Genomic DNA, 72,089 nt, shown 5'->3' with positions numbered 1-72,089 from the left:
ATCTAAGGCACCTCTGTGGTGTCTTAGATCTGTGGGCGGCCTGTGCGTGAAGCAGGCGGGCAGATGACATCTGCTCATGTCAGCCCCCCCCCGCATGTGTGTCATGGGCACATTAGCATGGGAATACCCAGCGTTTTCATGGAAATGCCCATTAAACGTTGGGTGTTCCCATTGGCGCAGCCCATTGCCGCCACCCCACATCCCCCGCCCACACTGCTAGGTGCAAATGGGATGGTGAACTAGCAGTTTGCCATGCTCGTTCATACCAAGCATCTGCACATTCGCAAAAATGCGCATGCACCAAATATCGCTCCCCCCATGTGAAAGCACGGGGAAGCGAATGAACTAGAACGACCCCCTATGTTAACAAATAAGCCCCATTCATCCTTACCTTCTCGTTTCCAGTATGCGGGTTAATTATAGGTGAAATAATAGAATACAAAATAGACTGTATGGTAGTTATTTGTCTAGTGCCGCATTACGTAGCTCTTGTAACTGCATTATTTATCACTAAATAAACCCTTTCACACATTTTGTATATAACAAATATAAAACCAGTGACATGAAAAAAGAAAGTGGTAAGATCTTTCGGTACTTGTGTATTTTGGCGGCGCCCATCGCATCGCATACCATAAGGCATACGATGGTAAGCGATGCGACGCGATATCGCGCAATATTGTACAATGCCATACAATTTTAAAATATTAAAATACGTCGGCGTGGAGTTGAGAATAGAAAGTGTGGCGAGCGCAGCGAGACACCGAGCCCGAAGCGTGGCGAGCGCAGTGAGCCCCGCGAGGGGACGCGGATACCTTCACAGGTATCGTAGTCCCCTCGCGGGCTTCACAGGTATCCGCTTCCCCTCGCGGGGCTCGCTGCGCTCGCCACGCTTCGGGCTCGATGGCTCGCTGCGCTCGCCACACTTTCTATTCTTAACTCCACGCCGACGTGGATAGTGGGGGTATGAAAAGGTCGGAGGACGCGTACCGCCGCCCCTCGCGGGCTCGCTGTGCTCGCCACGCTTTGGGTTCATGTTTATAGTGGGGGGGTGGCGTGGGGGTGCATTTAACATTGTAAGCACCCATTACGGTGCTTAAAAGCACCCTTTAGGGTGCTTATACAATCTTTTATCGTATAGGGGCCAAAAATCGCGTTGCATCGCATCGCATGCCATCGGGTGCATGGCATGCGATGCAACGCGATTAAAACATTGCGCGATGGAAATCGGGGGCGCCGCTATAATACACAAGTACCGATCTTTCATTTACAACATGAGGGTAAGTTATCTATGTAAGAAAACACCTGCAGGAATAATACAAACGTATATAAAAAAAAAAACCTGACTTCAAATAATATATATTTTTTTAAAATAATTGCAGGTTTTTTTTATATTTTGCAGTCAATGACTAAAAACATAAAGAATTTAGTGACAGCTTTTTGTGTGGGCTAAACATTTCTTTGTAATGTAGCCTGTCGATTAAATAGGATCTTGTACTACAATAATATTATAGTTATGACAGGGCATTTCTGTGCCTTAAGCAGAATTATCCCAACCTTTAAGAAAAAGCTGAGGCCTGATGAAACAGACAGATGAGACTGATGAAAATGCAATCACAATTGACGGTTTTTATTTCTATAATATTTTAAAAAGCACCTCTCCAACCTATTCTGAGTCAGTCGTGTAGGAAAATCTCGAGCTATGAGTCAATCCCATTGGCTCCCCTTTTCTTAACTGCCAGATGCATCAAACATAAAAGTGATAAAGTGGAGAGTGATTAACAACCAGCCAATCAGCCCCTACCAATCAGCTCCTACCTTCCATTTTTCAAACCCATCCTATAACATGACAATTAGGAGCTGATTGGCTGGTTGTTCATCACTCTCCACTTTATCTCTTTTTAAAGCTTGATCCATCTGGCCCAGAGACTGGATTGGGGCTGGAGGCATGGACAGCACTGACAGTACTAAAAATGCTTAATAATGCAGCACACAAAGGAAATATATTGCAGTCAATGGACAAATGTGCAGCTAATAAGTCCATAAGATTGGCCTCTTAGTTTGATATAACTTAGTAATAGTTCCTTAACCAATACATTTGGTTGTATATTTGTCAATTTGCTTCATTGGTTTACTCCATGGGTCTTCAAACTGTGACCCACCCAGCATGCCTTGCCACAGTTTTTAACACTCCCTTATAGCAAAACTGTGGCAAGGCATGCTAGGATTTGTAGTTTCACAACATCTGGAGTGCCACAGTTTGAAGACCCATGGTTTACTCCATTTGACTTGTTTCCAAATTTGAGACATACTGTAGGCAGTCTCGGACTGTGGCCTGAATGCCCCCCCCCCCCCCTCCCAATTCGGAGTGAGAAGCGCTGAATGTAAACAAATGTAAACAAATTCCAAAACCATCCCTAATAGTTTTAACAATTTTTTTACATCATTTTATTTAGCCTGGTGCCCACCACCCTGGGGCATCGGGGACAGCCCTGGGCTTCAGCCTGGGCAGGGTTAATCCTGGAGGGGGAGGACCCCTTTATTGGGGGGTCCCCACTCCCCCATGGTCCCTGTCTGGGCTTACCAGTCAGGGGGTAAATGCTTTGGCCGGGGGAACTAATATAAATAGTTTCCCCCAGCTGTGGAATTACCCTGCTGGCTGGAATGGCCTGTTGCTGGTTATCAAAATACAGGGGACCTCTACTCACTAAGGGGGTTATTCTGGTTGGTGCGGGAGGACCGCTTTCGCATGGTCCGTCCAAGCAAATTCAGCATTCTCTCGGGAGAGCGTGAGTCCGCCCACAGCACAGCCGTGCATGGATGGAGTCAGCAACCAACAATGGGGAGTGGCGTTCACATGAGTGTACGCCACCGTGCTCGGACGGATGTTAGCCTTTTTCGCTTGAAAACTAAGCGTGTCCATGAGCATAAGACATTTAACAAACATTGCAAGTAGAAAAGGTGACCCAAAAACACATTGTTGGTGTTAGACGTGATAGATGTGTGAAAATAAGTAATGTGACTTGTATGTTTGTGAAACAGTTGACACATGTCCTATGATTTGTGGATCCTGTTTTCAAAATATGGAAAACACGCTTGCATTAAGGGTGTAGATGTATACAAAATAAATAAATGTACATATTGAAACATGTGTAATTGGATTAATACTACATAAAAATAAACCAACCTTTAAATGGTGAGAAGTGTAGAAAGAGAACCTTCCAAAGTATTTCAGGGCTTTGTCTGGCTTGCAGGTACTGAAATGAGGCATTTCACTTAATAGGCTGCAGCATTGCTTAATATTGAAGTCAAGTGTATGCCATTAAATTGTAATTGGCGTTAATTAGCAGACCAGGGCATCCGCACTCAGGCGGAAACTCTAAAGGCCCCCATACATTAGGCCGACTTGTCCCGCTCTCTGATTGGCCGGAGAGCTCTCAGCCAATCAGAGAGCGGCCGGTCATTTGTCAAGTATTTTAAAAATATAATAACCGCCACTGCGCGTCCCGTCCCCGCCGCTGCTGCTATGTGTAAGTACACTGCGCTCACCGCACACGCCGCCCGTCCCCACCGCCGCTGCCCGCCCCCACCACCGCTGCCGCTGGCCGCCCCCACCACCGCTGCCGCTGACCGCCCCCACTACTCCCCCGGTGTCTGTATGCATATGCCTGTCAGGTGGCAGGCATATGCATACAGGGAGGTCGGACGTGATCGTATGTACAGACCGTCCGACCTCCCTGATCCGGTCCGATGCGCACGGGACCGCGCATCGGATCGGATCAAATGTCACATACCTACGATTTTGGGCCGATTTCATCCGATTATCGGCACAAAGTGCCGAAATCGGATGAAATCGTCCCAAAATCGCATAGTGTATGGGGGCCTTAAGAATGGTATTGAGCACTCTTTGGGTCCACTTGTGTAATATGATATACAAGAAAACACTTGTGTAATATGATATATAGCCTATATATGAGGCATTCCCAGACTCAGTTGCCAAAGCACAATAACAGCACCGGCCCCAGTGACATCCATGCCCAAGGACAGGTGACCCATTCAGTACCTCTGCTATTCTGATTTAACCATCTGTGCCAATGGACGGATTTCCACTCTTCATCCTTGGATCTGACGTGGGATATCTGTGGGATATCTTTGTTTCTATCACTATATATAAACATCTCAAAATGTATGTATTACTATGTCCTATGATATTTATAAAAAAATCAAAACTCATACAGTTAAAAGATCAAAATAACATTTATTAGTTGCGATTGACATTAAAATGCAATTTACAAATTTGGTGACATTTTAAATAATTAAAAGCTATATTCAAGTTGAGAGGTAGAGTTTTTTAGTAGTCAGTATCTCTAACCACTAGACTATGGTTGCCCTATACCAGTCCTTACAGCTTTTCAGCTAGAGTTAAATCTCTATATTCATAGATATACATCTTATAGGGGATTGTTTATATATAAAAAATATGTCAATTTTTTAATCTCTTTTTATCTTCATTTATCATCTCATTTTACTCTAATGATGCCATGGTTAATGTTTGTATTTGTATTTATTTAAAGCAGATTACTTTTCTATGGCTCATCAATCCTTATCGAGTACATTTTGCCAATTTTGCCAATATTCACAACATCCTAATATCGTATCACGCTCCGGTGGCATTGGATCTATGGACTAATCCGACGGCAGAGATTTACCACCTTTGGCGCTTCCTGAATTATCTTGTTAAATCAGGTGATTTTAGAAATCTTGGTTGACTCATGGAACAATTATCATGATGACAACATAGAACATTGGGACGATATTGTCCTGCGCTGGGGAGCATCTAAAGTGGTTATACGTGGCCATATTATTCAGCAAATGTCTAAATGTAGTTCTGCAAAACAATACCATGAATTGCGTCATTCCACAACAGAGGCCTTTATAATTTATCAGTCAGAGCCATCAAATGCCAACCTAGAAGTTTATATTCAACACAGACAGATACTGGAATGTTTTCTTACAGCAAAGCTAGAACTAAGTTAGATTACACAAAACAATTATACTATAAATGGGGCAATAAGTCAGGCAGATTGTTGGCATTAATAACAAAGCCTTACAGAAAGTTCTCTTTTATTACTGCAATTAAGAACACTATTGATAATAGTCTATACACTTCTACTAAGGATATTTTGACTAATTTTCAGAAATATTATCAATCCCTGTACCAAGATTTTCCAATTCCTAAAGATCAACTGGATAATGTACTTTCTATTGCCCAGTTCCCTAAATTGTCTCAGCAGCAGAGAGAAATCCTATCCAAAGATATAACATTTGAGGAACTCCATGATGTCGTTAAGACTTTGCTCCCCCATATGTCACCTGGTCCAGATGGCATTTCGGTAACTTTACTGGAGCTATTTAATAAGATTCTAAAAGATAAACCTAAATTCCCCTCATTTATGGAGGCTTTTTACGCCTCTTATTCCAAAACATAGTAAGGACCATTTTCTAGCAGATTCATACAGACCAATTTCCCTCCTTAACACATATTTTAAAATCCTGACCAAAATAATTGCGAATAGGCTTCAACTGATTGTTCCTGTATTATTGACGCATCAGCAAACCAGTTTTATACAAGGTAGGCATTCGGTTAGAGCCATTAAAATGGCTATTGTGGCAATAGTAGCGGGTACACAGAAATCCCTACTGCGGGAAATGCTACTTAGTCTGGATACTAGTAAGGCCTGTGACGCTGTTGCCTGGCCCCACTTGTTTTCGGTGCTAGAGATTAGAGACTTTGGCAGCTCATTCATCGACCCCATATGTTATTTTTATGACAAACCATCCACATCGTTACTTATTAATGGAATGAAAAGTGCCCCAATCACTCTCTACCCTTTTATTTATTTTTTGTATTGACCCTTTATTCCTAATCCTGCAATCTTAGCCCGAGTTTAAGGACCCTATTCAATGTTCACTGTTTGCCGAAAGCGAAGAGTGAATGGCGGCCAGTTCTCTGTTTCATGTTCGCTGCAATTCGCTGGTGTATTTCAATGGGGTTTTGACTCTGATTCGCAGAGAGTGTATTCAATGCTAGGATGGAGAACTGCTTTCACCGTGATTTTCACAGAGATTCACCGTTTTGCATTCACCATCTTTTTAAGGTGAACTGGAATGTGTACTTTTAAAATAAAGGTTTTCTTTTTTTCTTTTTTGGTGTCAAAAAATCATTACCATATATACTCGAGTATAAGCCTACTTTTTCAGAACATTTTTTATGCTGAAAAATCCCCCCCTCGGCTTATACTCGAGTGAGGGTCCCACTTGAGTCAATACGTTTTCCTAGTTTTTTAGTTGTAAAATTAGGTGCCTCGGCTTATATTTGGGTCGACTTATACTCGAGTATATATGGTAATTTTATTATTTGAAGGGTGCATTTGCAATTTGGAGTCATGTGCAGCATATGAGTATATATATATATATATATATATATATATATATATAAAAATTTTACATGACGTCAGCAGGGAGAGCCGCTCATTAGATATTCACTGCACTTGGTCCCGCTCATTACATATGCACGAGCGGGACCAGAGCAGCCCTCCTTCTCATCCCTGATAATAGGGAACCCCTGCCTGCTGGTGGGTGGCATGTGGCGGGGTCTGGCAGTGCAGGGTCAGGTCGAGGAGCGCTGGTGGGCAAGGGGTCCCTACGGTGTATGTGAGATCAGCGGCAGGGTCCCTGTGGTGGATGGGAACTACTAGTTCCTGGGGGTGCCACTGCTGGAGTACCATTGACAACTACATTTTGGACCTGATAGCCACCATCTCTTTAACCAACTATCCTTCCTGGTAACCACTGACCCAACCAGCTCTGGGACCTCCAACCATTGCCCATGGCCTCACTCACATCTAGGAGGCACGCAAGCCCCAAAGGCTGAACTGGGCTTCCCACAAATACCGGGACACGGTATTGGTAATAACTGACCCCACCAGCTCTGGGACTCTTAACCTTTGCCCTCTTGTGTCTCCACACTCACATCCAGGAGACACCTAAGCTCCATAAGGCCAAAACTGTTTTTAATACCAATTCATGTTTAAAATAAACTGCCACAAGTAAAGACAATAAACAGAAGTGTTTAAAATACTGCACCTAAAGAACAGAGTGTAAAGCATTGTTACTGAACTTACTGGAGCATTCAGTAAAGAGTCTGTTGGACATTAGAAGACATAGGTGTGCATTATTTTATTAAAGGCAAACAAAAGGGATTTACCCTGATTTTTTGCCCCAAGTTTTTATTCTTGGTCACTTCAATTACAGAGCATCCTCTCAAAGAAAAAAAAAACATGTTCAGGAGAAAACACAATATTCACAATTGTGACTATGAAAATGGGTCAATTATCAGGGATTTTTTCTCCCACCAAAGTCAGTCACTTTGCACTAGGACAAGCTCGTCCTCTCTTTTACTATGCTAATGTATATTATGAACCACTCTAAGACATCCTGACATAATTTTAACTAGATCGGAGCGTCTTCATAGGTTTCATTATTTTCACCTAAAAAGCGAAACTTTTTTGCCAGAACAGAAGATGTTGACTTTTGCATGTTTCTTATTCAGGTCAAATCACAACTTTTCCACACTAGCCGATTTTGAATATCTCAATTTCAATTTTTTCACTCCACCCTAATATATATATCACACGAACAAGGTAGCCTCAGTTGTGCGCTATTCCTAATTAATGACAGGACTCTCTTGTTAGTGAGAGCCAAAACAAACAAGAAGAAAGATGGGGGGGGGGGTAATCGGAGTGCGCTCAAAATAGTACCAACTAGACAATCAGATATAACTATCAGATTTTATATAGAACTTCTCTTGTCATTCAAACAAGTAGTTCTTTATTTAAAACCAACCCCATGTGTTTTGTCAAAACGACATCATCAGGAGCGTGGCGAAAAATGGACCCACAACAAGATCTGTACAGCAAAGAGTGTTATTAAACCACTTAAAATGATTTTTAAAAAACCAATCACTGATCATACGAATAACTGAACCTCTATTAGGCAGATCTTGATAAAAATGAAGTCTTAATCTGATCAAAGAAACCACCGTTATTTCAAATATCAAAGATAGGCACCGCCTACTTTTGGAAATTCTTATAAGGTAAACAATCCTCAGTTCAAAAACAATCACTCAGAAGATGGCACACCACATTATCCTATGCCAAGTGTTTTAGAGGAACCTGAACCAAAAACCCTAGACTTGTCATGTTCCCAATCAACAAATCCTGGTGGTGATGATGATGAGGAGACCTGACCCTTTCCTTCAGGGTCATGTCTCCTCTTCATGAAAGAGACATCCAGAATAGTCTTAGAGAGCAAGACACATTTATTCATTACCAACACCAAAACCTAAAAGCTCTAGTGACAGCATGACAGTGGCGACCAAATGTGACCCTACACAGGAAGAAAAATATCTATACTGTAAGTCATCATTTGAAATGCCTATTGACTCATGTGATATATTTCCTGTGGTGCCCATGCAGATTTTTTTATGCGGGCAAGACAATCCGCATGCTTAATGAAAGGAAGAATCTGCATCAATCATCAATAAGATTGGCGTATGCACATAACATCACAGACAAACCAGTGGAATCATTTTTTGAGATGTGAACATCAAATCTCTACTCTCAGCTATATGATACAGTGGCCCCAGGGGAATAAATGAGAATAATTAATTGTCTGTCTTTCTATAATGGTCTGATGTGTTTTTAAGGGATGGTCTGAGCAACTCTAATAATATTACTCTTTTTATTATGTTATAATTGTTTTAGTTTCTTCATTAGTTTTTGTTTCTGTATATATTATTATTTTTGTATTGGTGCTAAGTTTGAGCCTTTATAAGCCTTTACTATATACCCTGAGTGGTTATTGAATATATTTGTGCCCCTTGTATTGATATTGCTGTAAGCCATTAGTTGCTGGCAGTTTGGAAATCATTGTAGAAAGCAGGGTGTAACTTTTGCGCTTCACTAGCAAGGATAGAAGCGCGCAGTGCAACGCAGACTTCCGGGTTTTGTGTTCCACAGACCCAGAAACCGGAAGTAAGGTTGTGACATCATTTCTGCCAGCTGACATGCACTCCAGGGCTGTGTGGAGTGATGGCCGCTGCACCGCTTACTCACCTTCACCTGCACAGAGCAGGGAGGAAAAGCCGCCGCCGTCTGCCCGCCCCCTGTCCGCTGCACCTCCTGCTCCATAGCATAGAGGAGAAGCCACCTGCCGTCCGCTGTCTGCTGATCACAGCAGCTCAAGGCACCTGGTTTGCGCCGCAGCCCCCGCTCCCCTTCTCCCACCCCCTGCTCTGTATATTAATGGTGCAGGGAGGAAAAGGCATCCGCCGCTTGCCCGCAGCAGCTCCAGCTCCCCCGCAGCAGCGGCAAACAGAAACTGGCCACCAATGTTTATTCATATTAATATTAGCCAGTGATATATACATTGCTGGCACAGGCCAGCAATGTATATATTACTGGTCCCACTGGGCACCAATGTATATAGATTTTCCATTAATATATACATGGCTGGCACAAGCCAGCCATGTATATATTATTGGTCCCCCTGTCCACCAATGTACATAGATTAGTGCTTAATGTATACGTTGCTGGCACATGCTCAGCAATGTATATATTACTGGTCCCCCTGTCCACCAATGTACATAGATTAGCCATTAATATATACGTTGCTGGCACATGCTCACCAATGTATATTGATTAGCCGGTAATATATGCATTGCTGGCACATGCCAGCAATGTATATATTTGCACCACTGGCCACCAATGTTTATTAATAGTATATGAGGTGGTAACATATGGCTAGCACTGTATACGTTACCACCTCCACTGCCCGACAATGTAAATTATGTTATGGGTGTAACGTATACATTGATGGCCTGCGCCAGCAATATGTGCGTTACCCCTGCCACTGCCGAACGCCTGTAATCGCTGGTAATTTGCTGTCTAATCGACAGCAGATGGATGTTTTGGGGAGTGCCACTGCCATTTTCTGGGAGGTCACCAGAAAATGAAGGCATTCCCCAGCCAATCGGAGTCATCAGTGCCCTTGTCCCCACCCCCTCGGCCATTGCTGTGCTGAGTAGTCCTGGCAGGGGGAAAGTTGTTCACTGGTGAACGGTTTCTCCCTACATGCATGGCTGCAACTGAAATTGCAGCCGTGCACATGGGCGGGATTTCGCCCTGGGTAGGGCGGAGTTTACCTGATTGCTTGGCTCTGAATATACACAGCCAAGCGATCAATTCTGAATCAGGCCCCAAGAGCAGACATGTACTGAATAAAATGGCCCCTGTTCCCACCCTTGGGATTCAAACCAAGCCCATTATGGAAATATCCTTTTATATGAAAGATTTTCAGCAAAGTCTTTCGCCTCCTGAAAATCTCTCGCCCTTTGGGAAAATAGCTCAGTGTGTATGCACTACTTTGGTGACAGATATATCTTTCAAAGATTTTGGCAAAGTGTTTTGGAATGAAAATCTCTAAAGGCCCATACACACTGGGCGACTTTGAGCTGAAAGCCGCTCAAAACATCCTGTTTGAGCGACTTTCAGCTCAAAGCCGCCCAGTGTGTATGCCCCAGCGATGAGCGGTGAGCGCTGCTGCGCGCTCCCGCATCATCGCCGGGAAAGACACTCGTAATACCGGCAGATGAGCGGCATTGAGGATGGCTTTGCATAGCTTTGCGCTATGCAAGCCGTCCTCCCTCCTCTGTCGGCGCCGGGCAGGGGGAAAGCCACTCAGTGTGTATGCACTGAGTGGCTTTCCCACCAGCGATGATTGACATCATCGCTGTCCATACACACTGGGCATAGTCGCCCAGTGTGCATGGACCTTAAGTGTGTATGGGCCTTTAGTTTTTACTTGCAACATTTATATGTTCAATATGTAGTGCAAAAGTAAACAGTCAAACATAACAGGACATTTAAAGACTGGAATAAAGCACTAAGTGTATACCAAATGCTGAGAAGGGTATTCATGGCAACATGCCCTGCAAATGTCTTTTCACAGAGGTACAAGGTTCCAAAACTCAACTGTTTTCCCTGGAATGATCATTGCACTCTGATACATTTTACTAAATTCAAAGACCTCTACTGATTAGAGTCCTCCTAATCCAAGTCTTCTTTTTCACTATAGTCACTATAACATACATCATAAGGATGTTTGGTCCATAAAGATGTAAGGTGACCTATCTAAAGGCCCCCATACATAGAGCCGACTTGTCCTAAGGACCCAATTCTCCTCTGAGCCGCCTGGCTGCTCCCCGGGAGGCTCACATACAATTTAGGACTTGATGTGCCATTTTTTACATGTGATAAATCGCATGCCATTTATCACATGTAAAAGAAATAACAGGGAGCTGCAGGGCGGTGAGGAGCAGTGGGGGCGGGCGGCGGCTGCTCTCAAATGAGTGGTCGGCTGGGAGGAAGCAGTGGGGCAGCAGCGTTAATCAGATCAGTGCTGGGGCGGGCGGTGGTGACCAGATCATCAATGTCCACTCACTGTCCATCGCCGCAGCAGGCGGGCAGCTATTACATCTTTAAAATAATGTGTCAAATGACTCTCTGGCTTTTGATTGGCTGAGCTAGAGCACTCTCAGCCAATCAGCGGCCGCAGAGGTAGGCCACTGATTGGCTGAGAGTGTTCTATCTCAGCCAATCATTAGCCGGGCAGTCATTTGACATGTTATTTTAAAGTTGTAATTTCCGCGGCTGCTGCCCGCCCGCTACGGCGCTGGACAGTGGACACTGATGATCTGGTCACCGCCTCCCGCCCCAGCACTGATCTGAGTACCACCACCGATTGCGACGGATCTTATGTCCCGCTGGTCCGATCCCTAGGGCCGGGACTGATACGCAAGGGACCGCGCACCGGACCCGACGCCATGTCATAAAGAAACAATTTGGTCCGATTTAACGGGCCGATTGATCGCAATCGGCCGAAATCGGCTCAATGTATGCCCACCTTAAGAGTTTTACAAAACATGTTTTTATGTCAGTCTTTCCAGAGACAAAATATTAATGCACCTTGATATATTTATTTAATGCCTGTGTGGTTCTCCTTATTTTTTGTTTTCATTACACAGTGCTTGTAAGGGTACAAAAGAAAAGTCACAAAAAAGTTTCCCCCAATTACACTGCTATAAGTCAATAAAAAATGGCACTTTCTACATATCTATTTTTTCTGGCTTAAAGGATTGTGTTGAATGGTGGGGGGCAGTTGGATTTTTTAAAAGATCTATACACTGTAATTAACAAATTGCCTATGGAACAATTGAAACATTTTGCAGTACACAGGGGTATTAATTATTTAGATTACATTTCTAAAGTAAAAAAAACATAAATTAACTTCATAAAAAATACAACACATGATTTTGAAAGATTACATGTATTCTGATGTATGTTGAATAAAGCAAACAAAATATAAGAAAAATATGTTGATATTTAGATTTTTTTTTATTCAACTGGAGACCAGCCTACAATGACTGTGCATCTCTACTTATAAATCAGTTCAGAATTAAATGTATGCATTTTTTATTAATGTAAATTTATTTTCCACCTACGCAGAATTTCTATATAAGAACTGGAAGAGACAATTATAATTGGTACAATATGTTAATTCCACAGATTTTTTTTTTACCAGGATAAAGTTTGCCTGAAAGAACATTTTTACTCCTACTTCATTTTCTTGTAAATTTACTACAGAAGAATGAAGCTATTGTTTTACTAATTAAGTATATATGTTTTGCATATTTTATTCTTTTGGAAATTTCTTCGCACAACTCTCAAAAAACGTGTTTCTGTTGATATCATTAAATACCTGACATCTGTATTTAGCAGCAAAGAAAAGCAAATGAAGTAAATTAAGGATTGGTACATCTAAAAAATTGTACTTCTATTTGGCTGAACTTAAGTGAAGACCTTAATACTCATAGGGAAATACATCAAGCATGACTTGTCTGTACAAGAGTACAAGACAGCAGAGGAAACCAGTTTCATTTCATCAACAACAAGACTTCCCATCTGTTTGTAATTTTCAATGATTATTGACACATCTGGATATCTGACTCTTCGAGCTGCAAATTGCTGTAGAAGCATTATTTTCCAAATCATTTTAGACCACCCACCAAATTGTACATAAAGTACTGTGAGAAATTTGCGATTGTGTGCTTAAAACACAGATACAATCTGGCTTACATTGAATGCATTGTTTTTTAATCTCAATACAGAGTTGTTTTTTTGTTATGTTTTTGACACCTGCTGGAAAAATAAAACAGTAGGGAAAACATTATAATCAAATATTTATTGTTATTTTTGTATAATAGTCAGGAAAATGTAATGGAATATGGAATGAGAGAAATAAAATAAATAAATAAAGATTTTTAGATCCAGGGGTAGAGTTACTAAAACTTTTTAAAATTGAAAATGGTAGTGTTGCCCAAAGCATCCAATCATATTCTGTCTATTAATTTTTTTGTACTTTCTAGAAAATAATACAAAGAATAGAACTGGTTGCTACCGTCAATATATCCATCATCTACAGTAGTTTTACCTAGTGACAAGCACAACACTAAAGCTTAAATAAAAGTACTGTATTAAAGCTCAAATTCAAAATTGCCAAGTGAAATAAAAAAAGCAGTAGCTGATTTAAATGGCGATATTCATAATTGCATGTAAGGTTGATATTTCTTCACCTTTTGTCAAATAAATACAGAACATAGTGAATTATATTTTAGTATTTAAAATATAACCTGCTTGTTAGAATATTTGTAGGTGAATAGAACAGTTTTATGTACTTGCTAGTTCCTTTTTTATGAACTGTTTTATTTAATACAAAATGAGAAATGTCAAAAAATAAACTGATACAATTGAATCAGTGAACGGTTTTCATTTTTTAAATATAAATTGACACCTGTTTATTGGGAAAATGGTAGTAGCTATTGTAATCTCATAAAGCAAATTTATTTCTGTGATTCAATGAGGCAAGAGCCCTTAAGTAATCAGACTCACTAGAGATTCGTTGTTTTCTTCAGTTTCTCTGAAACAATCCATTGTTAATAAATTATACTTACTATTTACAAGATTTCTATTTGATTACTTTGGATCAATAAAAAACACAGAATTCAATTTTTGTTATGTACCCGTATTTGATTTACACCTGGCATTCCGAATGACGGCATTCATTATTATCAATGATGCATTTGTTATTAGTATTTTCATTATCATCATCATCATCATCATTATTATCTACAGGAGTAATCATCATTATTATTATCTATCAATTAATTGTTAGTATTTTCATATGGGCACTCAACCTAACATCGTCATCATCATCGTTATTATGAACAACAGGCGCATTCGTTAATATTATTATCAATTGGGTGCATTTTTCATTAATATAATAAATGGGGCAATACTTTATATTTATTTATTTTTAAGATTGGGGAAAACATATATATTCATTTACAACTGTCCACCATTTATAGAGAATACTCTCTGCAGTACACGTGGCTTTGACATGCACAGAACCTAGAGTTGTCAAACTGCAGATATCTGAAATGCCCCATATTGTGGCCCCCAAATGACAGAAACATGTCAATCATGGTGCAGCTTCTGAGGCACTGCGATAGAAGTTGCAGCTGTATGGAGGCACACCTGCACTTTGGTGCTGATTCAGACCTGAAAGCTGGGCTACAAATCTTCGGAGCCCAGCTTTCAGTTAGCCACCTCCCCTGCAGAGTGGAAACTTTACCCCGTGCATGGCTGGGAATGCCATCTCTGCTGTGCAAAGAGGGGGAAATCCATCACCACGGAATTAATACTCTTCCCCCGTGCGCAGCACCGCATAAGTCAAGACTTACCTGGTGCTGCGATGGCCTTGGGGAAATCTGAGCCACTGCTCATGTCAGCACCCTTCCGACCAATGGCTGGGTTCTGCCTTCGTTTTTCTGTGGCACCCTCAGAAAACGCCAGTGTGTTGCCCACAAATTCCCAGCACCTGTCAATCATCTTGCGAATGGCCAGCGATATGTGCAGTTCTACAAGCATCAGAAATTTGCTATTGGAACAGCTTCCATCTCTGAATCACCCTGTACTTCTTATCAAGTCATAAGCCCACCATACAGGAAATCAAATTTTGAATAAACACTGGCGTCTTAATTTGATCAAAGAGCTCAGAGATCAAAGGTAGAGGATACTGACCCTTCCCAGTAATGGTATTTAATCCATCATAATCAATACAAGGTTTCAGAAAAAGCCCAGCTTCTGACTCTCTAATGAAGCAACTTTTCAGATTTGCTCGGATATACTCCATTACCTCTTAAGATTCAGGAAAAGACAAAGGGAATACTCAATCTCAAGAAGGTAGTTTTCCTGTTAATAAATCAATGAGGCAATCCCACTATAGGCAGATACTTGTGTCTGAGTCTCCTCAAGAAAGAGATGTGATCTCTCAATTTCCACACACAATACAAATTTAGAAGCAGGGTGCCAATCTGTAGTTGTTTATTAAACTCAAGCACCATTTTAACATTTCTCTCAATATGTTAAAGTTAAACCCTTTAGAACTGTACCAGTATGTTTTTGGATATGATTTATGTAAAGAAACCAGATTATGCAGAGAAACCCCCCACAAATACAGCAAGAACAACACATTCATGTTGCTAATCGTCTTATGCCAGTGATAATAAAAATACAGTCCCAATAATGTGCACTCAATTACACAATGTATAAGGTTGTATAATGTCTCATCAGAAACTTTGAAAACAGGAAACAACATGAATCAAAACACGTTGCTTAAAAGGAGGTCTACACTAATGAAAGCCACTGGCATCTTGGGCCTTATTCTGGTTCACTCCCAGAGCCAAATTCCTTCTCAAATGGACAAAACCATGTGCACTGCAGCTGGGGCAGATGTAACATGTGCAGAGAGAATTAGATTTGGGTGAGTTATTTTGTTTCTGTGCAGGGAAAATACTTACTGCTTTATTTCTACACTGCAATATAGATCTCACTTTGAAGAAAAACTCCACCCAAATCTAATTCTATCTGCACATGTTAATGCCTGCCCCATCTGCAGTGCACATGGTTTTGTCCATTTGAGAAGGAATTTGCCTTTGAGAGTGAACCAGAATAAGGCCCCTTGTGCGGAATGACAGAGATGTATCCTGAAAGTGCTTTGGAGGACTTTGTATGTATACGCTCTATTTAATATTTTTCTGTTCATCTGGGTAAAAGCCTTAAGATAGGTAGACACTGGACAACATTTTAAATCTAAATGTCATCTATTATGCACGCACAATGGGCCTGATTCTTGTTTACTTGCAAAAGCAAATTTTCTTTCTAATGGACAAAACCATGTGCACTGCAGGTGGGGCAGATGTAACATATTCAGAGAGAGTTAGATTTGTGTAGGGTTTGTACTTTAAACTGGTATCTATATTACAGTTATTACTATATTACTCTGCACAGAAACAACATAACTGAATTATTGTTAGTGACAGGGGTGGATCCAAAAGAAAATTACAATGGGGGCAGAGGGAGGGTTTATTTGCACATGAACTGTAGGCATGACCTTACAGCATGGGGGTAGCCACAAATCAAATGACAAGGTATGGCAGTGTGGTCAGAGTAAAGGGGCGACTGGGAGAGGCAGAGAGTGACAGGAGAGAGATAGGGATGAGGAGATAGTGATACAGGGTAGAGGTAAAGAGAGAAGTTGTGGATGATGGAGAGATACTGGGATATAGAGAAGCAGTGATTAACAGGGAGAGACAAAGGGTGGCAGTGAGAAGCAGTGGGTGACAAGTGACGCAGTGCATGACAGGAAAGGGTAAACAGTAAATGCAGTGGCTACAGGGAGAGACAGAGGGTGATGAAGAGTTGGTAAAAGGGAGAGGAGTGGGTATGTAAAGACTCTGTAAAGGGGGTAAAATAAGGGGGTACATTGGTTTGAAAGAGTTCAGTGGGGAAAACAGGCTTAAAAACAGATGAGTTTAACAGGAGGGCTGATAAATGACAATGCTCATGAGAGAATTTAGGGAGCGGGAGAGAGAGAGGGAGGGGAACGAGATAGGGAGGAAAAGGAGAGGGATGGAGAGATAGAAGGAAAGGAGAGAGGCAGGGAGAGATAGAGGGGAAATAGTGAGGAAAAAGAGGGGGAGAGAAAGGAGGGGGAGAGATCGAGGGGGAAGATAAATGGATCAGAAGTGGAGAGGGAGGGATATATAGACGAGAAGGAGGTAGAGAAATAGGTTGAGAGAGAGACAGGAGATAGAGCTGGAGAAAAAGAAGGGGGAGAAAAAGGAGGGGGGGGGGGGGGAGAGAGAGGGGAGAGGGCGTAAGAGAGAAGGGGGATGGAGTCTCAGAGACAGAAAGGATATAAAGAGATAGGAAGAGAGAGTGAGTGAGGGAGAGAGAGGAGAGGGAGAGAAATTGGAAGAAAGGGAGGGAAAGAGAGCAGGAGAGGGAGAGGGGGAGAAAGAAAGGAGTAGACAGAGAGATAAATAAGGAGAGATATGGAGAGAGTGAGACACACCGAGACATAGAGAGACGGAGAAGGGGGAGAGGGAGAGAAAGGTAGAGAGAGATGGATTGAGGAAACATTGGTACAAATGTGCTGAGGAGCAGTTAGTGAGGGATAGGTCAGACTGCCCAGGGTCCCACAGAGCCACATCCTATGCCGTGCAAGACCTCCCAGGTCACCTCCAGCTCTTAGTTCCTGGCTGCGCAAGATGCTGACCCTGTCCCGATCCAAATCATCCCGGAAATTCAAGTAACAATAAGAACTTAGTGGCCTTTTTTTGAATGACAGTGTGAAATAAAGTCTTAACAACAGGGTTTTGACAATAATTATTCAGGCCACAGTGTTGATATAATGTTTAACATAAAGAAAAGCCAGGGGATGGCCAGCTAAGGTGGTCTTCTCCACAGCCTCAAAGAACATTAGAGTGTGCTCTGTGCAGCAGGTGCTGTGCCCCGGGGACAACTGAGGACTAAGAGTCCCACTGCTGTCCCTGTCACTCTCTTCCTGTCACCCAATGTTTTCCCCTGTCACACTCTGGCTCCACATGCTTCTCCCTGTCACCCACTGCCGTGGTGCATATTATATACAATATATGGTATTGGCCATTATCACTCTGAACCACAGCTAGATGATCCATCTGGACTGTACCTACATAACCTGCATACATAGCATTGACTGCACAAATGATGCTGTCACTGACTTGGTAGACATTAAGCGTAAACTGCCATGTAGTATACAGAATATTCTCTGTTGTTATGTCTTTTCGAAAATAGTCTTTAGAAATAGACAATTTAATGCAAACTTCAGTGGGACTATGTTAAAAGCTGTTTTTCTACATCAGTAATTCTAAATAATAGAAGAGTTATATCACTGCTCAAACTGTAGTTATTCGTGAGAAAACATACAACAGATTATATTATAAACAGTAGTAACATTGTGAACATAAATTTATGGCGCTATGACAATTACTTCAGCTGTCAATAGTGCTTCATGAATTACCTACTTTAACGACAACTTGACAACCCTTTCCTGGTATGCATCATGCCTCTAGAAGAAGCAGTTTGTTTAAAAGGAGTGGTGAAAAAACTGTCAAAAACTATAAGAAACTTATTATGAAGATGGCATTTATATCTATAGACAAACGTGAATACATAAATATGTGAATTCTAATCTTAACGCACCCAAATAGTACAATTACTTTGTCTACAGAACCTTGTAGATATGTTACAAGTCCTGATGTCAGTGTATGCGCAAAGTTAACAAAGGTTTATGGTCCTAAAAGTTAGTAATGTACCTGTACAAATGGCAATTGCTAAGAATAACATTGACAACTACTCTGCACCATCAAATAACTGTCACATGACGCTATTCGAGTCTTATTACCAGTGGCATATTTTATTCAGTATTGCAGTCATACTATTGAATATGTGGTTGGTATTTAACTTCACTGACCAAATCGGTAAGGTCCAGCGACATATAATACTAATCTTCATAGAGGCAAAAAAAGGGGATTAGAGGGGAAAATTATGAATATATTATGGTAGAAAATTATATTGTTTAATTATGTAATAAAATGTCAATTTGTAATAATCTAAATGGCACCAATATATTTTGAATGAATCTGGCAGTACATATGCCTTAAGAAGTTTAGCTACTCCTGGGCTTTGCCTCTAACAGCCATCATTCCCAAGTGAATTAAGGGCCTTATTCTAGTTCACTCTTTCTGACAAAATCCTTCTTAGATGGACAAAACCATGTGCACTGCAGGAGGCAGATGTAAAATGTGCAGAGATAATTAGATTTGGGTGAGTTATTTTTTTTTCTGTGCAGCGTAAATAGTGGCTGCTTTATTTTTACACTGCAATATAGATCTCACTTTGAAGTAAAACCCCACCCAAATCTAATTCTCTCTGCACATTTTACATCTGTCCCCCTGCAGTGCACATGGTTTTGTCCATCTAAGAAGGATTTTGTCAGAAAGAGTGAACTAGAATAAGGCCCTAAGTTCACCCAGTACTAACATGCCACCAGGTATATTGAGATTGTGTGGGACTTGGAGAACCAGGAGTGAGCCAAAGAAGAAAATGGATGCAGTCAAAACAGAGAGCAGGGCAGGGTACCAGGTCTGCAGATTAATACAAAGATAAAAAGGTATAAAAGCAGACTGGGAAACAAACCAGAGGCCTGGCGCAGGGTTGGAGGCGACAGGTGTAAAAAAAAACTGACAGCTGAAATAAGAACAGCTTTCTTGGTAAACTGGACAAAAATCCACCAGTACCGCAGTGAGACATGTTATCTCTGACAAACAGATGCTAAAACTGGCAATGCAATAAAGGCCTGATTCTGGTTTATCTATTCAGGAAGCCCATCAGAACCCAGAAGAGAGCCAGGTTCTTTAACTATGCTGCAGCTGAGTAACAGCACATACTGAGACAGGTTCCTTTGTTATACTGCAGCTGAGTAGCTGCTGGTACAGAGGAAATTTCATGGCTTCTTATCAATAGCCCGGAGCAACAGGTAGTGTGAATGAAGAGAGCTCCAGGTGCCAAGCACCATCCAAGACCCACAGAAATGGCTCATAACATTAGGAAAACATTTAGGGATAAGTTCACTTAAACACAGCAAGCGATGTTTGAATGCAATGGAGAAGGTTTTTTTTTAATCTACATACATGTTTACATCACAGCATACACAGAATTGCAGAACAAATTTAGACACATTGGGGCAGATGTATTAAGCCTTAACAAGAGATAAATGCAAGGGTGATAAAGAGATATAAACGTCCAGCCAATCAGCTCCTAACTGACTTTTTTCAAACACAGCCTGTAACATGGCAGTTAGCAGGTGATTGGCTGGATGTTTATCTCTCTTTATCACCCTTTGATTTATCTCTTGTTAAGGCTTAATACATCCGCCCCAGTGTAACAGAAATTAAAAAGGACATTTCTGGAGAGGTAATGGCGGTGGCAAAAAAGATCCACAGATATGTTGAGTCTGATGGGAGTGTCACTGATATCGGTCCCTTCGCAGTGGCTAAATGCTCACATAAGAAGGATACAATACTAGGTTGGAGAAGCCATAGTGCTGGAGCAAACTTTGATGGTTCATCTAAAGCAGGCATGGCCAAACTATGGACCTCCAGCTGTTGTGAAACTACAAGTCCCATCATGCACTGCCACAGTTTTGCTATAAGGGAAACGTAAAACTTTGCAAGGCATGCTGGGATGTGTAGTTTCACAACAGCTGGAGGGCCATAGGCCATGCCTGCTTTAGATCCACCACTGTACAATTTTTTTGACCAATTTCGTTGAAAGACATTTAGGTACTTGTTTCCTAGCACGGCCACAATCGCGGGCATCGGGTGTCATTTTTAGTGGTATTCCCATTGAAATGCATTGAAAAAAGTCAAAATCGCGTCGGTCGCGTCGTATGCGGCTAAAAAAGGCTTAAATGGTCCAGACGCGATGCCCACGATTTCCCCATAGGAAACAATGTTAAATGGCTCAATGTACCCGCGATGCCCCAGATTTCTCATATGTTAAATACCTCAATTTCACCAAATCATCATAGGGAACAATGTTAAATGGGCCAGAAAGCCCCAAAAACACCCCAGAACAGTGAAATGTCCCCCCAAAAGTACTTTACGCCACCCCACGATCAACGCGAACCCGAAGCGTGGCGAGCGCAGCGAGCCCGCGAGGGGCGGCGGTACGCGTCCTCCGACCTTTTCATACCCCCACTATCCACGTCGGCGTGGAGTTGAGAATAGAATAGTGTGGCGAGCGTAGCGAGGCGAGGGGACGCGGATACCTTCACAGGTAAACGCGTCCCTTCGCGGGCTTCACAGGTATCCGCGTCCCCTCGCGGGGCTCGCTGTGCTCCGGGTTCGCGTTGATCGTAGGGTGGCATAAAATACTTTTGGGGGGACATTTCACTGTTCAGGGGTGTTTTGGGGGGTTTATGGCCCATTTAACATTGTTCCCTATGATGATTTGGGTAAATTGACCCATTTAACATTGTTTCCTATGGGAAATCGGGGGCATTGCGGCTAAATTGAGGCATTTAACATTGTTCCCTATGGGGAAATCGTGGGCATCGCGTCGCGACCATCGCACCCGATTTTTTAGTGCTTGCGATGGCCGCGATGCCCCCGATTTTTGCTCACGATGCCCACGATCATGATCGTTGTGGCCGTGCTAGGAAACAAGTACCGACATTTCCCTTGAACCCAGTGTCCTGGACGACAGATGTTGACGAAACATATTGACGACAGATGAAAGATCTAGCTACAGTTTATAGGCTCTTTTTGAAAGATATCCAAATTGAGCTGCATGCACATTTGATGAAAAACCTTGATGAACAACTGGTGGGTATGCGCATCATCATTTGTCGTTCTTCGCGAATGCACTGAAAGATATTTTGACATATTTCATTTATAATGGCTGAAATGAATGAAATTGGTCAAAAAAAGGGTACAGTGTGTATGCACCTTTAGTTCTTGCACATTCAAAAGCAATGATGTACACCAAGGACAGGCTTTTAGCCACATTAGCATACAGTCCCAGCTGTGACTGGGATAAAAGACACATGAATGACAGTGAAAAAGACACAAGGGGTGGTGGAGCGCTACACAAAAAATAAATATAGGTATGTTTGACCAATTGGGTATTACAAGTATTTATTTTTACTAGTTAAAAAATTCAATAACTTAAAAGCAATTGCATAAATTGAGATAAAATAAAGGTATACAGCCTGATATGGGATACACAAATAATTTGAACACAGGTACAGACAGTAAAGGGTATCTCACTTGTTCCTAGGGTTACTCTCCCGAGTGGAATAGACACAATCTGCCACATAAATTTTGTGGAAACTGGAATGGCGGGTGTCCATATACCTGCTGGAGGTTTTGAACCTGATCCAGAATTTGTGGGGATCCTAAGGTTCCAGTCCTTTGTAAGGTAACTCCAATGAATGGCAGGTGGTGGTGTCCCTTGTGGTGTCCAGTACAAATGTCCAATAGTTGGAAGAATTGGGAGGGGAGAGTTGGTCCAAGTAAGAATTTCTTTTTGTAATCCCAAAGTAGATACCTTTGAAAAAGTTGTCTGTGGACGACGAAACGCGTCAGGCCAAGCGTGTACAGTCTGACTACTTTGGGATTAAAATAAATAAATAAATAAATTCTTACTTGGACCAACTCTCCCCCTCCCAATTCTTCCAACTATTGGACATTTGTACTGGACACCACAAGGGACACCTCCACCTGCCATTCATTGAAGCTACCTTACCAAGGACTGGAACCTTAGGATCCCCAAAAATTCTGGATCAGGTTCAAAACCTCCAGCAGGTATATGGACACCCGCCATTCCAGTTTCCACAAAATTTATGTGGGAGATTGTGTCTATTCCACTCGGGAGAGTAACCCTAGGAACAAGTGAGATACCCTTTACTGTCTGTACCTGTGTTCAAATTATTTGTGTATCCCATATCAGGCTGTATACCTTTATTTTATCTCAATTTATGCAATTGCTTTTAAGTTATTGAATTTTGTAACTAGTAAAAATAAAATACTTGTAATACCCAATTGGTCAAACATACCTATATTTATTTTTTGTGTAGCGCTCCACCACCCCTTGTGTCTTTTTCTCTGTCTATTTTCTGGGGGTTGACCTCCCCACGGTGTGAGCAGCTTGCCAAACAACTCACCCAGAAGCGCCTGTATATATTGCTCCACCTAGGTGGTCCAATATACAACTTTTGTCGCACATGAATGACAGTAACTGCTTCCAACTCAGGCCTAGAGAGTAATACTTGCTATGTAGGTAATTGGATCATCAGTTAACATTTAGAGCAGTTTAGTGGGTAAACATAATGGAGCTGATGTAGAAATGGACAAGTCTGTTTTGTTGTGTAAATTATGCATATCCGTACTGAGGATGACCATCAAATAGTTATTAATATGTATCGTACTGTATGTTCTATTGCAGATAGAAACATAGAAACATAGAATTTGGCGGCAGATAAGAACCACTTGGCCCATCTAGTCTGCCCCTTTTTTAAACATGTTACCTCAGACCATATTTGATCCTTATTTTTTTGTAAGGATATCAATATGCCTATCCCAAGCATGTTTAAATTGTTCTACTGTATTTGCCTCTACCACCTCTGACTGGAGGCTATTCCACTTATCTACTACTCTTTCTGTGAAGTAATTCTTCCTCAAATTTCCCCTGAATCTTCCTCCCTCTAGTTTCAGTCCATGTCCTCATGTCCTGCTGCTTCTCTTCCTGTGAAGAATGTGTCCCACCTGTACCTTGTTAAAGCCCTTGAAATATATGAAAGTTTCTATCATGTCCCCCCTTTCCCTTCTCTGCTCTAAACTATACATATTAAGATCTTTTAGTCTTCCCTGGTATGTTTTGTGATGTAGGCCATGCACCATTTTAGTTGCCCTTCTTTGTACAGTCTCTAATGTATTTACATCCTTCTGGAGATATGGCCTCCAGAACTGAACACAATACTCTAGATGAGGTCGTATCAATGACCTATACAGTGGCATTATTACTTCTTTCTTTCTACTGCTGATACGTCTCCCTATGCAACCAAGCATCTGACTTGCCTTCTTCATTGCTTTGTTACATTGCCTACCTGCCTTTAAGTCCCCTGAAATAGTGACACCTAGATACCTCTCTTCCTCAGTAGTTTCCATTATAGTGCCATTTATACTACATTTAGTCTTTGGATTTTTGAGACCCAAGTGCATGATTTAAGACCCTAGTGCAGATGTATGAAGGAATGAGATGCAATGATGATGATGATACAGATCAGCAGCAATAGTTACTTCAGTTCTTCTGACTGGCTGATTATAGACTGACCTCTCCAGCTGATATTACTTGATTCATTTAATTGTTGTGAATGAAACATTATATGAAGGCAAAGCCATCTATTCACATTATTTGATTAATATTTCTATTTAGACTATGAAAGGAAATAGGATTACCATTTGATTTTTAATGTGGAAAAAAAACAGCTGTCTGTATTTAATTTAATTTCTTTTTGTATGTTAAATTTGTGCTTGTATATCATTATATGTTATATGGTAATTGCAAACAAAAAAGCAATAGTTTTGGTAACTAAAATATAAATTATAGCTGTATGTATATTTATATAAGGAAAATGACAATCGGGATGTTGTTAATTATCCCTGACTATGCATGCCAGAAAATACAATATTAGAACAACTTTAGATATTGTTCCCAAATAAATACATAATATTATTTTAGACATAAACTCTAAATAAATAAATAAAATAATAAATGTTACATGAAAATACTGTCAAAATGTGACAAATCCTTATGACAGAAATTATTAAACACATTTATTTAAAAAATAGAAAAATTATTATTTTTATACACAAGAACCATTGCACAACTACATGTGTAAAATATAAGAGATACAGGAGCAGATGTTCAGATCCTTGGAGAGAAATACAGTGTTGAAGGTGTCCAAATCAGCTTTTCATTGTCAATTCAAACACTGTGGTACATAAATGTGCTTCGGTCCTCTTCTCTCGCAAAACAATTACAGCTCTCTTACCAACCTACCATCTATACCTGCATCTCTTCTCTCTTGTGTTCATTCATTCCTACGACAGACAACTTGCCCCTGGTAACAGCTCGAGAGACTGCTCCTCTGCTTCCATACTGTGTACTAAGAATTGTGCTGCTAATTGTTACCTGTGCTCTGCTATTTGTTCTTCAGCTGCCATTGTGTTTCCTTCTATGTACCCTGTATTGTTTTGACTATGTGCCCTATGTACCGCACTGTGAACCACTTGTGGCGCCTTATAAATAAAATGTAATAAGAATAATAAGAATCACTGATTTTTATATTAAAACTTATTATTTATTAAGCTAGGTGAAGTGATAAAGGGCAGTATTCAATGAGAATTTTGACGATGTGCAGCGAATCCTGTTTAGGATTCGCTGCACATTCGCCACTGCCCGCCGCGTTCCGGAGCTTCGCCGTCTCCAGTATTCAACAAGTCAGGGGCTCACTGCCCCTGACCGGCGAATTTTAACTCCTGCGGCGATGCCGCAGGGAGCATGAGGACGGCGGCAGGCAGGGAGATGGAAGTCTCCCTGCCTGCCCCAGAACGTTTGTGGGGGGGAGGTGGGCTCCCCGGGAGCCAGGCAGCACAGGCTGCCCCCCGGGATAGCCAACAGGGGACCGGGTATTCACTACACCCGATCGTGCATATGTAATGATCGGGTGCAGTGAATATATGAATATCTAATGAGCGGCGCGGCTCCCGGCCCCCTGCTGGCTGCTGTGTAAAAAAATAAAATAAATTAAAATTAAATATATATTCATGTGCTTACAGCACATGAATAAAAATAGCATGCCCCTCCTCAGAATAAAATTCCTGATTTTTTTACACCAAATGTAATAAACAAAACACTTTATTTTAAAAGTTCACATTCCACTTCACCATAAAAAGATAGCGATTGCTACTCTGTGAATCATGGCGATAAAAACCTTGAAATGTATTCGCCATCTGGTCATTGAATAGGGTGATTCACCGTTTTAGTCAAAAAAATCGCCGTACAGCACGAAAATAGCACAAAATCGCCATAAAACATGGCGAATCAGCCTCATTGAATACCGCCCAAAGTGTCTTGTTTTTATCTCCAGCCAATCATCTCCTACCTGTCATTTTTCAAACCAAGCCTTTAACTTTACAGTTAGGAGCTGATTGGCCGGTGATAAAAACCAGACACTTTATCACTTCCCCGAGCTTAACAAATCTACCCCTAAATGTCACTGCTCTTTCAAGAGGTTTTCCATCTACTGTACTTACTAAAGAATAAACTGCCAACAAGCTGTTAGAAAACCCCTACTATCAAAGAGGACAAAACCATCCCATGGTAACAATACAAACCATCAAGTTTACGAACTAGCATCCTTGAATCATTTTCTAGAATTTGACCCTGATCCTCGCTGCGCTAAAAAGTACATTGTATTCATCTATTTGCTTTCCCAGCCAGAAGTCCCAATGACCTGAGCTTACTTACTTAATGTTCTGGTAGCTATGCACATAAAGTATTGGGCTAAAACCACCTATGCACAAGGCAGAGGTATTTACAATCCATTGTCACTACAATTCCTTGTTTGTTATGCCAAGATGTGCATGGACTTGTGACTGGCTACCCTGGTCCATGTCTTGATGCCTCCACACTCAGACAATCATTCCTACCTACCATGTTTGGTGATTGCAGCTATGGCTTTTGTCTACAGTCAACTCTGTACAAATACTAGAATACAATCATTTGGAGTATTTAAGACCAGATTTAGGTGTTTTGATTATAATGTGGTGGAGTGATCATCTTCATCCCTACAACAATAACGAAGTGTGTTGTTATCTACTGCATAATCTGACTTAAAACAACAAGGTCCAATCAGTCCCTATGTATATTCAGTAGAGCAAACTAGCAAGGGTACTTTTACCATCTAGCTTAGGCGCACAATACATAGAGATGTTTAGACACCAACTTCGTATTTTCTTACAAAATGTCTTTGTTTATTGCTGACTACTATTGTGCATACTATGCATTGGTTGGGTATGAGACAGTACTTTGAAAGGAGAAAATAACAAAATGAATTGTTTTTTTCTTAGTTTAAAAACCAGAACATTTTATTTTACAATGTAAACATACTGTACAAAGCAAAATGATGGGTTGTTCATCTCTATGCAGCTTTAAAATGTATTTAACCCTTTGAGTGCCACGTGTCTAAGTGAGGGTGGTCGAACATAATATGGTCACTCTAAACCCCATCCTCTTGGCTTCCAGATACCTTCCTCTTCATCTGGTCCAGTTCTGCAAAAGAACCCAGCGAATGTTCTGCAAGAGATGTAAGCATGTGAGCAAGCTTTCACAAAAATGTAGTTGATATACATAATTTCTTAAAAGCATTTTGTCTGTGGATTAAAAAAGAATGAAATGAAAACGGTAAGTTGTTATGTTGATGTTGCTATGGTTGCCCATGGTTTATTTTTAATAAATAAACCACATATGAGTATAGCTCTTAAGTTCAGCTAATGGGGGAGGGGGTGCATGAGGGCAGATCGGATTCCATTTTGTATATAGTGTGGGCATGGTTAATTGTAGTCAAAAAGTGGATGACTCCTGTAACTCACTAACACAATGTTAGATGAACAGGTTATAAAAAACACCACCGAACATGATCAATGCAATACTTTGTTCATAGCTAAGATAAATGTGCACGTGTAAGCCATATCTCCCAACTTTCCCTGAGGCTGAAGAGGGACCTTTGTACGAGGCGCAGCCATAATTTGGGTCAGTGGCCGCTCGATTAGGAGTGTTACCTTCAAATCGCATCACTCACGTGAGGCCATGGCCAATTTGCTGCTGCCCCTCTGCCTGCGGGGAATAGACGCTGTACGCATATTCACCGCTGGCCAGCAGTGGCAGTGAGAACTCCCAACCCTACACTGCAGGCCCCCGGACGGGATGCAGTAACTTCCCCAAAAAACAGGACTGTGGGCTTTATTCTAGTTCACTCTTTCTGACAAAATCCTTCTTAGATGGACAAAACCATGTGTACTGCAAGTGGGGCAGATGTTACTTGTGCAGAGAGAATTAGATTTGGGTGGGGTTTTACATCAAAGTGAGATCTATATTGCAGTGTAAAAATAAAGCAGCCAGTATTTGCCCTGCACAGAAACAAAATAACTCACCAAAATCTAATTATCTCTGCACATTTTACATCTGCCCCCCTCCAGTGCACATGGTTTTATCCATCTAAGAAGAATTTTGTCAGAAAGAGTGAACTAGAATAAGGCCCTGTATGCGTGGGAGGCATGTGTAAGCACTGAATCAGTCGTTTAGCTGCTTTTTTTTTTACAATACATTGTGTGTTCAGCTGAATAACCCTAGAGAGATGTATGAATTGCGGACTTCTTACCAAGGTCTACACAGAACAATAAAAACTGACTACAACTTATGATAACAAATTGTTTTCCTTTCTAAAAACTGTATGTCTTAGTTTGCTGTTGTAAGCTACTGCATTTGTTTTTACCAGAGGCGTAACTAATATTGTGGCGCCCCCCCGCCAAAAAATTACCTTACCCCTCTGCATGCCGCCGCCGCCGCTGGCCCCGCATTCAGTCCGGCACCGCAGATAGCCTCCGGGCTCCGTCTCCTGCAGTAATGAAAAATGACACGACAAAATGGCTGCCCCCGTACAGCATACAGGGATGTTAGAGGAGGCGGCGGCCTCCTCTAGCATCCGTAAAAACTGTCTGCTATTAGGGGGCAGCCATTTTGTCGTGACATTTTTCATTACTGCAGGAGACGGAGCTCGGAGGTTATCTGCGGTGCCGGACTGAATGCGGTGGCGGCGGCATGCGGAGGAGTAAAGGGGGGGTCTGACCAGAGTGCCCGGGCACCGGGGGCTCCCCGCTGGCGCTTGCTCCCCCAAGCAGCCTCGGTGGCTGCCTTACGGTAGCTACGCCTCTGGTTTTTACAGTGATCATATCAAATAATAGCAAATAGTAATAGATGCACAACTATTCTTTAGAAGATAAAGATTAAACACCTAAATGGGGGCTATATTAGAATATTTAAAAAAAAATTAAACCTCTCAGTCAAAATTTTCACTATAAATGTTATCATAATTTCTATCATAACTTCATAACAGATGCTCTTGCACTATTAAACTTTCACATTTGATATTTTCATAAGTTCAAACGAACTGTGATTGGGCCCCTTTGGTGTATTATTGTACAAACACGGCGTATGTTTGAAAGAGGATAACAACATTATGATATAATATGGGAGTGGGAAAGTCAGAGAAATTGCAAGTTGTAATACCAAACACCGCACTGCATACTGTAAGAATATGCTTTTATCTGCTGGGATACATATATAAATCAAACAAGTCTAATGATATTTCTACATTATGCCCATGTTATCTTTGCTCCTCAGTGTTTATTTTTCTAAAGAAATATATATACTTATCTATGGAACTGTCCTGACATTTTCCTTTCTGCTTTTAATTTAAATTGAGGAAGGTTCAAATTTAAAACTGCTGGAGAAAATGATGATGCTTGAAGCGAGATCTGTACGAAAACAAAATCCCTGTTGTTCTAGAAAAATAAAACAGAACTTTTATGTATGGAAAAAAGCAAGTGGATCATATTTCATGACATCAATGTAAAGGTAACTTTTTTTGATGCCTGATATTGTTATATATAATATGTTCATGTATAATTCTAATGGTAGATTTAGGCCATTTCTCTCTTGAACTTTCTGGGTGATTGGTACAGAATCTACAATTAGATATTCTGCACTACCTATATTGTATTTTCTGAATTAAGGGCCTAATTCAGACCCCTCTACTCACAGCCTAGCGAACAGGTAAGCGACATCTGCCGCCCCGCTTCTCTGGTATACACAAGTATTGTGGGGTGTGGCCTAATCACAGGAGGTGTGGCCACGCCCCCTTCAAATAAAATACCAAATAAAATAGTACTTTAAGTGCCTACCTGGCCAACGAGTGCTGGGTTTTAGAGAATAGCTGCTGCTGTTAATACTTCCAGGTAATGGGGGGAGGACCAGGGCCCCTCCGTCAGACCTGGACCAGGGTAATTGGTCCCCCCCTCTTGGTGCCCCTGGCAGCTGCCCTTCTCTGTAAGTCTGCAGCAATCACAAAGAGGGTACTACAAGCTGTGCAATTTTTCAGCAGGAACCATTCCTGAACCTCTAAATAAATGACATCAGGAACTGGGTTCCTGAACCTGTTCTGGGCCAAAATGTACTTTCCATAAGATAAGTTTAATTTTAAAGTTAAAGTCAACGATAAGTACCTTTGCGGCAGATGTAGTAATCTGCCTATAATGTTTTTCAAATAACGAGTCCCGCTTCTCCAGCATAACCGGGAGAAGCGGGAAAACGTTATAGGCAGTTGTATTAACCCCCCCCAAAGCCGATAAGGAGAGCCGTTATGCCCAGCGGGAATGGCTCTCGAGCCCCCCCCCCCCGGCCGGCTTTCTGGGCATGCGCGAGATCTCGCTAAAACCTCGAGATCTCCATCGCAGCCCAAGCCAGAAGCGGGGCTAGCGTTGTCCCCACAGAGGGGGATAAGACAACGCTAGCCCTGAGCTGCCGAAGCGGCCGGGCGAATTAACGCCTGGGTGGCTGTTAATACATCGCTCCGGCCGCTAAACACTGGGGGGATTACAGGGGACATCACCACCGAGCGTAACTCAGCGGGCTGACACTAGCGCACGTTAGGTGCGCTAGTAATACATTAGGCTAAACGTAATCCCCCCCCCCCCAGTTAAGTGCATTTCTTTAGTTAAACTGGTTCATACATCTGCCCCTTTGTTTCTAAATACAATCTCTCTCTCCCTCCCTCCCCTCAGACCATCAGTTTTTGGACCTATTTTTCCACAAAAATAGTACTGACTACAAGGGAAACTAATATATCTGAATAAGTATCCTAACAATATTCTTCTTTTAAGCCTTCAAAAAATATGGCTACAAAAAACTGTTGGAATAATTTGCAAGTTGCCCAGGGAGAACGCTAACACGTACCTGGTTGCTATGCTGATATTGTTTTATACATCCTGGTATTTGTATGTAAAAGGATGTTTTAGCTCAGATTTTACTGTCATAAAGTAATGATAAAAAACATTACAGAACATGATATGTAATCTGGGCAATCTAGATTCTTGAAGATTTTACTCATTCTCTAGTGTTCTTGTAGTTTGTGGCTGCATCTCAGATGCATGAATCACATCAGGAATGTGGTGGAGAACTCTTGCAATGTAAGCAGCTGCAGATACAACAAATATTTCAGGGCATGTGATCTTGAAGCATGCTGTAAATGTATTACTATAAATACAGTAGCAAGTAACTGAAGGCAATAGTTACAGGGAGATCACTAAAACCACACCATAATCTTCATTAATTGTAATAGAACGCTTTACAAATGTACCTTAACATACAGTATGCACAAACACATACATACATACACAAATATCAGCAGCAAGATGGCATCAACCTACTCCATTTCTAACCTGCATTCTGGTGCCTCCAATCCAGCATCCCAGCATGCTTTGCCATAGTTTTAGCATTCCCTAATAGCAAAACTGTGGCAAGGCATGATGGGACTTGTAGTTTCACAACAGCTGGAGGGCCATAGTTTGGACATGCCTGATCTAAGATAAGGTAAATAATAAAAACACCCCTCAAGTGTTCATTCAATCCCTTAAGGGGATATAGTATCTAAAGCCGTGTTAGGCAATAAGCGGCCCTTCAGATGTTGTAGAATCACACATCCTATCATCAACCATTTTAGCATGACTAAATAGCATAACTACTGTATGACAGGGCATGCTGGAATATTTGGTTCTACAACAGTTGGATGGCCACTTATTGCCCACCCCTGAATTCTAAGCCGTATTTACACTGAGGGACGTGGTCAATGATTTTATATATCAGATATGACATATTATGCCTAGCTTCTAAAATGTGCTTCAAAGTTGGCATGCTCCTGGCGATTAGGGGACATCACACTCCCCATACTTAGATGTCTTTGAAATATTAGTGTCTTCGGCTGTCCATTCACTTACATTATCCCGGAAGTGACGCAATGCGTTCCATTGGCCGGAATACATGGTTTGGGTGCTGTCACGCTAAGGGATTGGAGAAGTGTCAACAGGCACGGAGGACTGGCAGCAGGTGCAGCTGGTTGACAGCAGGATTGGAGAAGTGTCAACAGGCACGGAGGGCTGGCAGCAGGTGCAGCTGGTCGACAGCAGGAGTGGAGAAGTGTCAACAGGCACGGAGGGCTGGCAGCAGGTGCAGCTGGTCGACAGCAGGAGTGGAGACGACTGGAGCAAACCTGAGAGAGCTGGAAGCAGGATGCAATTGCAATGTCCAGGAAACAGGTGTTGAGCTGTAAGGACTGGAGGCAGAATGCAAATGCAAGGATCCAGGTAACAAGTGCGGATTGGAAGATAACGAATACAGGATACAGGTGTGGACTGCAGACAGGGAACACTGGAATCAAGGATTTCACAGAGCAAGGGCAGGAGCACAGGCTGAAGCTTCCTCCTAAGGGATTGACAACAAAGCACTGGCGATTGTATGCCCCAGAGGGCTCTGCTTTATCCCCAGGGCAGATCTTGATTGGAGGAGCTGAACTGGGGATCCGGGCCATTGGCTGGCTACCACAAGATGGCGGCGCCCGGACTGGAGACAAACAACTTTGGCTGGTTCTCATACTGGATGTGCATGCTACAGGCCCCAGGAAGATGGTCGCGCTCCCCATCCTGCACCCGGACGGATGGCCCGCAGGCCCCGCCGCCGGAGATGAACAGGTGAGCGGCGCGTCTTAGCAGCGGCCGTGACAGGTGCATCATTGCTTAATTGGTGATGGTATAAACACCAGGACCCAGCGATGTCTCTTAGGCTCCTGTTCCCTGGCACAGACGGGGTTGGCTGGCACTGTTGACTTATGACTAATACTTGATTGCTTATGATATAATAGTTTTCTTGATAAAGGTCCACGGAATAAGATTGAAATGTTGGAGTAGTGCCCTGTACAGCATCACTTGGTATGTTTTCAATAAATCTTTGATTATTTTATTTGGGGAGTGCTCCCTTTCCCTTTCTAAGGGAAGATTTGTTCTACAATTGGGGCATGCTTGTTTTAGCATGCTTTAGCATGTACCCTGATGGGCTCCCCAAAAGCTGAGTTTTGGTGAGTAAGAGTGCAGGTTTTTCAGAATATCTATCTATCTATCTATCTATCTATCTATCTATCTATCTATCTATCTATCTATCTATCTATCTATCTATCTATCTATCTATCTATCTATCTATCTATCTGGATAGCTAGATAGATATCTAGATAGATAGATAGATAGATATACAGATGGACCCTTCTCTTCCTTGCCCGACACTCGCCAGACCATCCCCGTTGGCGAGAGCTGGCAGAGAAGGACTCCATCAGACTGGGACACGCATGCATCTCACGTGCACATGCATCCCAGTCTCTCGGCGGCTGGGTGGCGGGACCCTGCCCATCTCCGCTTCAGGGAGACGGACAGGGTTAGAGGGGGGTTCGGGTGGCGATGGGGACCATCGATGGCAGTGGGAGAGACAGCGGCAGGGAGCTCTGTCACCACGGGGTGCGCAAGTGTCTCCTGGTGACCACTAGCGGGGGCTGGTGATAGAATCGCCAGCCCTTGCAAAGATGTAGCTCGGTCCATCTGTATATACACTTTTATATATATCGCAAAAAAAATAAAAAATAAATTATGTATATAAAGCCCCCCATACACGGTCCGTTTTGCCGGTCCGTTTTGTACTTTTAAAGTACACATCGTATCGGATCACATGCCTTGTGCATGCACTGCGAACCGATACGATGTGTACCTAGTACAAAAAGTATGTGCAGCACATACTTTTTGAACCGTACTATGTTATGCGTGGGCGCGCGCATCGCATAGTACAAAACGGAGCCGGCGAAAACGGAGGGTCTATGGGCTCCTTAACTGTTTAGACAATCGTACCCATATAAGAAAATCATAATTTAAGATGAATTAGTTGTTGCTAATGATTTAATATGGATACTGTACAGATGTGCCCCATGTCTCTAGTCACAGAGCTAGATACAGTAGCTGACCCTGAAATGTTTTCTTATCTCCAATACAAACAGCTGACAAAGAATGGTGGACTATACATCCTCATATCTATTAAGAATTGTATGATACTATTACTATTATGAACTACTCTATGGGGTCTATTTACTAAGCCTTGGAGGGAGATAAAGTGGACAGCGATAGATCATACAACAACCATCTCCTGTCATTTTTCAAACCCAGAATGTAATATGGCAGTTAGTAGCTGATTGGTACTTTATCGCTCTCCAAGATGTAGTAAATACAGTAGACCCTATGACAAATAATAGGTGCTTCAAAAACACAAGACTATTCTGCAAACGGCAGTATTAAAAACATGTTTCTCTAAAAAGATAAATGTTTATAAACAGAGAAATATTTTGGACAACCTCTTATTGCCTTTCCACCCCACCTAATTTTCTTCTGCCTAAAGCAAACAATACAAGCACAACAACAATTTCATCAGTTATTGTCATCGTCATGTTCAACTTACATGCAATTTGATAATGTCACATATTTTTCAAACATTTTGTTGTGTAATTTGCAGAACATTGCATCATATATTGCACCACATGTATGTTTCTGATGTCATGAAACCGATATTCCGGTTTCTGCACTGGCTGTTTTAAACGGCAACTACCCCACACAATAGTGTAAATGCAATAGCTTGCGATAAGCTAGAGTCTGTCCGAGAATGGCCCTATGTTTAAAGCAGCAATCATTTCCACGCCAAAATGAACCTTGTACATGATTTGCGCTTTAAAAATACAGCCATTATCGGACAAACTCCCACAGCTCATTTCCCACCTCAGCTTCTTGAACCCTACTACATTTACCCTCGATGTGTGTCCAGTAATGTCCAACATTCTCTAAAGAAATTAAGTGGTAAAACTATGTCCACTACTTTTGAAAATAACTTTATAGCTTCCCCACATGTCCTCATGGAAACTTTAATGGTACTCTTAATTACTTATTGACTAGAAAACCTTGACATTTTATGAGGTGTATTTTGTAACTGAAAAATAGATACAGTATGACTAACGTAAAGATAAGCAATCCGCAAAGGGTCTGTCTTCTAGAAGGTTACATATGGCAACATCGTGATTAATGGGCACATAATATATATTGCATGGTTTGAGATGTATATGATAAGCTGTGTAGGAACAATAGAACCCTTCTTATAGGTTACCAGCTGCAATATAGTATCACTTAACAAGCCGTATTTTCCTTGCTAACCATGTTATTCTTTACCTTCTCATCTCCATATGAAGTCTTTTTGTGTATTAGCTATGATGTTATCTTAAGTTGACAGTTAGACAATTTGGCATGGATATGAGGAAAAATAGCTTTGAAAACAATATATGTTATTTATTATTGAAGGAAAAATAGACTTGATGGAAAACCTACTCTTAATTTCATAATTTACTACTCAGTAAACATCAAGTTATTTATAACTACATTGACAGTGGAAGGATGATAATCATAGGGCGGTATTCAATGAGAATACCGGCGACGTGCAGCGAATCCTGTTTAGGATTCGCTGCACATTCGCCACTGGTCGCCTTGTTCCGGAGCCTCGCCGGCTCCGGTATTCAACGAGTCAGGGGCTCGCTGCCCCTGACCGGCGAATTTGAGCTCCTGCGGCGAACGCCGTAGGGAGCCTGAGGACGGTAGCAGGCAGGGAGATGGAAGTCTCCCTGCCTGCCCCAGAACGTTTGTGGGGGGGAGGTGGGCTCCCCGGGTGCCAGGCAGCACAGTCTGCCCCCCAGGGGTGCCAGCAGGGGACCGCGTATATTCACTACACCCAATCATGCATATGTAATGATCGGGTGAAGTGAATATATGAATATGTAATGAGCGGCTCGGCTCCGGCCCCCTGCTGGCTGCTCTGTGTAAAAAAAAATATATATATATATATATTTTTAAATTAAATATATATTCATGTGCTTACAGCACATGAATAAAAATAGCATGCCCCTCCTCAGAATAAAATTCCAGATTTTTTTACACCAATTGTAAAAAATAAAAAACACTTTATTTTAAAAGTTCACATTCCACTTCACCATAAAAAGATATCGATTGCTACTCGGTGAATCATGGCGAAAAAAACCTTGAAATGTATTCGCCATTTGGTCATTGAATAGGGTGATTCACCGTTTTAGTCAGAAATTCGCCTTACAGCACAAAATCGCCATAAAAACCTGGCGAATCAGCCTCATTGAATACCGCCCAATGTTTGATCATTTCCAAGAATCTGAACGGAATCATAGCAACTTATATGTATGTAAATAATACTAGTTAAATAATAAAATAAATCATTGTCAGGGGTAAATTTTCTGGAAGGCAATAGAGAAATGATAGCAAGTTCGTTTTTTTTACCAAAGGATGGTGAACCGGGCGCTGATATGAGTGGTTTCTGTATTTATTATACAAAGAGCTGCTGCTTTGAAGTGGTTATAGTAGACCACAGAATGGGTTACAACATATACAAAGAAATAAAGCAGCGCTAATAAATATGCACAAATACGTGGGATTGGCTGTAAATTAGTACAATTTATTAAACATTCTGATAAAATATAATTAAAAATGTAACTCAATTAAAAGAGAAATGGACTCTCCTGTAATTTGACCGGTATATCCAAAACAGAATGCACTAGCCCCGCTAACAATAGCCAACGCAGTGGTGTCGCGGGTTGATTCCTTCAAATTCCTAGGGACAACTATGTCCAGTGACCTAAGATGGGGATTAAACATAACCACAAACATCAAAAAGGCCCAACAGCGCCTGTTCTTCCTGAGGCAACTCAGGAAATTCAACATCCCACAGGAGCTGCTGTGCGTATTCTACACCGCCATCGTGGAGTCTGTCTTATGTTCTTCGATCACAATCTGGTATGGTGGCGCAAGCGAGAACGACAAACAAAAACTGCAGAGGGTAGTGAAGACTGCGGAAAGGATCATAGGGACCGACCTCCCCCCCCGATAAGGGATCTGTTCTCATCCAGGGTAAGGAAACGTGCTGAGAAGATCGCAAACGACAAGCTGCATCCTGGTCACAACCTGTTCGACATCCTACCATCCAGAAGACGGTTCAGGTCCATCCCCGTCAAAACGTCCAGATCAGCAAGAAGCTTCTTTCCGTTAGCCGTCCATCACCTGAACAATCCAATCAAAGCGAATGCAATCCCAATATCAACAGCCAAACAACATGTGCCTACTTGGCAACCTGACCACCATAGTCGTAGCTAGAAATTAAATGCTTGTAATGTCTTTATGTAATATATGTAATGTCTCCCTCCCCCCCTTTTCATCCCTGCTTGATGCTGCACTGTAATCCACAAAAAATTCCTAGTGTGCGCAAGCACACATGGCCAATAAAGTTGATTCTATTCTATTCTATATCAATACTGATTTGGCGACTTTAAATGTCCCTTCCAAGTGTCCTATTTTGGGGATAGTTCAGCTGTATTATTGGAATATTCTCACCATATGATGTGTAAAGGGTTTCCGGCTTGCGGTCCAAAACGAAGTCATCACTGCTGTGCACTGTTGTAAGATGCCGCTGGAGGGTGCTTGTAGGAACCTTTTATATGCATTCCCTTGTAGAATTGATTGGTGATGTTTTGAGGTTGTAAAACAGCTTCTATCTCACCCCTTTGTAGGTTTTGGTTGGTCCACTTGGAGGTATTGGAGGGCGCCTTCAATCGTTGTTGGTTTGGGGTCATTCAGGAGGTCCTTTCTGGGTAAACACCGATGCATTTTGTTGATTTTGTGTCAGCTTTTTCAAGGTGGCCACCTTTTTAGAAGCTCTAGGGGGATATTCAATCTGGGATTCCGACTGTCGGCAGTGGCGTAACTATAGCCCCGCAGCCCCTGCGGTGGCGGGGAGGCGCTGAGGGACTGTGGGCGCCAATCTGCGGGGCTATAGTTACTAGCCCTCCCACCCAAGTAAATTTACACACCCCCTTACCCCTCCGCATGCCGCTGCCGCCGCATTCAGGGTCCCGGCCGCAGCGCAGATCTTGTCCTGGCTCCGTCTCCTCCTGCAGTTCACTTCTAATGAAAAATAACTATCAGAAAATGGCTGCCCCCTAACAGCAGACAGTTTTTTGGGATGCTAGAGGAGGCACGGGCCTCCTCTAGCATCCTTAAAAACTGTCTGCTGTTAGGGGGCAGCCATTTTCTGATGGTCATTATAGAACTGCAGGAGGAGACGGAGCCGGGAGAAGATATGCGTGGCAGGACCCTGAATGCAGCGGCGGCATGCGGAGGGGTAAGGGGGGTTTTAACTTCACTTGGGAAGGTGGGTGGGAGGGCTTGGGGGAGGGGGGTGGCGCTGCCGATATCGGCGGGGGGGGCGCAAAAATTCTAGTTACGCCGCTGACTGTCGGAATGTCCCAACAGTCAGAATCCCAGGCCGTTATTGTTTCTCTCAACTGTAACTCAACAGCCAGAATTCAATGTACCGACTGTTGAGTGTAAGAAAGTCTGAGGAAAACAGATCCGACTTTGAAAAAAAAATGGATCTGACACCCTTCAATGCTGTTAACAGCAACTTTGAATAGGTGAGTGCCAATTTTTCCTCTATCGGAAAAAATCAGCACAGATTGAATAACCCCCTTAGTAAATTTATTGCCAAATGTCCACAATTATATTTAGACAGAAATATTGTAACAGTACATTTTGTATTGTGATATCTAGATTAGCCAATAAGAGATACAAAAAGGCAATTGGAAGTCAAAATATAATGCAAACAGAGAGAATATTTTTCGGAATTATTGTATTGCTTATGTTCTTACTGACCTATATTCACTACAGTCTTGTGTGTGTCATTGTTGCTAAAATGATCAAGCACAAAGTAATACAATGAAGCCTTTTTATATTGTTATGTTTCTAAAGAGATAGAGGTTAGGGACTAATGATAGACAAACATATTTTAAACATCAGTTCTTAAGTAAAGAAACATGTGGTTTTCAGCAGGAAGCAATTTCGATGTCCTGGCCATTTTAATACCATTTTGTGAAACCATAAATGTGATATGTGTTTTCCATTAATATTCAAATATTGCAGCGCCTAATGTTTTCAGTCACACCATGAGATTGGAGCAAAACACAGTAAATTATATATCTCAATAAAAAAGCATAACATGAAATCCCATAAAATTCTGAAACACATACTGACACCATCATGTAGTGTTACAGAGCAGTTACTGCTAAGTGGTGGTCAGCTGTGCCAACATTACTTAGGAGGTTATGTGCAAGGTGATAATGCTCCAGCCAATCAGCCCTTAACTGCCAATTGAAATATTGGAGCTGATTGGCTGGTGCATTATCTCTTTGCATATCATTTTCATTATGGGGATAGATACCACTTCTCCAAGCTTCATACAATTACTCCTTAGTTGATAAACCAACCGCAGGCATTATTGCACGTACACGTACCTTATATTTCGCAAACAATGAAAACTACATGGAATTTCATGTATCCTTTTAGTTAAGGAATGCATTATACTGTACTGTCTTCAGACTTCAAAAGCATATCTATTCTGCCACTTAATGTGTTATACTTACACAAATCTGCTTCTCAGCAAATATTTCAAATATCTTTAATTCTGACAAGTTTCTGAAATGTTTAAATAAATATTTGTTTTCTTAATCTTCCTAGAATCCCTTGATGAAAAGTTAGTAAACCGTTTCGGATCAATGCTCATTTTAGCAAATGTTATGATATTACTGGGAGGGGCAATACTAATAGATGTAATTGCCTTGGTGTTGTAAAACTTAAGCCCTGTTCACACGGGCGATGGGAGCCCCGTGCTGAGCTACATGCTTAACCCTTTGGGTGCCAACATGTGAGAGATGTGCAAAAGGTAGTTGTTTAGTTTCACGGCGGCAGCGTCTCAGTCGCAACAGCGTCTGTGTCCCCTTGCGGGGCGCGCTTCGCTCGCCCATGCTGCGGGCTCGGTGGCTCGCTACACTCGCCACGCTATCTAAAATCAACTTCATGCCAACATGGATAGTGGGGGTATGAACTATGCACGTTGGCATGGACTTTATTTTAGAAAGTTTGCCGAGCGCCGAACCCGGAAGTAGCGGGCACCATGCTGCCGCCGTGAAACTAAACAAGTACCGTGCAAAATATCCAGTAAAAATGCCAGCGTCGCTCACACGTGTTATATAAATTCAAATAAAAAATGTGTAAAAACCATTACATTTCCTATATAAGCTAAACATTACAGTTCATTACGATGAATGATAATGTTTGCTTGGCAATTTTCACACCTATTTTGACAAATTAAAATCAACGGGTTAAGCACAGATTCTCTGGTGAGAACACTGGTGATCTGATTAGATTTTGACTGCATGCAGTCAAAATCTGGTCAGGTGATAACGACGCGCGAGACTGCGCATTGCCGTCACTATGGGGTCTACACACGGGGCTATATGTGCTTAATTTCTATGCAATCTAGTCAGATTGCTTAGAAATAGCATGGAAATCGTCCATGTGGATGGGGCTTTGGCATCTAACAGCTAACTACAAAGCTATTTATGGTGGCAATAGTTGCAGCAGTTCGGGCATATTTGCCTTGTACTACTAACCTGTTTGTCCCAGCATGGTTAACTGGTATTTTTAATACACATACAGCAGAGAATATGGCAATAGTAATAGTAATTTGACCCATCCAGAATATTTTTTCTGTCAAAAAAATCAGTTTACATTCCCTTTAAAAAAATCTCTAACATATTATTAACATATTATATATAAAGGACCATATACAAGACCATTTCTGGACTTCTTGATACTTTTTAGAAAATATATTTACAATGGCATACATTAAATGCAATAGTTTAAAGGATAATAAAGTGAATGCCAATTTTGCATATTCTTTTTATTCTCAATGTTTACAAAATGCATAACGATCATTTTTAAACTCGTTTGTGTAGTTAACAGAACAAACCATCCAAATTCATTACCATAAGTATTTCTAATTCTTAAGAACTTTGTGCAACAGTTGCAGTATGTATTGTCAGTGATTTAATTTTTGAAAATTTTATCTCATAGTGTACTAATATTTTTGTTATTTCTGGATATGGCACAAAATATTTTTGCGCCATCTATAAAAATATGTATTTCAAAGAGAATATATTAGTTTGCCTGCTTGCTACACATGTCGAGAACATTTCTGTTAGTGAAGTTAATTGTTTTCCTTCATTCTGTCACAATACAGCGATTACCAAAAAGAACATTACACACATCAAGGGGTCTTTATGATTCCAAAATCTTGATCTGACTGCAGTCGCTGCAATGCTTTTTATGTGGGTGGGAAGGTTAAGAACTACTTTAGGGTTATTTAAATCATGTTTGGACTAGAGATAAAAAAAAAAACAGAAATCACATTCTCACCAAGAACTACAAAATTCTGTAGTCTGTTACAAAGTTATGATATTTAAGTTAACATTTTGAATTACAAATTACTAGTGGTCAAAAATGAAAGCAAATGTAAATGAGGGGTATATATCAAAGCTTTGCAAGAGATAAAATTGTGAGAGATAAAGTATCAACCACATGGCTTCTGTCATATTTCACACACAGCCTGTAAAATGTCAGTTAAGTGCTAGCTGGGTAGTATTTTGTCTCTCACAATTTTATCTCTTGCCAAACTTTTATGGGTGTGTCAATGTCTAGGTCATTGTCTACGTCTAGGTCGATGTCTAGGTCATTGTCTCGTCAATGTCTATGTCATTGTCTACGTCTAGGTCGATGTCTAGGTCATTGTCTCGTCAATGTCTAGGTCATTGTCTTGGTCTAGCTCAATGTCTAGGTCACATTGTTATCTTTTGCAAACTTTTATGGATGTGACAATGTCTAGGTCATTGTCTAATTCTAGGTAAATGTCTAGGTAATTGTCTCGGTCTAGGTCAATGTCTAGGTCTAGGTCAATGTCTAGGTCATTGCCTAGGTCTAGGTCGATGTCTAGGTCATTGTCTCGGTCTAGGTCAATGTCTAGGTCATTGTCTTGGTCTAGCTCAATGTCTAGGTCACATTGTTATCTTTTGCAAACTTTTATGGATGTGACAATGTCTAGGTCATTGTCTAATTCTAGGTAAATGTCTAGGTCATTGACTCGGTCTAGGTCAATGTCTAGGTCTAGGTCAATGTCTAGGTCATTGCCTAGGTCTAGGTCGATGTCTAGGTCATTGTCTCGGTCTAGGTCAATGTCTAGGTCATTGTCTTGGTCTAGCTCAATGTCTAGGTCACATTGTTATCTTTTGCAAACTTTTATGTATGTGACAATGTCTAGGTCATTGTCTAATTCTAGGTAAATGTCTAGGTCATTGACTCGGTCTAGGTCAATGTCTAGGTCTAAGTCAATGTCTAGGTCATTGCCTAGGTCTAGGTCGATGTCTAGGTCATTGTCTCGGTCTAGGTCAATGTCTAGGTCATTGTCTTGGTCTAGCTCAATGTCTAGGTCACATTGTTATCTTTTGCAAACTTTTATGGATGTGACAATGTCTAGGTCATTGTCTAATTCTAGGTAAATGTCTAGGTCATTGTCTCGGTCTAGGTCAATGTCTAGGTCTAGGTCAATGTCTAGGTCATTGCCTAGGTCTAGGTCGATGTCTAGGTCATTGTCTCGGTCTAGGTCAATGTCTAGGTCATTGTCTTGGTCTAGCTTAATGTCTAGGTCACATTGTTATCTTTTGCAAACTTTTATGGATGTGACAATGTCTAGGTCATTGTCTAATTCTAGGTAAATGTCTAGGTCATTGTCTCGGTCTAAGTCAATGTCTAGGTCTAAGTCAATGTCTAGGTTATTGCCTAGGTCTAGGTCGATGTCTAGGTCATTGTCTCGGTCTAGGTCAATGTCTAGGTCATTGTCTTGGTCTAGCTCAATGTCTAGGTCACATTGTTATCTTTTGCAAACTTTTATGTATGTGACAATGTCTAGGTCATTGTCTAATTCTAGGTCAATGTCTAGGTCATTGTCTAGGTCATTGTCTCAGTCTCGGTCAATGTCTAGTTCATTGTCTCGGTCTAGGTCAATGTCTAGATCACATTGTTATCTCTTGCAAACTTTTATGGGTGTGACAATGTCTATGCAGGTCAACAATGTCTAAGTTAAGCTCAAAAGGTCGACCCTGGAATAAAGTTGACACAAGAAACTTTTGACATGGAAAATGTCAATACATGAAAAGGTCGACATGAGTATTTCACTTTTTCTCCATCAGTGTCGATCCCTGAGCACGATGATCCTCAATAATAAACATGACACACATTTTTATATAGAAATACAGTTTACACATGTATTACTGTACTCTTTTTTTCAATCTTTTTGAAGAATGTGATTTAGCCTTTCTACTGCTATATATTTACTATTGTAAGACATAGAGCACAATAGCATAGCTAATTAAATAAAACAAAAGAGAGGGTGTTGAAAGTTTTTTAATTGGGGAAATATTAGGGAAGCAGATAGGTTTAATAGAATGATGAGCTCTTAATATATCTTGGCCATTATTCTGGTTCACTCGCAAAGGCAAATTCCTTCTCAAACGGATAAAACCATGTGCATTGCAGGTGGGGCAGATGTAACATGTGCAGAGAGAATTAGACTTGGGTGAGGTATTTTTTTTCTGTGCAATATAGCTATCACTTTGAAGAAAAACCCCACTCAAATGTATCTCTTTCTGCACGTGTTACATCTGCCCCACGTACAGTGCACATGGTTTTGTCCATTTGAGAAGGAATTTGCCTTTGCGAGTGAACCAGAATAAGGGCCCTTGTGCAGAATGAAGTCCTTGGGGAAAATTTACTAAGATGGGATTTTGCCCATTTCAACCATTCAGATTCGATCTATTATCTTCTAGAAGGTGCTAAATATATATGAAGTAGAATCTGATTGGTTGCTATGGGAAACAGCTCATCTTCAATAGAACTCCCATCTTAGTAAATTTACCCATTTGTGTATGGACTAGTTAGTTTTGATTTGTTGAAAATGCACAGATATAATCCTGTGTCTAAGATGGTAGAACTTATCTGGTTCAGAGTTTTTACATGGTGTATATTAATCATTAACTATTTACTCATTATAAACATTTAACCATAGAGCAAAGTAGGGATGAATGATTTCCTCTCATTTACTATATACACAAGGAATACAGTAACGGAATGGAATTTGGACTGCTATGCAACTGGAAATGTACAGTAGTGCCTGGGCCATAGAAAAGGTAACACTTTAAAATCCAGACCTAAACAAATGATATAATTGACACTTGTTTTGCTGCATTAATAATTGCTAGCACTCATTCCTCATATTTAATGTTTTACAAGAACAATTCAGTATGTTGCATTATTGTAGAGACAACAGTATTTGTATTGTATGGAAAAAGTATTTGTACTTGCTCCCCCTATAGTGCAAAATGTAGGGGTGCAACTAGAATTTTGTGGGCCCCATAGCAAAATCTTGAAAGGCACAAAGAGGTTATAGAAAATGCATTTTGGTCCCCACATGAAATACCCCCCCCCCCCCCAGAACTGTAGTCTGTAGCGCAGTGATCAGTATACTAATATATAAGGATTCTAGTGTCACAGAGACATCTGCCCCTCTCTCTGCATGCACTACTGCTCTCTCTCCTGATCCCACTTGATGAACTTGCTGTCCCACTGGTACCAGCTGGGGAGAATGTACCCCTGGTGCGGCATAATGATTGCACACCATGGGTGAGACTTTGCTGCACCAAACAGGCACTAGCAGGCATATCGTAGCAATGATGAGAAAGACTACATCTGTATATACAGATACAAACATACAGGGCCGGACTGGCCATCTGGCACTTCTGGCAAATGCCAGAAGGGCCGATGGCCTTGTGGGCCGCTTTTCTGCCGCCAGCCCTGCACGTCATTTTCATGACCCGCTGGTGCCGCCATCCAGATTCCAATCCAGGGGCGGGAGAAGCTGCACGGCACCACAGCCTCTACACTCGAGGTGGCAACTAACCCGTAGCCTCTGCAGTCCAGTATTAGGAGTTGCAAATGAATATGATGTGAGTACTCAGCGTCTATCTCAGACTGAAGGTAATAGGAGATATTGCCTCCACTTCTAAGCAAGGAAACAAAGGAGGTTAGGGGGGACCATCTCTGAGCAGTCTGTAGTAAGCACTGCATTCCAAAGGGACTGACAATGTCTGTAATGAATAACAGTAGACCAAAGGATGGACTGGGAGAAGTGCTTTGGGGTTTTACCTTACATTGATATGCCTAGGCGCTTCTTAAGTGCCAGGCTGCCCAAACCATGCTCACCTTTCCAAAATATGCTCAGCTTTGCTGTTCACATCTGCCTGATCATCCAGACAGTCTCCTGAAATTGGGGCAGTCCTCCATATGGGGCAGTTGGGGGTATTATGTAACTTATGTCAACAGTGTGTTACTTATGCCAAAAACACTATACATTTACATAATCCTTTTGTGATGCCATGCCTCCTGTCCATGAGTCCACGCCCCCTTTTCGCCGCGCAAGGGCCCCTCCTACTGTAGGTGGGCCTGTGTGCTCAAAATGCCAGGGCCTATTTATGGTCCCAGTCCAGCCCTGCAAACATAGAACACACATACAAGCATGTACACAAAGAAGAGAACACCTACAAATGTAATGTCACAGCGGGATGGAATGCCAAATGCTGGTGCTGTAACCAGGCCAAGTGTGCTACTGCCTGCCTTGCAGAAGCTCAGTGTTTAGAGGAGTGAATTTGTGATCTCATATTCTCATGCGTATGGTCTCCTAGTGTTACTGCAAGCTGGCATCCAAATGAGGTTGCCACAAGCCTCTGGAAGAGAGGCCCACATGTACAGACAACCAGTGGACCCTGGAAGAACTGACAATGTGCAGATTGCGGGTAGGAGCCACACGCACTGCAGTATAAAATGGCGAGGGCAGAGGTTTAACTGCCTTTTCAAAGGTACACAGGTTTGAGGACAGATAAAATAAAAGATACAGGGGTCGGCAGCAATTTCTGTATATCCAATGGAGTAGCAAGGTGAAAAGGGTAAAGTGGGTAGTAGGGTGACGAGGAAGCTCAGGATGTGTCACGGCAGCCCAATCCATGCGTGACTGGGTGCAGGGGGAGCAGTAGGCCTTGCACAGTTCCACCACTGGCTAAATGATTTGCTTGGATAACATATACGCTAGGTACAACTACAGAGATAATAATGAAAACCTGGAATACAGTATGCTTGTAATTATCACAGTTTGCTCACTGTCATGTATTGTGTTGCTTTAACTACTTTTAATAGAATTATGCAGTTTATTAAAAACTGCTGTATAAATAAATGACAAGTGGTCAACTTAAGCCTTGGATAAAACAGCCGCTTCCTGCATAATGTTTGACATCTATTAACAATTTGTATTATTACATTATTTTAAAAACTCTTTAAAAACATTTCCTTCAAACCTTGAGGAAGAAATGTTATTGATGTAAGAGAGCATACTGTATCTGGTTACTTTTATCATTTTTATTTGCACTGGGAACATAGAAGGTAACAATTAGCGATGACTTTCTGATGTTTGATCCTTTTTTAGATGAATGTTTTCTAAAGAAACTTGGGGAAGAATAATAAGAATGCTGCATCTCTAGAAGTGGAATCCAATAAGAAATTAGCATTGTTTCCATGGCAAAAAAATTACTGTTTTTTTTTTTTTTAAGAATTAAAATAGAAAATACAATGTAACTCAGAATTCTCACATATAAATTGCTTAACATAAAGTAACAGCAATAGGAATATCTATGCATAAATAAAATGATGATATAATGGAGGGAAGAAAAACATTTGAATATACAAGTGTCAACATTTATTCATATCTCCCAAACTTCTAATGAGTCTGGACTCAGCAAAAAAGGGCATGGATATATAGGAATTTAGGAATTTCACAATTGTGAGCCGGGTGTGGGACAACGGGTAGACACCAAAAAGGTCGATAACCATTAGGTCGACACCATTAGGTTGACAAACAAGAAGGTCGACGTGCAAAAATGTTGACATGTAAAACTGTTGCCATGCAAAAAGGTCGACATAAGCATTAGGTCTACAGTCAAAAGGTCGACATGGGTTTTTTCCCTGTTTTTTGACCCGACACAGGTTAAAGTGCACCACGTCCCCTCGCGCGGTTTGCTGCGCATACTATTTTATTCTATCACCATGCCCCAGTGGATGATAGGGCATGAAATACCACCTGTCAGCACATGTTGGCTCAAAAAACTGTGAAAAACCCCATGTCAACCTTTTGACTGTCGACCTTCCCCTTGTTGACCTAATGCTTAGGTCAACCTTTTTGCATGTCAACATTCTTGTTAGTTGACCTAATGGTGTCGACCTAACGGTTGTCTACTTTTTGGTGTCTACCCATTGTCCAGATACCTGTGAGCCATGCATCCCGCTTGTGTTATGCTCTGTGAGCTGCTGGCATGCCCCAGTACCTCTGTACCCAGTACCCAGTACCTCTGTCTCTCCATCTACTCACCAGTGCTCTGCTGAGTAGCGAATTACTCCCCCCACCCCCACGCAGGACACTACGGCCTGCCAGTGTCCCACAGATTTCTGACTGTCTCATAGACATGCACAGCAGCTATCTGTCAGATAAATAATCAGCTAAAAAGGAAGGATCTTATGTCAAGAGCATATGTTGATACATTTGTCTGGAATATTTTCAGATCTTTCAAAAGTTAGGAGCCATTGTACGCTGAGCTATATGCCAAGTGTAATATGGTGTGCCACACCTGCTGGCAAATATTATAGACAGAGCCATGAGACAAGTATAGAAAGATAAACTATATCTACAGTATAATATGATAAGTCATGCCTGGTGCCAACTATACAAAGTTGACCCAATGTGCTTCTAATAGAAATATGCTAAGTAGTATCTTCTGCTAGTTTACAAAGATGCGCCATACCTGCTGTCAAACATTCTAATTATTAAGGTTAGGTGAAGAGTTACTGGACAAATTAAATGCAGGATTTAAAAATTAGGGATGACCGAGTTCGGATTGGGGAAATTGGGACACCCCTGAACACCCCCCAATTCGAACCGCTTTCCAAGCCTATTTGGGATTTCCTGCCTAGGCTCGGAGTAAGGGTCTTGGGACCTTGTGAGATCCTGCTGTCGGATCTTGTGAGATCTGGACATATATATATATATATATATATATATATATATATATATATATATATATATATATATATATATATATACAGGCTGATGGCGCCATTTCCTCACTCCAGCTTAGAGAAGAAATGTGCTTCCGCTAATGTCCAGTGATACTGCTGCATATGTCCAGTCCAGTGATCCTGATGTATAAGCCCACTCCAGTGATACTGCCTTTAAAGTCCAGTGATACTGCTGCAGTTCCAGTCCAGTGATAATACTATATATAAGTTCAGTCCAGTAGTACTGACAGTAAAGTCCAGTGATACTACAGTTTAAGTCCAGTCCAGTTATACTGCTGCCATTAATGTCCAGTCCAGTCCAGTGATCCTGCTGTATATAAGTCCACTCCAGAAATACTGCCTTTAAAGTCCAGTGATACTGCTGCAGTTCCAGTCCAGTGATAGTGCTATATATAAGTCCAGTCCAGTGGTACTGCCATTAAAGTCCTGTGGTACTGCAGATAAAGTCCATTGGTACTGCCATTAAAGTCCAGTAATACTGCAGTTAAAGTCCAGGCCAGTGATACTGCTGCATAAGTCCAGTCCAGTGGTACTACCGATAAAGTCCAGTGGTACTGCCATTAAAGTCCAGTGATACTGCAGTTAAAGTCCAGGCCAGTGATACTGCAGCATAAGTCCAGTCCCGTGGTACTACCGATAAAGACCATTGGTACTGACATTAAAGTCCAGTCCATTGATACTGCTCCATAAGTCCAGTCCAGTGTTATTGCCGTTAAAGTCCATTGGTACTGCCATTAAAGTCCAGTGATACTGTAGTTAAATTTCAGGCCAGTGTTACTGCTGCACAAGTCCAGTCCAGTGGTACTGCCAATAAAGTCCATTGGTACTGCCAGTAATATCCAGTCCAGTGATACTGCTGCATAAGACCAGTACAGTGGTACTGCTGTTAAAGTCCATTGTTAGTACTGCAATTAAAGTCCAGTACAGTGATACTGCTGTATAATTCCTGTCCAGTGATACTGCCATTAAAGTTCAGTCCAGTGATACTGCTGCCGTTAATGTCCAGTCCAGTGATACTGCTGTATAATTCCAGTCCAGTGATGCTGCTGTATAAATCCTGTCCAGTTATACTGCCGTTAAAAGTCCAGTCCAGTGATACTGCTGTATAATTACAGTCCTGTGGAAGAGGAGTGCTGCTGTAAATTTTAAATTGCATTATTGACGAGTGACGACACACTGGAGAGTTATCTGTGGAAGAGGGAGTGGTGCTGTATTAGATATTAAATTGCAATTAAGAGTAGACATACTGGAGTAAAACAAAGGTAGTTTGTGGAAGGCCCAACAGAAATATTGCATGTTTTTTTGTCACTGAAGAAATAAATATAATCCTCCAACATTCTTTCAATGGAGACGGCATCATATGCAGTGACAGTAGACATGTGCATTATTGTAGTGGGTGTGTTTTCAAAATGTAGTTCTCTACGGCAGTTGCCAGAGAAATTAAAGAAGGAGAAGTTGCCATGTCACGTTCCGCTTCAGCTGACCATTTTTCACCAACAGCTCTTTGCGCCTCTGCAGATTTGTGTCCATCAGAAACAAAGGTCCTTATTCTGGTCTGTTTTCATGGACCAGAATATTCGCAAGGGCATTGATAGTGGGCATATGCGCATGTGCAGGGTTATTTCTAAGCATGTGCATACGCTGGGTGTGTGCGTCCACAGCGAGCAGGGTGTTTGCCAGGTGCATGCACCCAAGTGTGTGGACATGGGGCAGAGAAGGGCATGGGGTGGAGGGCCGTTCCATTTGCATATGGAAATGCCCAGCGTTTCATGGGCTGATGAAGCGGGTGCGGGGGGTGGCAGCTGACATCACCCGCCCACTCCCTCCCGAACATCCATGCATATGTAAATGACTTGAGAACTTTTATATGCGTGTCGCCAACCATTGAATGATGTGGGAGGATCACCCAAGGCACTCAAATGGGCAGGATGGAGGCAAAGTCATCGCCTTTGCGTTAATAATCACATATGTTATGCGATTATTAACAATGCGGATGCTGGCTATGTTCAGCCGGAGTTATTAGAGAATCCCGCCCACTAAGTGGTGTCTTACAAAAGCTGTCAATTTGTTAATATACTTGAGTTTTTACGAGTATATATGTGGTCCCGTTTGAAATATAGTATGTAGACAAGCATAAGAGCTCGTTTTTAGGTGTCTTTCAATTAGTAGAGTTCAAAGTGCAAATTCTAAATTATAGACTTGAATCCTAAGATAACCTAGACACATTGAAACATAGAATGTTGGCAGATAAGAATTATTTGGCCCATCTAGTCTGCCCCAAATACATGTACATGCACACCTTTACACACAAGGGTTGATTTTTTTTTGGGGGGGGGGGGGGGGAGCCAATATACATATTGTCCTGGTTAATTGGTAATGCTAGCAATTATACCATCTGTTCTTCAAATTGTATAAAGAGTATCAAAGCATTTGAACAATAAAAGCTTTGGGAATTTTTTTAATATTGGTAAGTTGGCCTTAAATAATTTACTGAAGCCCACCTTCACTCTAATATTAGTTCATTATAAAAATGAATGAATTTGTAAACTGCAAGCACTAAGCAATTGTTAATTTTCCTTCATCTTTAAAAAGCTAATTAATTTCACTGATACACAATGAATGGAATTATTTTTCAATGACCTCAAAATGCCTTTAGTATCCTGGACATTCGTTACACAGACAGCCTGCAAACTACTGTCACTGCTCTGGGGAAATGCAAGGTGTAATGGTAACGTGTGTGATGTTAATGTATTATATAGCTCTGGTCTTGGTGTAGCAACAGCTTGATATGCAGCCAAGTGAGAAAAGCCAGTTTTGTGCGTGAGAAGCAGCTACCTAAAGGGGATAAAACAGGTAGCTTCTTGCACAGGTAATCTTGGCATCAGTGCCTAGAGCAAGCACAAGTGGTTCTCAATATTCTTTCATATAATTCTGCATGATATTAGTTTAATTTGTTCTTCTAGTTTCTACAAGAAAATGCAAAATCTAAAGTAAGCAAATAAAACATGTGAATGTGGACTCTCTTGCTTTGCGATCTGACAGGTAGCTTTACCATACAATAGCAGTGGAGTTTCTGTTTAACCGCTCTTCCAACACATTTGTCTTGAGTAATGATTACATCAGTTAGTACTAAGTCAACAGTTAAACACTATTGTATTGATATGACAATCATAGTAAGGAACCAAGAAGCAGAGTTTTCTAATTCACCACCCATATCAACTTTTATACACAAGGATAACATGTGCCAATAAGAACTTCAGCCAATAGTATGTGTATTTTCTGTGTCTGTTGGATTTTTAGCTTTGCAAAGCTCCCAAAATACTAACAGTACCTGCCAGAAACATTATTAACATGTTCTTTACACTAGTTTAATCCTTATGTTTTGTTACAGAAGAATAAAGAGAAGTATACAGTAGTGGTGGCTGCTGCCCCTGAGAGGCATCGCCGACCATGTAGTGGAGGGGGAATCATTAGGGACATAGATACATACATCTTATTATATATATGTGTTGGATAGGGATGGTCATCTACCATTGATGATTTGAAATCATCGATGGTCTATAACCAATGGTAACTACTTTTGCTATCACTGGGGGAGAACCAGATGGTTTCCCACCATCAAGATACAGAACTATTGAAATATTTATTTCTGTCGAGCGTTTTGGGACAGGGAGCATAGCTCCACCCCAAGACCCTGATTGGCCCACAATTCACTGAACATTAAAGTGACTATCAATGGTTTGCGAAAGGTTTTTACAACGTTGAGGTTATCCAGCAATGGAGAACCCACTGATTGCCATCGATAGTGCTGGATCAATCCGAGGGAATCAGCATAAGCTATTGCACATTGTTAAGTTTACACGTTGAACTCCTTTGAAACTAGTGAATCTAGTCCGGGGGGCGGGCTTAACAGTGTGCAATAGTGTGATGTTTTCAGTGCTGGAGATCCCTGGGGATTGATCCTGCACATATATTACATACAGGATAACATGTATGTATATATACTATTGAGTCCCCCCATACACTACATGGTTGGAAGAACCCCAGGTGGTATACAGTTATTGGTGTTTCTTTGCTACAGTATTGGATAACAAAAAGATTTTGGGAACTTTTTATACAAACTTATTTTAATTCCAACTTCCCAAATATCGGGACCGATTGAGACCCATTTGTTTGGGTCCAATTTCGGCCCCGTGTCTGATAGTGGTGGATTTGCGCATATGCATGCTTCGGCGAATTTCACACTCACTGAACCGTTTGATCCAGGAGGGGCGGAATGGGGGCAGCAGCAGGGGAACACCCATTGTTTTATGGGTGTCCCCATAAAAATGCTGGGTGATCCCCTGCACATGCAGGTGTGGCAAAGGCTGCTCAGGGTAGGTGACTGACATCACATGACATCAGCACCAGCCCCCTTTTCGGCCAGAATAAAAGTCAGTTTATACTGAAGGGGAGAGAAAGCATTCAATGGTGTGCGATATTCGAATGATTTCTCTCCCGTTCGGCCGTATATGTGGGGATGTGTTATTGAACACATCCCCTCGCATGTTAGTGCTGGGGGGGGGGGGGGCACACTTTCGGCAGGTGGATTTCGAACATGCGCAGCCTTAATGAACAAGTCAAAATTACCCCCATAGTTTGAAAGTTGCATGTGCTGGCAATAAAACTATTTGGCTTTATTAGTAGCTATCTATTGTTCAGTATACCCCCTTATATATGTATATATATATATATATATATATATATATATAGTGTACGAAGTGCTGGCACTCTGTCCTTCCAAGGTCAATTACCGAGGTGCAGGAGAGGCAGGTATCATAGACAATGAATAACCTGCACCCATCGGGTTTCTTACTGGATCAATAATCACTCAGACGCAGAAGCTTTTAAGCAACGTTTCGGGGGTTTATTCCCGTCCTCAGGCTTGAGGACGGGAATAAGCCAGAGGACGGGAATAAACCCCCGAAACGTTGCTTAAAAGCTTCTGCGTCTGAGTGATTATTGATCCAGTAAGAAACCCGATGGGTGCAGGTTATTCATTGTCTATATATATATATATATATAAATATATATACACCACATGGAAAAGCCTCTGTATGTTCCTCTGTGCTCAGCACTGCCTCTTCTTAAAAACCCTCCCATGATGAAGCCACTGCTGCTGCTGTCTTTCATGGGCCTGAGAAGAATGTAAGAAGCTCCATAAATCAGAGCACAGCGTAGTTTCTCAGCCTCTGACCTCTTGTGCAAAGTCTCATGGGTCAACTCACAGTAATGCACGGCACACTTGTGCAGCCAGTGTGCCTTGGCTCCCAATGTTCAGCACCATTAATTATTGTCACATTGGCGGATAGGTGAAGCTGCAGCACTTCCCCACTCCCATGCACAAAACTTTAGCTTAAAAAAAAATGTTTAAAAAAATACATGCTGAGTGACCCCCATAATCCGTCCCTAGTCACAGTGGGTTTTGTTTGGTTTTCGGTGTTTTTCTTTTTTTAATTTTCTTACTTATCTTTCAATATATTTGTATAAATATTATTTATTTATTAAGTTTCTTATATAGCGCATAGAGATTCCGCAGCACTTTACAGAGTATAGTTGAACATTCACATCAGTCCCTGCCCCAGTGGAGCTTACAATCTATATTCCCTACCACATGTACATGCGCACACAGCCAATTGACCTACCGGTATATTTTTGGATTGTGGGAGGAAACTGTAGTAAACCCACGCAAACACGGGGAGAATATACAAACTCCACACAGTTAGCGCCATTGTGGGTATCGAACCCATGACCTCAGCACTGTGAGGCAGCTAACCATTACACCATCCATTATTAATATAAGATGTTTTTCAAAAAATTATGCAGGGGTGGAGTATTCCAAGGAGAGTGTCATATGTAATTGGTTCATTTTTGATCCATAGTTCAAAAGCTGACACATTGGAAGACATTTACTAAAATTGGATTTTTATTTCACATAGGATGTAGCTATAGGCAGCAAATTAGATACTATCTATTATCTTCTAGAAGGTGTTCAATAAATAAGAAGTACATTCTGATTGGTTGCCCATAGCAACATCCCATGTGAAATAGAACTAAGTAAATTTCTCCCATTGTGCCATCTTCTGATATTTATGGAAATCATTGACAATATGGGAGTTCTACTGGCATGGTTAGAAGTTAGGACACAGTTTGGACACAGAGAAACAAAAGATGGTCAAGATAAGGTAGGTTCACTAGATAAAGGAATGGTCACGGGAAGCTGAAGGAGGAATCGCACACATGTAGTTAGTGACAGCAGGCAGTAGGAACAGCAGCAAATAAATTACTAGAGGAATACAATAATCTGGCAATAGAAAAAACAGAGCCTGGTTTATATAGGAAGTCACGTAGCTCAGCTATAACATTGTAATTAATGATATCATTAATTATATTTTCATGCACATCGTGCAGTGTGTATGCACTATATCGTTAACAGTGCCCACTCTCGCAGGTCATTGGCTATCCCCTTTGTGGTCTGTACATGCAGCTCAATCCTGACTATATCGACAGCTATACTCCGGGGAGTTCAAGGGAAATCGTTACCGATATCGTTCATGGAGCCTATTATCTAATGTATATCCAGCTACATTTATGGAGAAGTAACTGCTGGCAGATTATACAGTTTTACATCATGCCACATATGTCTCATACAGCATAGAAAGCCTGTGCTGCACTTTATTTTTAGTAAATGGTATGTATAAAGTTATAACACCGTGCACAGATGAGATGTCAATTAAAATTCCATTCTTCAAATTAACTAGCAGGTAAAAAATATTTTTTTAATCTATAATAAAGATGCCCAGAATTCATATTACTCAATTTAAAAATTATATAAGTATAAAAATTGGTACTCTTTACCTAGCACGGCGCCCACGATTTTGATCGTGGGCATCGTAGGTAAAAGAATCGCGGGCATCGCAGCCATTGAATGCACTAAAAATCTGGTGCGACGCGACCGACGCGATGCCCGCGATTTCCCATAGGGATCAATGTTAAATTTCTCAATTGACCCGATTTTACTGTTCAATGCCTCAATTGACACAATTTTTCCATAGGAAACAATGTTAAATGGCCCACAGAGGCCAAATAGCCACCCTGAAGTGTGAAATGGCTCCCACAATTGTTAACGCCACCCCACGATCAACGTCAACCCGAAGCGTGGCGAGCGCAGCGAGCCCGCGAGGGGCGGCGGTACGCGTCCTACGACCTTTTCATACCCCCACTATCCACGTCGGCGTGGAGTTGAGAATAGAATAGTGTGGCGAGCGCAGCGAGCCCCGCGAGGGGACGCGGATACCTTCACAGGTAAACGCGTCCCTTCGCGGGCTTCACAGGTATCCTCGTCCCCTCGCGGGGCTCACTGCGCTCGCCACGCTTCGGGCTCGGTGGCTCGATGCGCTCGCCACACTATTCTATTCTCAACTCCACACCGACGTGGATAGTGGGGGTATGAAAAGGTCATAGGACGTGTACCGCCGCCCCTCGCGGGCTCGCTGCGCTCGCCACGCTTCGGGTTAACGTTGATCGTGGGGTGGCGTTAACAATTGTGGGAGCCATTTCACACTTCAGGGTGGCTATTTGGCCTCTGTGGGCCATTTAACATTGATTCCTATTGAAAAATCGTGTCAATTGAGGCATTGAACAGAAAAATCGGGTCAATTGAGAAATTTAACATTGGTCCCTATGGGAAATCGCGGGCATCGCGTCGGTCGCGTCGTACCCGATTTTTTAGTGCATTCAATGCCCGCGATGACCGCGATGGGCGCTGTGCTAGGTAAAGAGTACATAAAAATTCTTTCCATGGGGCCTAGGTAACAGGGTCTGAGTTTGCTGGAAGTGCAGGGCCTTGGCTGGTCTCGGATTATTTTTTTTAAAAGCAGCAGTCCTTTAAAACAGAAAACCATGCCTAGTAAATGCAAGATGGATGATAGAGTGTGTGGCACAATGTAGCCCTAAAGTCACAAAAAAAACCCAATAAAAAACAATAATTAAAATTTGTTGTACAGTATGGGTGACATTCTATGAGTTGAGAATATTAGACTTTTGCAAGTTTTTTCGCAAAAACGGCCAAAATCGCATTTTTTTCCATTTTCGCATATTTAATGAGCTGCGAAAATGTGAAAAAAGTGCGATTTTGGCCAACAAGTTGGACACACTGGAAATGCGATGGCTGCTTTTCGCAGCACATCGCATCCAGATGTTTTCACATGAAAAAGTATACAAATCGCATATTTAATGGTATGCGATTTGTATAAAGTGTGTCTATAATTCGCCCAAAAATCAGACCAGGTTCTGATGGGCGAATTAGCCAGAACCCTGCACAGATCGCAATGATCTGTGCAGGGTTCTGGTGTAAAAATAAGTTTAAACAGTTAAAATAAAAAAAAAAAACAGCGCGGGGTCCCCCGCCAGAGCATAACCAGCCCCGGGCTCATTGAGCCGGTGCTGGTGACATAAAATCAGGGTCCCCGACAAATAGGGGTCCCCTTGATTTAATGAAACCAGCACCAGGCTCAAGGTCCTGCGCTGGTTCCCGAAATACGGGGGACAAAATGACTAGGGGTCCCCCGTATTTTAAGAACCAGCACCAGACCCAACCAGACAGCAGGGTAATGCCACAGCCGGGGGGACACTTATTATATAAGGTCCCGCGGCCAAAGCATTATCCCCCTGGCTGGTCAGCATGGGCAGGGGTCCTGGGGAAGTGGGGACCCCCCCAATGAAGGGGTCCCCCCCCTCCAGGACTTACCAGCCCATGCTGAAAGTCCGGGGCTGTCCCCGATGCCCGTGAGCGGTGGGCATCGGGCTGATGGATAGTCTAAAAAATAGAAGAAAAACTATTGTTTTCTACTGTAGAACTATGAGTCCCAGCAAGCCTACCCCGCATGCTGGGACTTGGAGAACCACAAGTCCCAGCATGCGGGGCATTAAAGGGCCTGCTGGCACTTGTAGTTCTACAGTACAAAAAACAGTTAAATAAAACACACTGACACCCTGAAAAATAAAAGTTTAATACACACATAACACACACACTGATACTTACCTACCTTGAGCCCGTAGGCCGGTCCCTGGATCCTGGGTCCGGGGCTCCTGGACAGAAGAGTCCGGTTCCGAGGCCTTGGTCCTGGTTCCGGGGCTGGTCCGGGGTCCTGGGCTCCAGGGCTGATGTCTCCGGGGTCCAGGATCCGAAGAAGTCCAAAAGGGGTTCCTAAGGAAGGAAATCCTACTCACCTGGTCCCCGGCGACGACATCGGCATCCTCTCCGGCAGACGCGCTGCTCCCGGCTGGTACCCGCTCTCGGACTGAAGAGGCGCAGAGATGTTTCATCTTCCGCGCCTCTTCTCAGAATGATTCCATTGGCCGCCTAGCGGCCAATCAGGAGCCGAGTAGGATTTCCTTCCTTTCATTAAATCAAGGGGACCCCTATTTGTCGGGGACCCTGATTTTATGTCACCAGCACCGGCTCAATGAGCCCGGGGCTGGTTATGCTCTGGCGGGGGACCCCGCGCTGGTTTTTTTTTATTTTAATTTGCGATTTCCTGCAAACGTGCGATTTTCAGACATGAAAATCGCACATTTTCAGGACTAAACACATCGCACCAACTCGCACCTATTCGCAGTATTTGGCCCGTTTTTCGCATCTCATTAAATATGCAAAAAACGGGCCAATCTTGCGATTTTCAAAAGTGCGAAGTGGTGCGATAAAAAAAATGCGGATTTATGTCAATCCATAGAATGTCACCCTATGTGTCTTTTTGAGTGAATGTGAACTTTAGAGGTGGAGGTGGGGTATTTCAATGAGGCATACCCAGCTCACGTTGAGCTATCTGGTGTAAAGGCTTGTAAAGGGTTCTTTGGTATGATCCTGAGGCTCTGAAATGTTGTAAGGTGCAGTCTTATTATGTCACATTAACTTGGGAGAAGAAAGAATGCAAATCATGTGTAGAAACGTGATGGGAATTGTGTCATAAGTGTGTGAGTACTGAAAAATAATTGGTGTATTTGACAACATACCTCACTTAGGGCCTTATTTTGGTTCACTCTTTCTGACAAAATCCTTCTTAGATGGACAAAACCATATGCACTGCAGGGGGGCAGATGTAAAATGTGCAGAGAGAATTAGATTTGGGTGATTTTGTTTCTGTGAAGGGAAAATACTGGCTGCTTTATTTTTACACTGCAATATAGATCTCACTTTGAAGTAAAACCCCACCCAAATCTAATTATATCTGCACAATTTACATCTGCCCCACCTGCAGTGCACATGGTTTTGCCCATCTAAGAAGGATTTTGTCAGAAAGAGTGAACTAAAATAAGGCCCTTACCGAGTGCACAAAAGTGTTACAAATATATAGGTATCTTTAAGGTATGGGCATACCCCCATTCATGGTAGTAGCTGTGGTTTTCAAACCTATAAAGGATTCTTTTATTTGTTTTCTCCGAGGGTTTCACAATACTGTATGGTGTCAATCTTTATATGTGCTCAGATATGTGAAAAGAAACATACAGTATATACTGTGCACTCATGATCTCTTGCATTGATGATTGCAATTGTCTCCGCACTGGTCTTCACAACAGACTTTCATCACTGCAATCTATTTTATTCCCTCCTTTGGTTGCCCGTATTCTACTGTAGTCAATACAAAATACTTCTACTCACACATAAAGCTATTAACCAAACCACACCAACCTATATCTCTTCACTTATCACAAAATATCTCCCAACCTGCTCTCTCCACTCTGCACAAGATCTGGGTCTATCTTCTGCACGGATCACTAGCTCCCATTCACTATTACAGGACTTTCATAGAGCTGCACCCACCCTATAGAATGCCCTTCCATGCACAATAAGACTCTCCACTAGCCTCCAAAGCCTTCCCTGAAAACTCACCACTTCAGGCACACCTATCATATTTAGGTATCACCCACCTAACCCTCAGAGGCACACACATGTATTATATAGCTTCCCTTCTGGACTTGCAACTTGGTGGAACTGCTATGCTATTACTGGTGCCTGTCCTTGTGTTTCCCTCCAATTTCCCTATAGATTGTAAGCTTGCAGCAGGGACCTCCAACCTCTATGTCCGTCTGTTTTACCGTTTGTTCTTTCAGTGTTGTCAACATTTGTAAAGCACAACGAAATCTGATGCTATATAAGAAACTGTAAATAAATAAATAAATAAATAGAGTGACTGGGATAAATCCTGAATTAGGGGGAGGTTGTGCTGGAATATGCAGCGTACCTGACTCCCCCTAATGTGTGTCTAATAACTATTCTCAGGGTATGTTTAAGTGCAGGGAGGGAGGGCGTACCCCAACTCACAGTGGATTGTTAGATTGCACGCATATCTAGGTGTCTTTTTCTGTGAGTTGTCTGTGTCCATGGAGACAGGTAAATGGTCCCAACTACCTTGTGGAACATGTAAGGACAGATAAATCCAATATGTGGATCTTGCAGTTCATTTATATGGGGGAAAAGGTGGCGTACCTTACCGCTCATAATTGAGACACAGGGTGAAATTTACTAAGAAGTGAAATACACTTCACAGGTCATGTTGCTATGGGCAACCAATCACATCCTGTCTACTATATTCTAGAGCAGGCATGTCCAACGTTGGCCCTCCAGATGTTGTGAAACTACACATCCCAGCATGCTTTGCAATAGTTTTAGGATTCTCTAATAGCAAAACTGTGGCAAAGCATGCTGGGATGTGTAGTTTCACAACTTCTGGAGGGCCAATGTTGGACATGCCTGTTCTAGAGGGTGGTAAATAAATAAGTAGATTCTTATTGGTTGCCCATAGCAACATGACCTGTGAAGTGTATTTCACATCTTAGTAAATTTTACCCACAATGTTTATAATGGTTTCTTTAGCCAATGGTTAGCTGATGTATGGTGGAATGAACCCAAGAACTTTCTTATATATCCAATTTGTTAAAAGGTTCAAACAAATTTTTAATCCAGAAAAACAGATGTCCCGCAAACGACATAGGGGCTTTAGAATGTAAAATCAAACAGTCCAAATAAAAACATCTGTCTGTAATTATTATCTCTTCAGCCGCAATCAAAACTTCATTGTGTGGACCTAGGACCTTATACTGGTCCGTTCGTAAGGCCGTATGCATTCGCACAAGGCTGATATTTTTGGTTTGCGCATGTGCATTTCTGCATATCTGCATGCACTGGGTGCATGTGTCCAGGGCGAACAAATTGTTTGCTGGGTGCACGCACCCATCCTTGCGAACAGAGGGCGGGGGCGGCGGGTCAGCCCATTACCAGTAGGAAATGCCCAGCGTTTTATGGTCGTTCCCATGAAAACACTGGGCGTTCTCATGTTAATGGGTCGATGACGAGAGGGGCATCACCGGATGTCAGCTTCCTGCCCACTTTCCTTTGAATGTGCGCACAGATCTAAGTTTGCTCTGAGCAACATTAGATATGTGTGCACGTTCCACATCATTCGATGGTCGGCGACCATCGAATGATGTGGGTGTTACCCTGCAGGCTGCGAATGGATATTTATCTTGAGTACCTTCAAACTGAATATCCTACATTATATACTAGATTTATACCAGAGTCTACTTTAGTAGATTATTTAAATAGAGTAAATGCAAATTACTCATGTCTCTCTATTTGGGATGAAAATATTAGTGATACAATATTTGCAATTCTTCACTAATACAAAAGATCCATCATGTTTTACTAGATTTGGTTCTCCAGTCTGAGAGGTCAACTGCCTGGCAATTACCAATCGCTGCTGTGGTCCTCTCTACGCTATATGATGCATAAATAGATACTGCAGAAAACTAGTAAGTCACAATCTGCCTGTAGCCAAATATTTAGTCGCTAAAGGCTGGAGACCGTTGGAAACACCCAACAAGTCTTCTAGTAAAAATACATCATTAGACATATTGCATGTAAGGAGGAGACAGCATTCCTTTATGATAAAACAATCTGTCATAATTTGAAATCCATCGTGACTATTAGAAAGATGAACCCTATTACACATCATATGACATTTCCCCATAATGGATCATTAATTCACTTTTAACATTATACTCGATCTTGCATTTCTCAATAAGGATTTGGTATATTGGTAGGAGCTTCATTAAAGTTTTCTATTACTGTACCTTGATTTCTCAAAAAAAAGTGCCCATGTTTTACAGATCCTGGGCTATAATTAAATTGGCATTTCGAAAAATATATTTGAACAAAACTCTTGAGGGGAGGAGAGCGCGCATCGCGCATCTCTCCTACCCCTTACTGTGCATCCTTGTGACTGAGCCGTCCGCCAATCAGAGCTCGCGGGCCAGCAGCCAATCAGGAGCCGGCCAGCGAGCTTTGATTGGTGGACGGCCCAGTCACAGGGAAATGAGGGGGAGGAGACGCACGGTGTGCTGTGCTCTCCTCCCATCGGTGACATGACAGGAGGACTGCAGGGGGACACCACACTGTCCTCTACCCACCTGGCAGCAGCAGCAACAACGGTGAGTGCTGCTGCTGGGAAATTTGCACTGTGGGGGCATAGCAGTTTGTGGCACTGTGGGGGCATAGCAGTTTGTGGCACTGTGGGGGCATAGCAGTTTGTGGCACTGTGGGGGCATACCCGGCACCATGTGGTGCATACCTGGCACCGTGGGGGGCATATGTGTATCTGGCACTATTGGGGGCATATGTATATATGGCACTGCACTATTGGAGGCATATTTGTATCACACACACCCAAGGGGTCAAAATAGACTACGCCCCTTTTTTTGGCGCATATGCCTTCGGCGTGCGCATGATGTCGGCTCTTTAGCTTGACTACCGATATTTTTCGGCTCTTTGCCTCTGACCGGTTGGCCACCCCTGATCTAGTAGCTCGTAATCTCTATGATCCGTAAAACTCTGACTCTATGGTAGGCAACACCACTATATATATGTGATTTCTCAGCCTTCTATTTTAATATTTTATATAAGTAATAGGTTTATTAAATATATTCAGTGATTATACAGTGTTGCACTATACTTTTGTATTTTCTTCCATGAAAACTTCAGTGAGCTAGTTTATTTGGTAACATTTGAAGAACCTAATGGACATATGTGTAGGCTTTACGCAAGGTAAGGGTATTAAATCCACATATGAGGAGTTGTAGTGTAGGATCCCTACTTGCAAAAAATAGCTCTTTTCTTATAACTGGGAAAAGAAGAACAAATTTTGAAGTTACACTTAGTGGAGAGTCATAATCAGCCAGCCAGCCAATCAGCTCCTAACTACCATGTTACAGACTGGGCTTATAAAATATCAGGCAGGTGCTGATTGACGGGATGTTTATCACTCTCCACTTTATCACTTTTGAAGCTTGATACATCTGGCCCTTGGAGTAATATGCTATTGCATTGACTCATGTCATCCATGTGGATCTGAAGTTTAAAAGTTGTTCAGAGTCCTGAAAAAGTACATACACTTCATTTTTGTTTTAAATTCAGAATATGAATTGTCTATAGCATTTTAGAAGGATGAGATTCAATTTATCTAGAGTACCTTCAAACTAAATATCCTACATTGTATACTAGATTTATTTCAAAGTCTACTATAGTAGATTATTTTACTAACTTTTATGCAGATTACCCATTTCTCTCCTGTTGGGATGAAAATATTAGTGATACAACATACTTGGAAAATCTTTGCAATTCTTCTCTAATACAAAAAGTAATTTTCTCGTCCATAATGTTTTACTGGATTTGGTTCTCCAGTCTGAGAGGTCAACTGCCCAACAGTTACCAATCGCTGCTGTGGTCCTCTCTACGCTATATGATGTATAATAGATACTGCAGAAATCTAGTAAATCACAATCTGCCTGTAGCCAAATATTCAGTCGCTAAATCCTGGAGACCGTTGGAAACACCCAACAAGTCTGCTTGTAAAAATAAATCATTAGACATATTGCACGTAAGGAGGAGACTGCATTCCTTTATGACAAAACAATCTGTCATAATTTGAAATCCATCGTGACTTTTAGAAAGATGAACCCTATTACACATAATATGACATTTCCCTATAATGGATTAATTCACTTTTAACATTATACTCGATCTTGCATTTCTTAATAAGGATTTGGTATATTGGTAGGAGCTTCATTTTAAGTTTTTTAATAATGGACCTTGATTTCTTCAAATAAAATGCCCAGTTTCTACAGATCATCTAGCCCCAGGATGATGGAGCTGATCAGAGTATCATCTAGTAGCTCGTAATCTCTTAAACTGTGTACACAGGGGGGCGATGTGTTGCTCATAATATGCCATAGCATTGACTCATGTCATCCATGTGGATTTGAAGTTTAAAAGTTGTTCAGAGTCCTGAACAAGTAAATACAGGTTGAGTATCCCTTATCCAAAATGCTCGGGACCAGCAGAATTTTGGATAACGGATTATTCCGTATTTCGGAATATTTTAATATTTCAATGATGTATTTTGAAGTACTGTATCTTGCATTTATGCTGTGTAAACACATCAACCACATGAAATGCACACAAATATATTTTATTTGTTCAAAAAACAAGGTTTCAAAAGATGAAACAAAAATAGTGTACTATCTCAGGCACTGAATTTGAATGCCAAGCAATCATTGTCTTGCACATATATAGTGCCAGTTACATATCATGTCCCCAGTGATGCTGTTACAAATGTCCCCAGTAAGTTTTTAGCAAAAAAAACATTTTTTTTCCACTTTCTGGAATGTATGGTTTTTGGAATAATTCGGATAACGGATACTCGGATACGGGATACTCAACCTGTACACTTCATTTTTGTTTTAAATTTCAGAATATGATTTGTCTATAGCATTTTAGAAGGATGAGATTCAGTTTACTTGAGTACCTTGGAACTAGTAGTAGTAGTAGTAGTAGTAGTAGTAGTAGTAGTAGTACGTTTATTTATAAGGCGCCGCAAAGTGTCCGCAGCGCCGTACATAGCAAACAAAAAACAAATTACAAGGTAACGTACAGGGTGTGTTGAAAAATACAGTATAAATAGGGGTATAGCTGGTAGAACTAAAATCAGCATCAGTTCAGAAGTAGGTGTCAAAATTGTCGAGGAGACTGAAGATGAAGTAGAGGAAGGGAAGAACAGGACAGGAGCACAGGTGAGGTAAAGAGGTAGGGTGAGTACGTGAGGTGGGTGGACGAACGAAAAACAATAGGAAAGTAGGAACGGATGGGAATGGAGGCAGGATAGGAGGATCAAAAGAGGTTAGGAGGAGGGATAGACTAGTCAAAAAAATAACTAAATATACTTCATTGTATACAAGATTTATACCAGTGTCTACTATCGTAGATTATTTTACTAGAGTTTATGCAGATTACCCATTTATCCCCAAATATTAGTGATACAACTTACTAGAAAATACTTTGCAATTCTTCACTAATACGAATTTTCTCTTCCATCATGTTTTACTAGATTTGGTTCTCAAGTGTAAGGTGTACATTTTCTAAAGCTTCCATAAAATAAATGTTGTCATGTTGCCCATAGTCAGTCCATCATTCTTTATGGCAGAATGGAATTGGTTGCTATGGGCAACATCACTCCTTTTCCTTGTTAGAATTTTTAGTAAACATACCCCTGAGTCTTGGCGTAAGAGAGAATATAAGGGGATGTGAGTCTTCCAAAACAATAAGAAAGTAATAGTTTCTAATAAAGCCTCTTGTTCCATTTACACATTACACAATATAAAGTATACAGTACAATTACTAATGGTAGGATAGACTAGATAACTTAGCTAAAATGTATAAAGAAAGGATAGAAGGTGATGAAATAGACTCCTTTTTGTATATCTGTAGGACCTAAACAAAAATGCTACTGTTTTGGGATCATTTGCTAAACCAACCAACATTACTCACTGCTCAACTGCCCGGCAGTTACCAATCACTGTTGTCCTTGCTATGCTATATATTGCATAATAGATACTGCAGAAATCTAGTAAGTCATAATTTGCCTGTAGCCAAATATTTAGTCACTAAATCGTAGAGACCGTTGGAACCACCCAAAAAGTCTGCTAGTAAAATACATCATTAGACATATTGCACGTAAGGAGGAGACTGCATTCTTCCTTTATGACAAAACAGTCAGTCACAATTTGAAATCCATTGTGACTTTTAGAAATATGAACCCTATTACATATGATATTTCCCTATTATGTTACATTAACATTAATGCACGTCAAAATGAGTTATATTTTCAAATACTCATGTCAGAAAATAGACTTTTTAGAAGTGCAACCATTCTTAACATCCACCTTTTTCTGTTGCCCTCACACTCCACTACTTTAATATATGAAATTAATAATAGACCATAAAAATATATTTGTTAATTTGTTGTTCTGCTTTTATCTATATACTAGTAAGCCCACTTGAAGCAAAAGCTTCGAAAGCTAGTTGCCTGTGTGAGAGAGAGAAAGAGACGTAGTTTCACTTGCTGTCAACAGATGGCAGTGTTTCGGTGACACACGGACCCTTGACATACTGTATATATATATATATATATATATATACTACCACAATAGTGTCAGGCCCTATATTATAATTATTATATCTGTCTTTCCTTATTTATAGATTTTTTTGAAAGAACCATACATATATTAACATATAAAAAAATGTTTATTAAAACATAAATTTCTTAAAATCAGGTTCTTCTTGTCATAGGAGTACAGTCTTTGTTTTTACAGGTGAAATTAAATATAATTGCATGGATGTCTGGCACTCCGATGAAAATAAATGACAATTGCTCCCAGTGACCCTGCCTTCATAAGTAGTATCCAATTAGCCCGAGGGCCCTGGCCGGCACTCGTGGAGACTTGACCATAAATATTAGAATCCACATATAGCGTGTGGTCAATGTTTCTGAGGTTATTTAATACTGACTAAAAGAGGTAACGTTGACCACACTATGGGCAGTATTCAATGACAAATATTCTCCGTGCATGGCGAGAGATTTTTTCTCTCGCCATGCACTCTCCCTGTTCCGGAGGGCTCGCTGCCTCTCCTGCTCCCTCTATTCAATATGGTTAAGACTCGCCGCCACTCGCGGCATGTCTTAACCCCTGCAGCGGACGAGCGTCCGCGGCAGGGAGCTTTCAGGGAGCCGGGGGACGGAAGCAGCCAGAGAGATTAAAGTCTCCCTGGCTGCTCCAGAGGAATGTGGAGGGGAGGAGGGCTCCCCGGGACCCAGGCAGCACAGGCTGCCCCCCCTATAGCCAGCGGGGGACCCAGTATTCCCTGCACCCGATCGTGCATATTAATGATCGGGTGCAATTAATATATGAATATCGAATGAGCGGCTCGAGCGCTCCGGCCCCCTGCTGGCTGCACTGTGTAAAAAATAAAAAAATAAAAAATTAAAAAAATATATATTTTTTTAAAATTAAATATATATTCATGTGCTATAAGCACATGAATAAAAATAACATGCCCCTTCAAAAAAAAAAAAAACCCTGATTTTTTTACACCAAAATTAAAAAAACAAAACTGATTTTTTTACACCAAAATTAAAAAAAAAAAACCTTTTAGTTTAAAAGTTCACATTCCAGCTCTCCATCAAAAGATGGAGAATTTCTACACGGAGAGAGACGGCGAAAATCACTTAGAAAGACGGCGAATATTTCACATTGAATAGGGTGGTTCACTTTTGGAGAGCAAAATGCTCCGTCCAAGGCGAAAAAAGCAAAAATTCTCCATAAAACACGGAGAATTTTTCTCATTGAATACTGCCCTATATGTGTCGCTTCTAATATTTATGGTCAAGTCTCCATGAGTGCCAGAACAGGGCCTCGGCCTAATTGGATACTATATATATATAACTATATATATATATATATATATATATATATATATATATATATATATATATATAGATATATGTATATATACATGGATAGAGAGTTCCCGGCACTCTTGCAGCACGGCAGACCTTCAGTCCCAATGGAAGGTATATTAGTGAAAGCTGAGAAGGCACTCTGAGGTTTTTCAAAAACTGCATGGCGGCAGTTTCACAATAAATAACTATCGACATTTCGATACACTTAAGTATATTTATCCATATGAAAAAAAAAAACCTGTTTGGCAGGTTCATGTAGTCTGGATTAAGATACTTAAGTGTATAGAAACGTCGACTGTTATCATGTAACTTTGCCTATGTATTCTACATAAAAACTGCTGAAAAGTCCCCTGGAATGACACGACTATTTTTCCAGTTATAATTATTATTATTTATAACAGTTTCTTATATAGCACACATATTCTGCAGCGCTTTACAGAGAATATGTGAACATTCACATCAGTCCTTGACGCAGTGGAGCTTACAATATATATTCCCTACCACATGTACACGCACACAGACATTCTAGGGTTAATTATTATTTAGAGACAATTAACCTACCAGTATATGTTTGGATTCTGGAAGGAAACCGGAGTACCTGGAGGAAACCCACGCAAGCATAGGGAGAATATACAAACTCCACACTGTTAGGGCCATGGTGGGAATCGAAACCATGACCTCATCGCTGTGAGGCAGCAATACTAACCTTGCTACCTATGATTTATACCCTAACTTGCCCTTGTTCCCTTACATATATGGGTAAAACTATTAGACCATACTGTGAACACATGGTGAATCATCGACCATCTATTTGGACCACACTGCTAAATGGTTGCATGGAAGGGACGATGACAATTTTCTGGAAGCTCACCATCCATTAGCTTTGTTGAGAAGCATGATTATTGATAAGATGGTCACATTGAAAAGGGGTGATGATCATGCTAAATTGATGCTCCGCCATGATGCTTTATGGATACATAAATTGGACACTATCTGGCCATGGGGCCTAAACGATGCGATCCATTATGGGTTTTTTTTTGGATGAAAAATGTTTTTTCTTTTCTTTCGTTTTTCTTCTTTGCAATTTATATGAGCTGATATATACAGTCTACGACTTTTTAAGATCTATGATTGTTTATTTGTCATTGTAGGCATTTTTATGACTGATGTTTCTTTTTAAGTAGGTATTTGTGGTTCGATACATCGATGGTGCCTTGGTATAATCAGTAGCCATTTATTTATCTTAATTTGTTTCAAGCTAGCTAACACCAGTGGATATGTTGAATCTGATGCTTTATATTATAAATATTGTAATCTTATAGATCATTTTGACAATTATGCATATGGTTTTATATGTGCTAGACCGATATACCACAGAGGGGTCTGGCACTTCTCACCGCCACCAGCTCCGCTGTAATTATCTTGGCCTGGGTGCCCGACTTATCCAGAGGGTCACTCCGGTAAATATATGCTTGTAAATGAAAAGCGTCACTCCAAAGGGCTTAAAGGGTGCAGTTTTTACTGTTTCTCAACGGCGTTTCGGGACAGAGCCCATCATCAGGACATTGTCCTGTTATTGTCCTGATGACGGGCTGTTATTGTCCTGATGACGAACCTGTCATACAGAATCATATAAAATGGGTTGCATCACCAACGCGTTTCGTCCCTTGTGAGTTGTGTCTGTATCAAAGCTACATAAACCTAATAAGGTACAGTAGATGAATGTTTCTTGTTGGAAAGTCACCATTCAATGATATATGATTAAATTATCAAAACAAGAGCACTGCATTGATAGATGTAGTTTGCATCCTGTATTTGATGATTGACAGCAACAGCTGCGGTCACTGTCTTATTTGTTTGATTGCTGGAACAAAGGTGTTCCGACTGCTAATAACTGAATACATTTTTCCTGGCTATTTCACAAGAATAATACTGTTTTTTTTTTTGCCTTTGGCATGTTTGATTAATGCACTGTATAACGTATAGCTTTGGCATGCATGTCATCTCCATCCAACTTGTTAAACATGATTTTCTTGATTACTTAAAATATAAGAATAGGCTTATTGTATATTCTGTGCAAAATATGTCCTACGCAATTGAAAATGAAAGAGGAATAAGAGAAAAATATTCTCCTTCTTTGGTGGTTGGGTATTTAACATCCCAAAGGCTAGTGACAACCCTGTTTATGACAATCTGATATGTAGAGATGTGAGTGGACACTCATGCTTTGGATATTTTGTTTTAGCAAAATCACACTCAAGTGTTTTAGTTCAGATTTGATATTGGATTTATGATGCTATTTATTTTTATAAATACAGCTAACATCATGTAACAACCTGTTTCTATTCCTGTAGAATTATTTCACATTAAAAACATGCCGCTGCCAATCGCATTTTACACAAACTACAATTCGTAAATAGGGATGATTGATTTACTAATCTTCCATATTTACTGATTTGCATTTTGTCGATGGCGTGGGCAGGCATATTCCGTTGTATTCGTATTCATATTTAGCGGCCATATATGCAGCCACTAAATGCAAATACAAGTCGGAGCTGCCAGATTAGTGCAGGCAGCAGTGTAAAAAAATAATAATAATGAAGAGAAACTGCATTGGGTACCCCCACGGCCATAACCATCCCCTGGCCCTGGTTCTAGAAATGATGGGGTTAAAGTAAGTAGGGGATCCCAGGAATTTCAACAACCAGCACCAGGCTTAAGGGCCGATAATAGTTCCTGAGATCCAGCATCAGACCCAAACAGCCAGCGGGCTAATGCCACAGCCAGGGGAATAATGTTTAGTCGCCCTGGCCAAAAATTAACCCATGGCTGGTCAGCTCAGGCAAGGAACATGGGGGAGTGGGGAACCCCCCAATAAAGGGGTCCCCCTCCAGGATAACCCTGCCCGGGCTGAAGTCTGGGACTGTCCCCGGTGCACCTGGGCTGTGGGCACCAGGCTGATTATACCTGGGGAAGGAAACTATACTTACAAGCTCATTGGCATAGTTAGCATCCTCTTCGGTCCATGTACAGCATCCACACAAGAAAAGCAAACTCAGAGCCGGCCCTAGCCTTAATGACACCCTAGGCAAGATTTTGGCTGGTGCCCCCTAGCACCGCCACTAGTTCCGCCTCTGACCCTGCTCCCCTTTCCCAGCACCATCAACCCTCATCATAGCAGTCATCATTTTGGTGCTCCTACCCGCAATATTTTAAATAGAAACAGTGCACACATTTGGTGCGCAGCCCAAACAGGGGTGTGTTCTTGCTGGGAAGGGACATGGCCACACAATAGTACCCCCAATTCAAATTATGCCACACAGTAGTGCAACTTTATTCACATTATATCATGCGATGGTGTCCCTTATTCACGTTACATCACACAGTAATACCACTTTACCTTATATACATTACTCCTCACATTATTTACATTATACCCTTAGAAAAAAAATCTGAAAAAATATTGTATTTTAACCACCTCCATGGCCACACTGCAACCCAGCACAAAGCAGTGTGTGCTGGGCAGAGGAGAAGAGCTGCAGCTGCTGCTGTTACTTAAGAGGAGGGGGCCCGGGGCCCCCACTGGGCCCTACCATCAGACTTTGGCCTGGGTAATTTGTTACCCTACCCCTTTCTCTCAGCAGCCCTGATAATACCACACAGTAATGCCCTTTACACATGACACACATTATTAAAGTCCTTACAACCATAATGCCCCTTACACATTATGCCAACCTTTATTAATGCCCTTCATACACATAATGACACACATAATGCCCCTGACACATGTGTTGCACATTATTAATGCCCTTATACACATGACACACATAATGCCCATTGCACATATGTTGCGCATTATTAATGCCCTTATACACATGACACACATAATGCCTGTTACACATATGTTGCACATTATTAATGCATTTATACATGACACACATAATGCCCCTTACACATATGCCGATCACTATTGCACAACCAACCCACCCGCAGACAGCACTTGCACAGCCACTAACACTGTGACCTCTGCCTCTGCCTCTGCTTGGATACAGATGTTTCCTCATACATCTTGTCTCAATAGGCCATGCAGCTCTTGGCCAGTTCTGCTAACGTTGGGTGCATTTTTTGCTGAAAATTCGTCTTATTTGCATTGTTATGACCAGCACACACAAGGAGCTTCCGATGATTAAAATGATATGCAGCATGCCTATACTGTGGCTGTACCTGCATACGGAATGCTATGTTACAGTGATTTCCTTGAATACACTATTTCATATGCAGATACAGCCTCACTCACACACAGAATATAGGCATGCTGCATATCATTTTAATCAGCAGAAACTGCTGATGCCCCTAGGTATTTCAAATGCCCTAGGCAATTGCCTAGTTTGCCTATGCCTAAGGCCGGCCCTGAGCAAACTGAGCATTGTGTTCCCACGGACTGGTAGAGTGCAGTTTCAGAATACTCAGCTTGTGATTACTCGCTAAGTGGCACTAGCCAGCCAATCATGAATTTCAGGGGTGGAGCGCAGAATGTAAACATACATTCTGTGCTCTGCCAGTCCGTGGAAACCTGATGCTTGGTTTGTCTTTTTCCTTGCGTGGATGCTACATTTACTGAAGAGGACATGATCCACACCAAGGAGCTTGTAAGTTTCCTTCCACTTTTTCTTCTGGAGAAGGGACCTGAT

This window comes from Crinia signifera, chromosome 2, assembly GCF_055691185.1.
Source record: "Crinia signifera chromosome 2, ASM5569118v1, whole genome shotgun sequence".
Taxonomy (NCBI): Eukaryota; Metazoa; Chordata; class Amphibia; order Anura; family Myobatrachidae; genus Crinia; species Crinia signifera.
Note: the sequence above shows the minus strand (reverse complement) of the source record.